We start from the raw sequence: 58,889 nt of genomic DNA on the forward strand, positions 1-58,889 counted from the left end.
GAAATTTAGCATTTTTACGTAAAGTATAATATTAAAAATTATACATTTTTTACAATTATTCCAAAAACAATAAAAGGTACCAACCCTGTGATGGTAACTGAGAAACAGACACACAAACTTTATGTTGGAAACTTTTAAAGTTTATAACACAGCTAACGTGACGGTACCCAAATGGCACCTATTTTGACAGTTTTTTCACCTACGTTTTTTTATGATCAAGAAATAATTGTCATTAATGTGTCTATTTTGTAGCCCTATCCTTCTTTATTGTATAGGTACACCAATTTAATTTTTAATCCCATTTTGAGTCATAAAAAATGGGTTTGAATCAACCTCCAAACTGTCCATGATTCTGTAATGAGGAGTACCCAAATTGCATCCATGCTTAAATTCACATCGTCAAAAGTCTAATAACCGAGCTTTTGTTTAATTTCTTCTAATATTTTGAACAATTGGATATTAGTCTATGCTTACTCTTCATATTTTACGAAATGGATACTTATAACATGTATTATATTGTATTTGCTAATTTTAAAAAGATGACGTTTTGATGACGTCGCATGATGACGTTTTCGTACATTTTGTTTTTTTCAGTAAACAGTCCATCTGTTGATAAATACTGTGAACGTTTTGGGTATATCTAAATATGTTTACATATGTTGAAAGACGTGCCTAGTATCAAATCATAAAAATACAAATTGTTAAGTCTCTAGGAAATCTTGTAAGATTTCCGTGGCCATTTTTTCTAAATAGGTGCAATTTGGGTACTCGGTGCAATTTGGGTACCCTTACGTTAGTGCTTATGTACTTTCTTCATTTGAACCCTAAAGAGACAAGAAAGTGACGTCAAAATAGTGTGTGTGCCAAATTTTGACCTTAAATGATAACTGCACAATCGTTGATTTCGTTAACTTATGACACTTATGTTACTTGCATAAGTTTTACATATAATAACTGTGATTTGCATTTAATACACAGAGCCTGAGAGGTAACGTAAAATGTCAAACTTCCACAAAACTGTATCCGCTGTAGAAGACCTAATCAAAATGCGAGAATTACAGCAAAAAGAGAGATTTCGTCAGATACCAAAGCAACCAAAAGAAGGTAAGAACTAAACCTCCACAAGTTATACTAAAGAACTCTTAAAATCATATATATGAATAATAACTAAATAAACACACAGGACACATTCAGCTATTTATTCAAATCATGACAATATTGGTATTACAAATAATTATGACGTCTTGAAGGGCTATTATATGTTTTGTTCTTTGTCGCCTTATATAAAGATATAAAGGCGTCAAAGAAAATTGAAATAGCCTTTCTAGGAGTCATAATTATTTAAACTATATAATTGATAGCAGTTTCCTTCTTGCACTGATCTATTTCTTTTCTCTGGATAGTTTATGCTTAAAAGATTGTGTAGATGTACGATATCACACGTTATGTATATCCTGTAAACAAACAACACGACAAATTCATATACATGTATTATTATGTATAAAAATAAACATATCTCTGTGTTAATAATTTACACGCTTATTATGTCATTGTATCATGTGTTGTTACATTTTATTTTAAGGTTGTATATATAACGCATCGGCACAAATATCAAAGTTGGTTGATTAAAAGTTGTTAAACGTTCAGTGGCAAAATAAGTCATGCATGTTTGATCATGTTTAGAGTGACACAACTATGCTTTTAAAACATGAATACTTTGTGGCATGTATTTCAATTTGAATTTCCTGAATGAATATTCTGTAATGGTCATTGTTATGCATCTTTTTATATTTATTGGGGATGTAGAGCGTTGACCGGAAGCACATTAATTATGTTTAAAAGAGGGAAAGATACCAGAGGGAGAGTCAAACTCATAGATAGAAAATAAAGCATCGCTAAAAATAAAAATACAAACAGACAAATAATAGTACAGAAGACACAACATTACTAGTATGTTATATACATATACATTTTCATGTATCTACAATCTGTCGATACCTGTAACTTGGCATTGCACAAGGTCATGTTTTTCTCTGGCTGTTTATGACGTCTTTACACTAAATCCATTGTATGTTGGATGTGTACGGATTGCGTGTTTAGTCTTAGAGGCATGATTTTTTTATTAGTTGTTAGTGGCTTTGAACTAGCTGTCAGATAACTGCGAGTACTCTCAGATCTGTTCATTGTGTCTTTTTGTGTCGGGATGTATAAGTACCCGGCCACGTCCACTTATATTTTTGTCAAACTGATGAGTTAAGCCTTTTTCAACTGATTTTTATAGTTCGTTCTTATGTTGTACTGTTAAACCACAGTCCCAGGTTAGGGGGAGGATTGGGATCCCGCTAACATGTTTAAATCCGCCACATTATTTATGTATGCGCCTGTCCCGAGTCAGGAGCCTGTAATTCCGTGGTTGTCGTTTGTTTATGTGTTACATATTTGTTTTTCGTTCATTTTTTTTTACCTAAATAAGGCCGTTAGTTTTCTCGTTCGAATTGTTTTACATTGTCTTATCGGGGCCTTTTATAGCTGACTACGCGGTTTTGGCTTTGCTCATTGTTGAAGGCCGTACGGTGACCTATAGTTGTTAATGTTTGTGTCATTTTGGTCTTTTGTGGATAGTTGTCTCATTGGCAATCATACCACATCTTCTTTTTTATATGGATAACTAAAGACTAAGCAACACGAACCACACGAAAAACTTGGGGTAATCTCAAGTGCTCCAGAAGGGTAAGTAGATCCTGCTCCACATGTGGCACCCGTCGTGTTGCTTATGTTATTACAACTCCGGTAAATAGTCTAATTCAGTAGGTTATATTCGTTAAAAGGGTACGGGTATTGTAGTTACGACATAACATGCATAAGGAACGTATCCGATATCATCAGTGAAACGGTTATTTTGTCGTACTAAATTATAATAATCCTGGTACTTTTGACAACTATTCCATACAGTCAACCAGCTCGTAATGGCGTCCGTAAAATTAATGAAGGGATGATTTCAACTTAACCATTTGGAACTCTTTGTGTATTAGCTTCCTTGTGAGTAGCAATCCTCTATCAAGGAAATCATAATAGGAAACACAAGACCGGGAATATATACAATGCTTGAAAGCGCGTCATACGTAACGTGTGCGCATAATCAACGCTTTTACAACCTAATAAATTACATGCTTTTAGATATTCAAAAGTACGGATTTTTAAGTAACATTAATTCATGTGCATACATTTTGATTATTCAAATTAATTCAATGTCAGAAATATATTTACTTTTGTATGGAAGGCTTTAACAAATGGTCGACACGACGGGAGCAGGCGGAACCGGATCTGCTAATTCTTTCGGAGCACCTGAGATCATCTCCAGTTTTTGGTTGGCTTCGTGTAGCTTACTCTTTAGTTTAGTGTTCTATGTTGTGTCTTGTGTAATATTATTTGTTTGTTTGTCTTTTTATTTTTTGGCCTTGGCGTTGTCAGGTTTTGTTTATCTATGAGTTTGACTGTCCCTCTGGTATCTTTCGCCGCTCTTTAATACTTGGGAATGGCGAGTTTACCCACCAAATTTAACAAAATTTATATTTTTTCAAACCGAAGCTAAAATGGTTACACTTATTGTTATTGAAATGTAAAAAATATACTTATATCTGTCTGACTTCCCTTAACGAGCCGCAAATCAAAATTGCAGTAAATATCACTTTGTTATTGTATTTGTATTCAGGAGGTAAGCTTGTTGAAGAGTAAGAATGTTTAAAATAAATAGATAGTGTATGAATAGCATTTAGACAACTTCCCCCCAGACATCAAATAAAATAAAAGTTGGCAACTTTATACGCCGTTTGACCTTCAACAAGTGCCTCAACACAAACCACATAAAAGGCCCCGACATTTCAAAATAAAAACGGTTCGAAAAATCCAATTAACGACCATTTATAAGCAAATATCAAAACAAACAATAATAGACAATAACAGACGACAATTTACCACTGAAATACAGGCTCCTGCCATGGTATAGAAATGTACAGAATTTTGCGGGATTTTATATGTTGGCGGGCACCGTACTTACACAGTGGTATAATAGCACATCATAAGAACACACTACATATCAGTTATAAAAGGCTTGACTAATAATATCGACACAATATAAAAAAGGAGATGTGATATGATTGCCAATGAGACAACTATCCACAAAAGACCAAAACATTAACAACTGTAGGTCACAGTACGGCCTTCAACAATAAGCAAAGCCAAAACCGCATATAGTCAGCTATAAAAGGCCCCGATAAGACAATGTAAAACAATTCAAGCGAGAAAACTAATGGCCTTATTTATGTAAAAAAATGAACGAAAAACAAATATGTAACACATAAACAAACGACAACCACGGAAATACAGGCTCCTGACTAGGGACAGGCACATACATAAATAATGTGGCGGGGTTAAACATGTTAGCGGGATCCCAACCCTCGCCTAACCTGGGACAGTAGTATAACAGTACAACATAAGAACGAACTATAAAAATCAGTTGAAAAAGGCTTAACTCATCAGTTTGACAAAAATACAAGTGGACGTGGCCGGGTACTTATACATCCCGACACAAAAAGACACAATGAACAGATCTGAGAGTACTCGCAGTTATCTGACAGCTAGTTCAAAGCCATTAACAACTAATAAAAAAATCATGCCTCTAAGACTAAGCAATCAATCCGTACACATCCAACATACAATGGATTTAGTATAAAGACGTCATAAACAGCTAGAGAAAAACATGACCTTGTGTCACTTAAACACAAATAATAAAAGGACAAGGCACATATCTGACAGTTCTTTTTGTTAGTGAAAGCTATTTCAGAGCTAATAAATATCAACTAATAAAAATTCATGTATTAAAGACTATAATATCGATCAATTCTCATTTAATAGGTTAAGGGTGAAGATATATAAAGATTTAAAGAAAAACAGAATTTATAACGTAAAGTGTCGAAATTGTGGTATCGATAGTACGTCAATGTGCAAATGTTTCATGACAGCAATGATGCTTAATAATGTTGAGTTTCTAATGCTATTTTCTGTTATGCTTTCAGTTAATGAGAAATTAGAACAGAAAGATAAAAGACAAGTTGACAGAAGCAGAAGGAAAAAGCCTACCCATTTTATTTCACTACAAATTACTAATCCAGAGGTAGGCTGTTTAGACTTGTTTATTGTAGTCGGTTATACTGTCGGGTTATTGTAGTTAAATAAAATTGAGAATGGAAATGGGGATTGTGTCAAAGAGACAACCCGACCAAATAAAAAAAACAACAGCAGAAGGTCACCAACAGGTCTTCAATGTAGCGATATATTCCCGCACCCGGAGGCGTCCTTCAGCTGGCCCCTAAACAAATATATACTAGTTCAGTGATAATGAACGCCATACTAATTTCCAAATTGTACACAAGAAACTAAAATTAAAATAATACAAGACTAACAAAGGCCAGAGGCTCCTGACTTGGGACAGGCGCAAAAATGCGGCGGGGTTAAACATGTTTGTGAGATCTCAACCCTCCCCCTATACCTCTAACCAATGTAGAAAAGTAAAAAGTAAAAGTTCACTCAGTAATTCCAGGTTTTTGATCAATTTGATGATAAAATATGTTGTTTTTTTGTAGTTATTAGTTTATATTCTTTTTAGTGTTTATATTACTGTTAAAACTTTATTTTCTCATTTATTAGTTGATATTTTTATTGTGCCACTGTACATGTAAATGTTGATAGCTAAATTGATATCAGAACTTTTTCCCTCTGAATCACTTTCAGTACACACGTATGAAGTCCCTTAATAAATCTACCCTTGTTTAAAAGGGATATTGTATCCAGATATAATAATGTTAAGATAAAATTGGAAATGGAAACGGGGAATATGCCAAAGAGCAGAAAACAGCCAAATGCCAAGAAAGGGTCTTCAACACAGCGAGAAAATCCCGGACTTCAACTGGCTCCTTAAACAAATATCCACTTGTATTTTTGTCTATCTGATGAGTTAAGCATTTTTCAACTGATTTTTATAGTTCGTTCTTATGTTGTACTGTTATACCACTGTCCCAGGTTAGGGGAAGGGTTGGGATCCCGCTAACATGTTAAACCCCGCCACATTATTTATGGATGTGCCTGTCCTTAGCCAGGAGCCTGTAATTCAGTGGTTGTCGTTTGTTTCTGTGTTACATATTTGTTTTTCGTTCATTTTTTAAAATAAATACGGCCGTTAGTTTTCTCGTTTGAATTGTTTTACATTGTCTCATCGGGGCCTTTTATAGCTGACTATGCGGTATGGGCTTTGCTCATTGTTGAAGGCCGTATATTGAGAATACCTTGTTAATGTTTGTGTCATTTTGGTCTTTTGTGGATAGCTGCTAGCACAGACTAAAGATTCTTGACTTTGACAAGCTCAAAAATGTGTCGGAAATAAAATGTTTTGTGAGATCTAAATACAATGATTATCTTTGACAATGGTGTGTTCTTTTTCAAAATGCAGCTTCGATATTTTTGATTTAATAAAATTTAAATATTAAAAATTATTAGATAATAACAAAGATTGCTGAAGTTCAAAGAGAAATGAAGAAGAGAAATGAAATTTTGGAACTGGCTCATGTCCGACTTTCCTGTGCTCACATTACACTACGAGTTGCATGTTTGGAAACAGAAGACGATTTAAACAGGTGGGTGTTCATTCATATATATTGGCTTATATGAATAGGTTGTAAAAGTATTGCTTGCCTAAACATATTTCGAAATTAAAATATTTTTTTTTAAATGACTTCAAGAATATGAAAAGCATTAACTCTGTGAAATCAAAACACACAGGAATATTTAATCGTAAAAATGATATTCTAGTTTTAGTGTTTACGAGACGTTTCTCTTGATGCATTTACTTTTTTATATGAAGTACTATCGTTTAATTTTGATTTGATCGTTTCTAATAAAGGTAAATCCAGAAACACACCTTTTTTTAAAGAGTATTATTTTTATTAACTGCTGGTTTGATACTATTTATTGTATACTGATAATCCCGGACGAGGTCATGAGCCCAGCGCTGCGGTACTGATTTACTGAGAAATTACTACAGCGTTTCGGTACTGATAAACTGAGAAATGTCTAATAACTCCAGTGACAACTCTCTCGGGCAAGGTTGACCTCAGCTGAATTTGAGTTTTCTTTTAAGTTAAGTTTATGTCACTAAGCTCCTAACGAATTGAAAAATGACTCTGGCTTTAAATGTTTGGGTTTAAGCGTTCCAGATTAAGAGTGCATTTGTTTCTAACACAAACGATGCAAACGGCTAAGCGTGCATATGTTTTGATCATTTGTTTCTAACATACGTTTGCAAAGTTTATATAAACTTTGACAAACTTTGTACTCACTAAAAATGCGTCTACAGTTAGTCGTTTGTCGTTTGTTAGAACAAATGCTACATGTGTTTCTAACTTCAACTTTGAATCAATTAGCTGTACGTGGTTTTTTCTCGCTTAAAACCAACATTGGAATAATCTGCAAAAAGTCAAACAGTGCAAACTTTCACACAAGTGCCTATCACAGCATATAAACTTAGCAAAAGTATATAAGAATACCTTGCTAAATCAAGGCAATAGATGCGAGACTTTTGAAAGGGGTCCATGGTCAGAGGACACAGTTATCGCCCTTTACGAATATAGTCCCTAGTGTAAACAGTGTGTATATTGCAAATTTGTTTTCATACACTTTCCCTATTTATTTCTTGATACTTCGTACTTCGTGCATAAAACATTAAAAAAGGGATGAAATAACATGTTAAAAAAAATTGAATGCTGAATCTTTATGTTAAGTAGTGATTTGGTTTAGTTAAAAAAGGTTTAAAAAAATAGTATGTCTGAAGCTGTCAAACTGAACTGGTATTGTCAATATTTTGAGTTAGAGCTGGTAGTAGTTTCTATAATTTTGACATTACTTGTCCCAATAGTAGTACACTACACTGTAAAATTCTTTTTGAGATATTTTAATTTTGATTTATTGTCGAAAAGAAACGCACTGCGAATTAACTGTGTTCTCCGTCCACATGCATTTGTTACGTATGTTGATTGAAGGAACTACATTTAATAAGTTCAAACAAGGTCAGTGAACACTGATTTAGCGATGTATTCTTTCTACTTTTGTAGCGTTTAGCAAAGGATAACAAATGCAACACAACGTTTACCAAATTTTGGTTTAAAAGAAATGCACTCTTAGATAAACCGAGAAAAATGCTTCGAACGGACAAAATTTATATTATAGCTCTTCTATAAAAACATGCAAAACAAAACTTGCTTGTTATATTTGCTTGGATGTTTGCAAAAGCCAAACAATAGGTAGGCGGAGTTTCAGACTGTTTTATATATACTGGGATTTGATTGAACATGATATGAAGTTAATGTTTATAGTCAAATCAAACTCCAGTATATAGTAAACAGACTGAAACAGACTGACACCTGGGACTATTATACTAACGTTAGTATAATAGTCCAAACTGAAAAAAACTACATACATGTTGTTTACAAACATCAAAGCATACATAGCAAGTAAGTTGATCAAAGGTTTGCATTGCATGCTTTTATTGAAGAGCTGTAAAACTTAATATTCATTTACTGAAGCACTTAGTCGATACTACTGCTGTTCAATTTGTCGTACCCACAATCCTATCCGCTTTTTAGCTCACCTGGCCTTAAAGGCCAAGTGAGCTTTTCTCATCACTTGGCGTCCGGCGTCCGGCGTCCGGCGTCCGTCGTCGTCGTCGTCCTGCGTCCGTCGTCGTTAACTTTTACAAAAATCTTCTCCTCTGAAACTACCGGGCCCAATTCAAACCAAACTTCATCTGATTGATTCCTAGGGTATCTAGAATAAAGTTTGTGTTTTAATTCCCATTTCATCAAAAAACATGGCCGCCATGGCTAAAAATAGAACATAGGGGTAAAATGCAGTTTTTGGCTTATAACTCAAAAACCAAAGCATTTAGAGCAATCTGACATGGGTAAAATTGTTTATCAGGTCAAGATCTATCTGCCCTGAAATTTTCAGATGTACATACAACCCGTTGTTGGGTTGCTGCCCCTAAATTGGTAATTTTAAGGAAATTTTACTGTTTTTGGTTATTATCTGGAATATTAATATAGATGGATATAAACTGTAAACAGCAATAATGTTCAGCAAAGTAAGATTTACAAATAAGTCAACATGACCAAAATGGTCAGTTGACCACTTTAGGAGTTATTGTCCTTTATAGTCAATTTTTAACTATTTTTCGTAAATCTCCATGATCTTTTACAAAAATCTTCTTCTCTGAAACTACCGAGCTAAATTAATCCAAACTTGGCCACAATCATCATTGATGTATCTAGTTTAAAAATTGTGTTTTTTGATCCGGCCAACTAACTAAGATGGCCGCCACGGCTAAAAATAGAACCTGGAGGTTAAATGCAGTTTTTGGTTATTACTCAAAAACCAAAGCATTTAGAGCAAATCTGACATGGGGGTAAAATTGTTAATCTGGTCAAGATCTATCTGCCCTGAAATTTTTAAGATGAATGGGACAACCCTTTGTTGGGTTGCTGCCCCTGAATTGGTAATTTTAAGGAAATTTTGCTGTTTTTGGATATTATCTTGAATATTATTATGGATAGAGATAAACAGTAAACAGCAAAAATGTTCAGCAAAGTAAGATTTACAAATAAGTCAACAGGACCAAAATGGTCAGTTGTCCCCTTTAGGAGTAATTGCCCTCTATAGTCAATTTTTAACCATTTTTCGTAAATCTTAGTTAACTTTTACAAAAATCTTCTCCTCTGAAACTACTGGGCCAAATTTTACCAAACATAGCCAGAATCATTATTAGGCTATCTAGTTTAAAAATTGTGTTTTGTGACCGGGCAAACCAACCAAGATGGCCGCTACGGCTAAAAATAGAACATAGGGGTAAAATTCAGTTTTTAGCTTATAACTCAAAAACCAAAGCATTTAGAGCAAATCTGACAGGGTAAAAATGTTTATCTGGTTAAGATCTATCTGCCCTAAAAAAAAAATTTTTTTTAACAGTTCTCATGTTTTATTGATAGTTTTTCACATTTGGTAATAGTTGATACATCAAATACCGGTACCTTATCCCGGCCTCGTTAACCGTTAGTAGTATATAATAAATTTTGTTAGTATTTGTTAGTTTAATTTGTGTTTGAAACATATATTTTTTAAATTTTTTAGATGAATCGGACAACTTGTTGTTAGGTTGCTGCCCCTAAATTGGCAATTTTAAGGAAATTTTGCTGTTTTGGATTATTATCTTGAATATTATTATAGATAGAGATAAACTGTAAACAGCAATAATGTACAGCAATTTAAGACTAAAAAATAAGTCAAATGACCAAAGCGGTCAATTGACCCCCTAAGAAGTTATTGTCCTTTATAATCAATTTTTAACAATTTTCATAAAATTTGTAAATTTTTACTAACATTTTCCACTGAAACTACACGGACAAGTTCATTATAGATAGAGATAATTGTAAGCGGCAAGAATGTTCAGTAAAGGAAGATGTACAAACACATCACAATCACCTAAACACAATTTTGTCATGAACTGTCTGCTTCCTTTGTTTAATTCACATATACCAAGGTGAGCGACACAGGCTCTTTAGAGCCTCTAGTTCTCAAAAGTGACATTATGGAAGAATGTGTCCTTACACAAGCACCAAGACGGATAAAACATGTGGAGTAGGGTTTGTTTAAATTTTGAAGCCCAAGTGATCACCCCGACTTTGGTGGCGTTCATGAAGCTCGGTCTCTAGTCTTCAATGTAGTGTTTTGTAGAGTAATTGTATGTCTGTCGTTTTTCGGTTTTTGCCCTATACCGGTATCAGTTTTATTTTGACTTAAGATCTGAACTGCTGTTTTATTTGTATTTGTGTAATTTATTGTAGAATGAAGAAAACCTTGGATGACTGTGTCGAACAGTTTAAGAAAGAAAACATGGATATTTTCAATTTAACTTTTAGAGGCATTGGTAACTTCAATAACAGAGTAGTATTTGCAAAACTTCAACGGGATAAAAACTATTTTCGTTTACAAAGATTAGGTGGTAAGTATTTCATATTCAAATCTTCTATTTTTAAGCATGCTTTCTTGTCAGAACTGCAGACATTCTAAGATGATAATGTTTAAGGCAACTAAAATTTATCTTTTTATAGAAAAAAATGTAAAACAAAATGTCAATGGCACAAATAATTGCTAGTATATATTATAGCATTTCATCATATGATTGTATAAATCCTAGAATATTCCCTACCTGCACAATAGGTTATTCGATCAAAAATTTGTATGCAATTTAATATTTTACATTCTTTTGCTTTAAATTGTTAGTCTTTGTTATTTTTACACTTGATCAAATTTATATATTAGAGATGTTTGAAGATTGCTGTAAAGCTAATGGCGCTTCATTTAAAAAGGAAGGACGGTTTAATCCCCATCTAACCATTGCCAAGATAACTCAACTGAAAGACTGGCTTGAACTTATTGAAGGTACTTTATGTTCAAACGTTTTGTTATTTTAATATTTTTTTATGTGTTTAACCCTTAAGAAAACACACACCACTATCATTACAAAACCTTAATCTACCCGATAAAACAACACAAAACACGGCACTTCATGCATAAACTGTATCACCTATACTTGATGTACGAAACCTTGTTGGACTTGGTTTCAGATGTAGTCTTTCACATGAATTCCGATCGTTTTGATGTGACCACAATCAGCGGCCCCCAAACCCCTGCCTCCCCTGAATTCGAACCCTAGTTACGGCCCTGCAACCCCTAATGCCCGCGTCACACTGTCCCGATTTTTACGCCGATGACAACACGATTATGGAAATTTTAAAAATCGGGACTGATCGTATCCAGATCGGGCTATTCGTAGTGCCATCTTTAACCATTGTAGAACCATCGGCCACTTTTTCTAGCCTTCGGGGACAACTTCGGGAAGGGTTCTAATTTTTTTAACATGTTAAAAAATCCCCGAAGGTGCGTCCGATGTTTAGGGTTCGTATTGAGTTCGTATCACCATCCTCACCATCGTAATGTCATCGGGAATGCATCTTTGAACATCGTATTGCATTCGTGTTTTCATCGTTTCCATCGGGCAGTTTTGACATTACGATGTCTACACGAATGAATCACGAAGATAACCGAAGGTCTTACGATGGCAACACGACTTCGTGAAGACCTCGTAATCCCGTCGTGATGCCATCGAATAAAAGTACGAAGGTGACAAGATGGAACTACGACGGCAATAAATCCAGCTAAATGTAAGTTAATTTTCGCGCTTAAATACATTTAAAGTGCCATGCGCGATATGCACTGGTCAGTCTAATACGACAGTTAAGAAAGAACATGGACCTCATATCATATGATTCTATGCAAACAAGAAAGGCGACAGCGTTGTTTATATTAATTCAAATGGAACAAGAAGAGCAGGTATTACAGGCTCAGGATTTACTTTTACAAATAAAATATTATTTTTTGCCAATTTTTCATATCAAATAACATAATAAAAATCATAAACGCGCCTCGTATACCAACACTGCAGGTACACGTATATAGGGAAACCAACCTTTTCTTCATTATTCTGATTTTTAATGTATCGTCTGAGTTGTTGTCACACGAATGTTTACTCCATAAACATTTTGTTTTCTATGTGTCATATTTGCCACATTTGTTGCTTTTCCCACATCCTTCCTTTCCTTTTCAATAAAAGGGATCAACGAACCCCTTACCTTACCTTTAAGATAGATCAGTAAACATGGGCATAATTATGGGTGATTATTCAGACTAGTGCACACATTTTACAGTTTAAACAAGGCAATGCCGAGCGTGGCATCCCCTCGTATGTAACATATTGGGGACAAATATGGACACTATATTTGTATATGACACATGCAGAAAATGGTAAATTGAATACGCATATTTGATACATAAACTATTTTTTTAGAAATCAACCAAATTATTCAGTAACTGGAATTACCCACGGTCTTCCGTTTTATGATTAAACCAAAAATTAAATGTACAATATAATGTATATTCAATATTGATCAAACAATTTAAAACGCGTGATGCCTTCGGCATATAATTTAAATGCATCGTAAGCTGTACACGACGTCTTTTAAACATCGTATGGCCATCGCGCCATCATCGTAATCCATCGTGTAGCCTTCGTGATCCATCTTGTAGGCTTCGGCTGAGATATGAAGCTTAAATACCGTCTTCGGTTAACATTCGTATGTCCATCTTTTGCTATCGTATATACTTTCGGCACAATCGTATAGACTTCGTTATTCATCGCACTTGCTTCGGTCACTTTTGGGTATTTAAACGAGATCGGGACCAACTTCGTACGAACTTACAATTTTCGCATTCGGGTGTCCATCGTATATAAAAATCGGGACAGTGTGACGCGGGCATTACTATTCACGCATAATCGAAATCTTGTACATGTAGGTAATACAATGACATTTATTTTTACATGAAACATATAAGTCGTGTGTATTACATGATATCTTTAATTTGTGAGATAGCTGACCATATATTTGTTTTTTTCAAGACGAAGACGAGGACGAGGAAGAATCTATTAGCTCTGAATTGTGTCGAGGCTCAAGTACATTGGAAATATCCCCAAAATCAAATACAGCTGATATACATCAAGTATCAATTACATCTGAAACATTCCGGAGTAAATCTAACAGTGTTCAAGGATTTGATGCATCATTACAAGCATCCTGTTCGTATGGTCAACATCCAGTTCCAAATTCATCTGATATGTACAGCGAGTCTAGAAAATCGGAAATTCAAATGTTGATTAATGCTGTTAAACAGGACATGCGTCGAGGGGAAAGTGAACCCGGAATGAGTCGGGAATCCAATTCACCTGCAGAGTCTCGAGACATAGATCATAACAATACTGATTCTAAAGAGGTATTTTTTTTCCCAAGCGTAGTCTTTCATAGGCATTTTTGTTTATTTTAACCCTAAGATAGATGTCATTAAAGATACTTGATTTTGAATCCCAGCCATATTTACTTTTATTAATTAAGTTTACAAACTGTAGGTATGAATATTGATACACCACAGTGGCTATTTTTTCAGTTAGTTAGGTAGTGAAAAATGATATATTTGTTGACATTTGATAAAAATTTAAAAAAAAGCATGGATTTTGCTATAATTATCTTTTATTCAGAAGGTTTTAAGTATTAGCAAATCAAATCGAATGTCCTGTCTCTCAATAACCAGTTTTAATTTAAAAGAGTACTGACATCTCACATATCCATGTGAACTTCAAATTAAGTACGAAGTATACTATCGAAAATAGAAGATTATGATATCTTGGTCGTTTTCTGGATATCGACACAGATAAGTCTTTGTTTTTGGACGTATCGATAATAAAGGCGAGTAAACACAAAAGCAATGTTTCGTATTCTATAGAGTCGAAAATATACAAAGAGACGTCGGCAAATGTCCGATCTCATTTCGCAGTACACTTTCATTGACTGCATGTGTTAATTTAGTGTGGTTTTGGTTGCTTTACATTCCACTTTTATTAAAAAGTTAAAGTTAATTATTACTGTTGTGGTGGACACGCTTTACATTCTTCCATTTTAATTAAATAGTTAAGGTCATTTAGTACTTTTGTTCTGGTTTTACGTTCATTACCACTCAATGATTCAATGATAAAGGTTCAATTGAATTGTTTAAATTGAAGAGTTTATATTCCACTCTAAATGGCAACGCAGACGTCCGAGGAACTGAAATATTACATACCAGACTCGCGGAATCAGCACTGTGGGAGCATACGCAGGGATGCTTTACTTGGTAGGATAGCATCGTAAATTGAGAATATGATCTAGATTTAAGGGGCGATATGGGTGCTAGTAAATAAACTCATCATAGATACCAGGACTAAATTTTTTACATACGCTAGACGCGCGTTTCGTCGACAAAAGACTCATCAGTGACGCTCGAATCCAAAAAAGTTAAAAAGGCCAAATAAAGTACGAAGTTGAAGAGCATTGAAGACCAAAATTCCTAAAAGTTTTGCCAAATCCTGCTAAGGTAAACTAATGCTGAGGTAGAAAAGCCTTAGTATTTCAAAAATTAAAAATTTTGTAAACAGTTAATTTATAAATATAACCATATCAATGATAATTCATGTCAGCACACATGAGCTGACTACTGGTCTGGTGATACCCTCGGGGGAAATAAATAGTTATCCAAAGTAAATAAATCTCAAGCAGCAGTGGCATCGACCCCGTGGTTATAAATGAGCTCATCATAGATACCAGGACTAAATTTTGTATATACGTTAGGGATAATAACATATAATAGATGTTGGGGTTAAAGATATATAAAGGCAAAAGTAGTATATCGCAGTTCAACTTGTGTGTTATATTGTTGTGCTAAACAAACGATGCAGGTTTTATAAATCGATAGTAAAACGTATCAAAAATAATTGGAAGTTATCAAAAGAAAAAACAGAACTCAAAAGTCTAAGACAGATGACAAGATGTATATGAGATGATATTAAAACCTTTTTATTGTTTGCCTTAGGGTACTTCCTCGAGTATCATTTATGAAATGGTTACAGATTTTAGCCCCAGAAATTTGAATCGGTAAGTATTTTAAGGAAAAAAGTATGTTTTAGTATCATTTATCGTAAGTCTTAAAATAGAAAAAAATGCGCTTTTATAAGTAGACATTATCACATTTGTATCTTTGTAATACTTTATTGTCTGTATGTGTGGAAAGGGAGTAGTTAAAGATACATGAGGGACAGTTACACTCATACATCGAAAATGAACTGACAAAGTAAATGTGTGTGTGTGTGTGGTTTTTTTATTGTGTGATTGTGAATTCTCTTAAATTTATAAAACTCTTTTCGTTGTCAATCAGTCTTTTTGTCAATGTCATTTGAGATGATGAGTAGTACAATTGGACAGAAGACAATAACAATCAAAACCAAGGAGTAAACAAAGACTCACAAAACAAAAGGACATTTACCTCAATAGTTATAAATAATAATTAAGAAACACGAACTCCACTAAAAACCAGGAGTGAAATCAGGTGCTCCGGAAGGGTAAGCATTTCCTGCACCGTATACGACACCCGTCGTGTCATTTCTTAGCCCTGTTTTTAATAGCAACTTTTGAGAAAGCAGTATTCCTCTTTCAACAAAATCAACGTACTTTGAGCTAGCTCTAGAGTAACGTATCAATTGAGACCTATATACCCCATATGATGGTGCCACTTGGATGTTGCTACATAGAATTGGAAAGTTGTCTATAGGAAATTAAAATCATCGCGTTTGTCATAAATTTTGGTATTCAACCTATTCACATAGATATTCCAACTCATTGACTTTAATTATAGTATGTAAAAAAATTACTCAATATGCTATTTAAACAACATAATTACAGTTAAAATTGAGAATGGAAATGAGGAATGTATCAAACAGACAACAACCCGACCATAGCAAAAACAACAGCGGAAGGTCACCAACAGGTCTTCAATGTAACGAGAAATTTCCGCATCCGGAGGTGTCCTTCAACTGGCCCCTAAACAAATATATACTAGTTCAGTGATAATGAACGCCATACTAATTTCCAAATTGTACACAAGAAACTAAAATTAAAATAATACAAGACTAACAAAGACCAGAGGCTCCTGACTTATGACAGGCGAAAAAAATGAGTCGGGGTTAACCATGTTTATGAGATCTCAACCCTCCCCCTATACCTCTAGTCAATGTAGAAAAGTAAATGCATAACAATACGTACATTTAAAATTCAATTCAAGAGAAGTCCGAGTCTGATGTCAGAAGATGTAACAAAAGAAAGTAAACAAAATGACAATTATACATAAATAAAAACAAACTACTAGCAGTTAACTGACATGACAGTTCCAGACTTCAATTAAACTGTTTGAAAGATTATGATTTCATCATATGAATATCAGGCACAATCCTTCCCGTTAGGGGTTTAGTATCATACCATCATAACCTATATGAGAAGAACATAACCCGTGTCATGCCAACAACTGATTTTTGAATAAATGTATTTAGTTCAGATGCAAAGACCCTATAAGTGAATCAATATTAACGCCAAAATATGCAATCTTTAATGACCTGACAACAGTATCGTAACTATATTGTAGGTTTTCCTTGTGTTATGTACTATATAATAGCACTTATATTGGTCTATTTTGTATTCATCTTTTTTATGTTACAGACTTGATGATCTTACTATACAGAGGCTTGTCACTGGACTGCAGTGTTTATCCTGTGGTCGGAGAATTGCGACCAGTGAAAAATTAAAGGCTCATTTTTCAAATTGTCAGCAACCAAAAAAAGCAAAACATAATGAATGGTGGCCAAAGATAAATGTAATATATATAATAATCTTAATTTATTGTTATTAAGTTGATAGATTTCATCTGGTTATTCTATTTTCAATTAATCTTTAGTTGTCACCTAATTTTTTTTAAATCAATTCTTATAACGACAACAATCAGAGCACCTGAGATCACCCCTAGTTTTTGGTGGGGTTTGTGTTGCTTATTCTTTAGTTTTCTATGTTGTGTCATGTGTACTATTGTTTGTCTGTTGTCTTTTTTCATTTTTAGCCATGGAGTTTTCAGTTTATTTTCGATTTATGAGTCTGACTGTCCCTCTGGTATCTTTTGTCACAACATCATCCATTTCATTTATAACCACACGTAAAAAAAAATTATACGGCTCGCAGCTCGGTAATTTTTAAATGTACCTATTTAAATGTACTGCAAAATACAGTATAAATTCATATACTAGTATTCTTATGGTCATAAAGTCCCTAAAGTATTGAAGTGTATATACGTCTCTGACTTCAGATGTATAGGTCAGTATACAAGAAAACGCATTAAAACAGCTACACGGGAAATATATGCAAAACTAAATTGAAAAATATTGATATTGGTTTATAACAAAACGATGTGTTGTGAACATTTGAAAGCCTTACGCTTGGGTTTGTAAATTTAAGATATTTGTATATTCGATTTGAGAGGAAAACAAATACTGCCTTAATCTACCTTCTCCTTGATAAAATGATTATTTTCATATTCAATAGCCACTTTTTGCTGTACATGGGTTCCATAAGGAAGAATAACTGAGATAATATCTTTACCAAAATGTGGGACATTGAAAATCCTTTTTAAAGCCGAGGAAAAACTGACAACGTTATGAAAAATTATAAAGACGACGAGAAGACAAAATAGCTAAAAAGATGCATAGAAAACTTAAGATTTAGCAATACAAAATCCCTTGAAACATCACTATTGGTACCCATCGTGTTAATACTACTTAAGATGTGAAAATCGGTGATAGGTAAATGCTTTGATGATACAAAGAAGGAAAAACAGACAGGTTATAGTTACGACTGTTTGATTCAATGTACATGAGGTTATCTGTAAAACAGATATTATATTACGATCAATCAATGTGTTATGACATTCAATTGGACTAATTTTACCTTACTACTGGAACCATTGGTTGAGAAGTTCTAAATTTAAAGAAGAGGTATGAAACAACCAAAGATACAGAAAAGTTTTACTTTTTCATTTTCTTAAATCCTAGTATATACAGAAAAAGTATCATTAACTGTTTTGTGGCGAAAACTTATCACAGGAATCAAACGTATTATGTGGTTCGCCAGCCGGGTATTTTGTTTACATAATTTTTTTTAGTGGGGGTAAAACCAAAGCTGTAGGATGGCTAAATCAAATGTAAAGTTGAAGAGCACCTGAAAATTATGAAAATTAAACCAATCATGAAATTGGTTTTTGTTTAATTTGTTTTGTTATTTCATACTTGTAGACGTTCTTAGAACCACTATCCGTGAATGAGCTCTGTTTGAGATCAGAGGCATATTTATTGCACTACAGATGGGTTGTTTGGAAATATAAACAACAATATCAGCAAGGTAAATATCATATAAGAGTTATTTATACACCAGATCGTATTGGTTACCGATAGTTCGGATGCACCAAATATATCCTTATCTAAGAAGCAAAAAAATATGTTCTTCTATATTTTTTAACGACATTTACTTAAAATGGAACTCTGAACAATCATAAATATGTTGTATGTTCTTTTAAAATGTATTGCTTTTTGAAATCTCTTTTCAAAAAAATCATTTCAATTAATTTCATCAGCAATCAAAATCGGACTTCATATTTACTATGCAACTATCTGGTATGGGAGCGCTACGAAACATATGTTGATACTAAAATATTCAAAAGATTTGTAAGATATGGAACAGTGATCTGAATTATAAATCAACATATTTTGTTTACGGATTACTATATAACTTTAGCCTATTGGTATATGTCAGTGAAATAAAAGCAAATACAGACACTATGTCATTTTGGTCTCTTGTGGCGGGTTGTCTCATTGCCAATCGTACCATATCTTCTTTTTTTGATATATACAGTCACAGATCAGACATAAACAACAATGCAAATGACATTTCTTATCGACACATTTTATCGAATTGGTCATCGAATCGAATTGTGGTAACAAAAAAAACACAGAACTAATATTTCTTATCCTTCATCACTTCTCTGTTTAGAAAAAGAAGACGATTGGATTAGACATTCGGGAAAAAAATAGTTACTTTCAGAATGATGTGGTTGAAGCCACATTAGGTTTCATCAGATATACGGAAGCCGTTTGGGTATTCATCACACCCGCGAGATACTAACCTTACTAGATAAACGTAAGGAACCAAATGTTACCAATAACTCGTCTTACCTTAATTATAAATATGGGTCCGCAGATAAAGCCTTGAACAACATATCGTCTCTGTTACATAAACTGCTTGATAACGGAAATAGGTACTGACAATTCACTTGGAAACTTGACATAATCGTGAAAATGATAGGTCTGGTATACGTCCAGTTAAAAAGGTAACCTTAGATGAAGAACAAGATCTTCCTTCCCTCTATACACCTTATCGCTATTAACCTATTCGGCCGGCCGACCCGGCCGCTTGACCTTTTGACGCACACAACAATCACTTTTCCATTGTGGCGTCAGATGTTTTGTTTTATGGCGTAAAAATTTTACGGGAACCTGTGTGATATCCAGTAATGGCGGACAAACAGCGATAAGGTGTATTGGATAACTAAGTTATAAAACGTGGCTTTACAAACATTATATTGTTGTTGCTCTCAAGTGTATACCTGTTTTGTCTTTGTAGATGAAATTGATATCAGAGAATTAGACCCCAGTACATACAGTAATTACAGGAACCAGCTGTTTGGGAGACAGCAGGTAACATGTTTACAGTTATGTTCTATGAAGTCAGACAATTCTGGATATTACCGTATAGAGCATGTTACCAAACTGTGAAGTGATTATTGTCCGTTACTTTGACTTTTAAATTTGTTATGTTGCTTTATATAATTGTGTTAGTTTCATGTTGTTGTTTATTTAATTACATGCATTTAATCGTTTGTATATATGTTTGAAACAAATATTCTGTACCGTTTATTCCGTTTTCAACTACTATTAATGATAGACCATCATCTCAATTTAACATACACAGATGTTCTTCAGTAAGATTATAAATTTGATATTTTGATGTTGTTACAATAATCTAAAACAAAGAGTCATACAAATGCCATATATAATGTTTTTTTTTTTATATTTGAAACAAAAAAGAAGCTTCATCATTGTTTCAAACAGCAATATATATCACTGGTATGAAAGAGAGACACGTTTCATGAAGTTAAATGCTTAGTTAATCATAATGTCTATTCAGTTCTGTCTGGTATATATAAAGGACATAGTCTGCCAGGGTTTTCTTCAGAAATTCCATCTTATTGTGACCAATGGAGAAGTGTTGCTATACCACATGACTCTGTAATGTCCCTCTACAAAAAAAAAATCCAGTATTTAATCGTTACAAATAGTTTCACTGTGCTTAAACGGCCGTGGGTAACTTAATACCCACAGCCCAAGATGGCGGACTCTAAACTCGTTGAGATGACAGTTGATACGAAATATACTTTTTGCAACGTTTTTCATGATCTATGTACATATTTATAGGATTTTTGAATAAAGAAATCACCTACCATCACTTCAAATTCGTTAATTTTGACTTCACTTTAGCGCAAGGCCAACTTTTAAAAAATGCATAAGATGTCCGTAACTTATAAGTTAAAAATAATCAGACTGTCCGTAACTTTATTTTCTGATGTGGGTAACTTCTTTTTCAAAATTGTAAGATTAACAATTTCAACAGTTAAAGGACAATAAACACTATCAAACTCCTTAATTATTACATAGATTTATACAATAGCGATATGCTTCAAACTAAACAAGAGAAAAAGTGAACCAGAGTGTCCCGGATTTTCCGTTAAATTTGAAAAAAATATTCCCGGGATAAAACGGGATCTGACTGAACGGCGAAATTTATCTAACATTCTTCTAGCTTTATAGATTGTTCACTGATGAGTCCTTGGCGGAAAATATTGATATTCTTTCCTTTAAATAATTTCTGAATTGTTAGCCAAAAAGGTATGGTCTCTACTAGGTGATGTGTTGTTGATTGTGAGAAAAAAATGCCAATATCTAGGAGTAGTTGAAGGCTATATTGTTGAACATGTATTAGTTTATTATAGCAATAAAGGTAGATTTAAAACAGTTTCATTGACCTCAGGGGTTCAATAAGATCGGGTATCAAATCATACATATCTGAATCATATCTTCTTTAGAGGTTTGGACTGATTCATCTGTATTTCTGCTAAGGATTGACCTCTTTGAAAGTTACTGACATCATGCTAAAGTTACGGACATCCCTATTGGTATAAGGAAAAAAGTTACGGACAAGTTGTTTTGAAGTTACGGACATCATAAGTGTTTTGGCAAATCGTGCTGTAATCGTTTATTTTGTAGTAACTAACCACGTTTTACATTGCAGAGTTTCCCTAAAAGATTTAAATAACTTTTTAATTACTGAACATTTCTTTTTTATTCATGGTATTGTAATTATATAGGAGCAAACTTCCTAACCGAAGTCAGGCGGCTCCATCTTGGGCTGTGGGTAACTTAAGTTACCCACGGCCGTTTAAGCACAGTGAGTTTGGGCAGTTCAATATTTATCAAAAGTACCAGACTTATAAATTAATACGTCAGACGCGCGTTTCGTCTACAGAAGACTCACCAGTGACGCTCAAATCAAAATAGTTTGAAAGTCAAACAAGTATAAAGTTGAAGAGCCTTGAGAACCAAAAATTCCAGTTGTGCCCAATACGACTAAGGTAACCTATGCCTGGGATAAGAAAATCCTTAATATTTCGAATAATACATTACCATTGTATCAAACAAAAATGAAGTATGTTTACATAATCTCCATCCACCATAACTCGCCGTTTCATAACCAAAAAGTTAATACAAATAAATTTTGGAGACAATTTATGTTATAATCTCAATGAGTCTTATTATGTAGTTTGTATTAAATATGAAGCAGACATTGATGTGTTTCCTAAGAAAACCACCAACCGTATACGTCTCTGTCTTGTGTTTGTCTCTTTCCATTTGATTTGTGTTATTTGAATGTGGAGTCCATTTTTTAAATAAGCATCTTTGATTAACCTATTATTTTAATGTTAGGCTTGACGTGTACATATTGTTGTCAAAAGTAATAAAGTCTGAGTTTGACGTGTCTTCCAAAAGGGAGGAAACCCTGGTGTAATGCATTGTGGAATTGAAAAAAATCAATTATAAACGATATGAATAATGCATCCTGTCTTTTTAAATCCTTGATCTACTAATATGGCAATACAAATCTGTTTTCTCAAAATTTAAGTCTCCCAAACAAAGTTATTGTTTTTGCTCAGTTCTTGTTATTTTTATTCTTCTTCTTCTTCTTCTTCTTTTGCTTCTTCTTTTTCTTCCGCCACTTTAAAAATGAACTTGTCCGCAGCGTTTCTCCAAAACCGCTTGTCAGATTTACTTAGGGTTTTATAAAATGTTAGACTAATATGTCTAGGGGAGCCATTAATCTTTCGTTTGTTCATTGGGGTCTATTAAGAGGAATTTTTTTTTTGGGGGGGGGGGCTTAAAGAAAGGAGGGGTTTACTATAGAACCCTATGGGATTTTATTTTCTATAATTTCGAATGAATATAACTTGAAAACTGTAAGTGATATACACATGCAGTCTTCAGAAATGACCAGAGGACAATAAAACGAATCACATGAAATAAAGGGGGAGTCCCTGGGGAGTCACCCCACCCCCTTCAATTTGAAAATAAGCTATTATCTTGTAAACGGTCGAGATCCCCTCCCTTAAACCATATATATTCTTGTTTGGGACAATAAAACAAATCAAATGAAATAAAAGATAAGTCCCTGGGGGTCACCCCACCCCGTTCACTTAAAGAAAGTGCTATTATCTTATAAACGGTCCAGATCCCCACCCCTAAACCATATATATTCTTGTATTGGACAATAAATCAAATCAAATAATAGGGAAGTCCCGGGGGGGGGGGGGTCACCGCACCCCCTCTTGTTTGAAAACTTGTAAACGGTCAAGATCCCCACCCCCTTGTTTGAAAACTTGTAAACGGTCAAGATCCCCACCCCTAAACCATATATATTCTTGTATGGAACAGTAAAACACATCAAATGAAATATAGGGAGTGTCCATTGGGGTCACCCCACCCCCTCATGTTTGAAAAACTTTTAAATGGTTGAGATTCCCAACCTTAAACCATATATATTCTTGTATGGGGCAATAAACAAATCAAATGAAATGTAGGTAAAGTCCATGGGGGTCACCCCACCCCCTCATGTTTGATAAATTGTAAATGGTCAAGATCCCCACCCCTAAACCATATATATTCTTGGATGGGACAACAAAACAAATCGAATGAAATATAGGTGAATTCCATGGGGGTCACCCCACCCCCTTAGGTTCGATAAATTGTAAACGGTCAAGATCCCCACCCCAAACCATGTATATTCTTGTATGGGACAATAATACAAATAAAATGAATATGGGACCATATGAATGGAGAATTATGGGAGCTTTGTTTGGGAGACTTCGTAACAGCATCCTGTTACAATAACTTCTTGTTGATAGTAAGTGGAAGGTGTTGCAAGCCTACCTTGTCAATTGTTTATAGATAGAAGTACGTAAGTGGAAGGTGTTAAAAGCCTACCTTATCAATTGTTTATAGATAGAAGTACGTAAGTGGAAGGTGTTGCAAGCCTACCTTATCACAATTGTTTATAGGTAAAGGATACTACAGATACAGATACATGATAATACGAATTTTTTGTGTTATTTAAATTTGCTGTTACAAAACATTAGAAATTATTATAAATTAAGGAATGTATCTCCCTCATGCAAAGCTCTGATTCCTTGCACGAATTTGACTATACTTTTTGGACCTTTAGGATTATAGCTCTTCATCTTTTATATAAGCTTTGGATTTCAAATATTTTGGCCACGAGCATCACTGAAGAGACATGTTTTGTCGAAATGCGCATCTGGTGCAACAAAATTGGTACCGTTGATTTTATTACTACCACTGGGTCGATGCCTCTGCTGGTGGACTATAAGTCCCCGAGGGTATCACCAGCCCAGTAGCCAGTACTTCGGTACTGGCATGATAATACGGATTTTTTGTGTTATTTAATTTGCTGTTACAAAACATTAGAAATTATTATAAATTAAGCAATGTATCTCCCTCATTCAAAGCTCTGATTCCTTGCACGAATTTGACTATACTTGTTGGACCTTTAGGATTATAGCTTTTCATCTTTTATGTAAGCTTTGGATTTCAAATATTTTGGCCACGAGCATTACTGAAGAGACATGTTTTGTCGAAATGCGCATCTGGTGCAACAAAATTGGTACCGTTGATTTATTAAGTCGGCTTCATATCTTGACTTACATCTAGAAATTGACAATGAGGGTCGGTTGAAAACAAAACTTTACGACAAAAGAGATGATTTCAGCTTTCCAATTGTGAACTTTCCATTTCTAAGTAGCAACATTCCAGCAGCACCTGCATACGGGGTATTTATCTCCCAATTGATACGATATTCCCGTGCTTGCATTTACTATCATGCTTTTCTTGATAGAGGATTGCTGCTTACAAGGAAGCTATTAAACCAAGAGTTCCAAATGGTGAAGTTGAAATCATCCCTTCGTAAATTTTACGGACGCCATCACGAGTTGGTTGACCGTTATGGAATAACCATTTCACAAATGATATCGGATATGTTCCTTACGTCGTTACTACAATCCCCTTCCCTTTCATGAATGTGACCTACCGAATTAGACTATTTACCGGATTTGTAATCACATAAGCAACACGACGGGTGCCACATGTGGAGCAGGATCTGCTTACCCTTCCGGAGCACCTGAGATCACCCCTAGTTTTTTTAGGGGTTCGTGTTGTTTATTCTTCAGTTTTCTATGTTGTGTCATGTGTACTATTGTTTTTCTGTTTGTCTTTTTCATTTTTAGCCATGGCGTTGTCAGTTCGTTTTAGATTTATGAGTTTGACTATCCCTTTGGTATCTTCCGTCCCTCTTTTATAGTAGTACGTAAGTGGAAGGTGTTTCAAGCCTACCTTATCAATTGTTTATAGATAGAAGTACGTAAATGGAAGGTGTTACAAGCCTACCTTATCAATTGCTTATAGATAGAAGTACGTAAATGGAAGGTGTTACAAGCCTACCTTATCAATTGCGTATAGATAGAAGAATTATAGTAAGTGGAAGGTGTTACAAGCCTACCTTATTAATTGTTTATAGACAGAAGTACGTAAGTGGAAGGTGTTACAAGCCTACCTTATCAATTGTTTATAGATAGAAGTACGTAAGTGGAAGGTGTTGCAAGCCTACCTTATCAATTGTTTATAGATGGAAGTACTGGTAATAGTGTTGCAAGCCTACCTTATCAATTGTTTATAGATAGAAGTACGTAAGTGGAAGGTGTTGCAAGCCTACCTTATCAATTGTTTATAGATAGAAGTACGTAAGTGGAAGGTGTTACAAGCCTACCTTATCAATTGTTTATAAATAGAAGTACGTAAGTGGAAGGTGTTGCAAGCCTACCTTATCCATTGTTTATAGATCGAAGAACGTAAGTGGAAGGTGTTGCAAGCCTACCTCATCAATTGTTTATAGATAGAAGTACGTAAGTGGAAGGTGTCGCAAGCCTACCTCATCAATTGTTTATAGATAGAATTACGTAAGGGGAAGGTGTTGCAAGCCTACCTTATCAATTGTTTATAGATAGAAGTACGTTAGTGGAAGGTGTTGCAAGCCTACCTCATCAATTGTTAATAGATAGAAGTACGTAAGTGGAAGGTGTCACAAGCCTACCTTATCATTTGTTTATAGATAGAAGTACGTAAGTGGAAGGTGTCGCAAGCCTACCTCATCAATTATTTATAGATAGAACTACGTAAGGGGAAGGTGTTGCAAGCCTACCTTATCAATTGTTTATAGATAGAATTACGTAAGTGGAAGGTGTTGCAAGCCTACCTTATCAATTGTTTATAGATAGAAGTACGTAAGTGAAAGGTGTTGCAAGCTTACCTTATCAATTGTTTATAAACAGAAGTACCGGTAATAGCCTACCTTATCAATTGTTTATAGATAGAAGTACCGGTAATAGCCTACCTTATCAATTGTTTATAGATAGAAGTACCGGTAATAGCCTACGTTATCAATTGTTTATAGATAGAAGTACCGGTAATAGCCTACCTAATCAATTGTTTATAGATAGAAGTACGCAAGTGGAAGGTGTCGCAAGCCTACCTTATCAATTGTTTATAGATAGAAGAACGTAAGTGGAAGGTGTTACAAGCCTACCTTATTTATTGTTTATAGATAGAAGAACGTAAGTGGAAGGTGTTGGCAAGCCTACCTTATCAATTGTTTATAGACAGAAGTACCGGTAATAGCCTACCTTATCAATTGTTTAAAGATAGAAGTACCGGTAATAGCCTACCTTATCAATTGTTTATAGATAGAAGTACCGGTAATAGCCTACCTTATCAATTGTTTATAGGTAGAAGTACGTAAGTGGAAGGTGTTACAAGCCTACCTTATTAATTGTTTATAGACAGAAGTACGTAAGTGGAAGGTGTTACAAGCCTACCTTATCAATTGTTTATAGATAGAAGTACGTAAGTGGAAGGTGTTGCAAGCCTACCTTATCAATTGTTTATAGATGGAAGTACTGGTAATAGTGTTGCAAGCCTATCTTATCAATTGTTTATAGATAGAAGTACGTAAGTGGAAGGTGTTGCAAGCCTACCTTATCAATTGTTTATAGATAGAAGTACGTAAGTGGAAGGTGTTACAAGCCTACCTTATCAATTGTTTATAAATAGAAGTACGTAAGTGGAAGGTGTTGCAAGCCTACCTTATCCATTGTTTATAGATAGAAGAACGTAAGTGGAAGGTGTTGCAAGCCTACCTCATCAATTGTTTATAGATAGAAGTACGTAAGTGGAAGGTGTCGCAAGCCTACCTCATCAATTGTTTATAGATAGAATTACGTAAGGGGAAGGTGTTGCAAGCCTACCTTATCAATTGTTTATAGATAGAAGTACGTTAGTGGAAGGTGTTGCAAGCCTACCTCATCAATTGTTAATAGATAGAAGTACGTAAGTGGAAGGTGTCACAAGCCTACCTTATCATTTGTTTATAGATAGAAGTACGTAAGTGGAAGGTGTCGCAAGCCTACCTCATCAATTATTTATAGATAGAACTACGTAAGGGGAAGGTGTTGCAAGCCTACCTTATCAATTGTTTATAGATATAATTACGTAAGTGGAAGGTGTTGCAAGCCTACCTTATCAATTGTTTATAGATAGAAGTACGTAAGTGAAAGGTGTTGCAAGCTTACCTTATCAATTGTTTATAAACAGAAGTACCGGTAATAGCCTACCTTATCAATTGTTTATAGATAGAAGTACCGGTAATAGCCTACCTTATCAATTGTTTATAGATAGAAGTACCGGTAATAGCCTACGTTATCAATTGTTTATAGATAGAAGTACCGGTAATAGCCTACCTAATCAATTGTTTATAGATAGAAGTACGCAAGTGGAAGGTGTCGCAAGCCTACCTTATCAATTGTTTATAGATAGAAGAACGTAAGTGGAAGGTGTTACAAGCCTACCTTATTTATTGTTTATAGATAGAAGAACGTAAGTGGAAGGTGTTGGCAAGCCTACCTTATCAATTGTTTATAGACAGAAGTACCGGTAATAGCCTACCTTATCAATTGTTTAAAGATAGAAGTACCGGTAATAGCCTACCTTATCAATTGTTTATAGATAGAAGTACCGGTAATAGCCTACCTTATCAATTGTTTATAGGTAGAAGTACGTAAGTGGAAGGTGTTACAAGCCTACCTTATCAATTGTTTATAGATAGAAGTACGTTAGTGGAAGGTGTTACAAGCCTACCTTATCAATTGTTTATAGATAAAGTACCGGTAATAGTATTGCAATAATAATCACTACTCCAACAATCAGAACAACCAGACATAGACATTTTCTACTTCTCACTTTTTTCTGAAATAGATAAAAGAATTTATTAAATGAGCAACAAAAAATTCTTAGAAAGGAAAACGACTTATAACGTGACATACAGTATAAACATTTCTAAAAAAATCAAACGAAAACAGAATTATTTCGAAAGAAAACTATCTAGACTAAACGAGATTGTAGGTTTGTTTTCTGTGTGGCGTTACTCAAAATCTATTATTATGAATCTGAAATTGTGGGAAATCAAGGAAAATGGGTTTGAAAATGTATACAACGAATGAAAGATGTTCGGTATGTGTACCATTGTTTATTAAGTAATTCAGCCAAATCCGGTATCCTTACTTTATACGAAACTTTCTTTTGTGATTCGTGTGCTCATTTTGAAATTTGAGATTAATAGTCAACTTTGCTTGAAAGAGTTTGAAATCTTATTTTTATTGGGAAATAAGGATATTGAATTATATTCTAATGTGACGGCAGTGCAAAGGGACTATAATGCCTATGTTAACGGCTGAGTGTAGTTAATAGTGATAAGACAATCTTGCTGAATGATATCTAAGAGTTTATAACAAAGATTTTGAACTTAAACTTTGTTAATCATATTCAGAGCATTTTTAAAATACAAAATAACTTAAACTTAAAGCATGTTATGATGTGCTGGAGGAAATAAATCTTACATTTGTTTAAATCATTTTAGTATTTTATTTTTAGATATATGGTTATTTCAATTAGGTTTATTGTACCGAAGTGAATTAAATAGGAATTGATTATAAACCCTATTACTAAGTATTTGTATCACTGAATTAATTCATAGCACACCCGTATAAATAAAGGCAACAGTAGTATACCGCTGTTCAAAACTCATAAATCCATGGACAAAAAAACAAAATCGGGGTAACAAACTAAAACTGAGGGAAACTCATTAAATTGAAGAGGAGAACAACGACACAACATTAAAATGTAACACACACAGAAACGGACTAAGCATTAGACAAAATCCTATGAGAATAACAAATATAACATCAAAATACATGAATTTGGGATAAATAAGTACCGTGACAAGTCTTATAGTAATGTGAATTCACACTCAAAATTAAGAGAAAACAAACGACACAACGGAAACACAACGTTAAAACACACAGAAACGAACTATAATATAACAATGGCCATATTCCTGACTTGGTACAGGACATTACCTGAATGGACACAGCTCGTGCTAGGTCTTGTTTTGCTTCTTGTATATGTATAACTGCTGTGAATACATTGTCATCTATCGTATCTGTAGTGAAGATTATTTAAATATAAAAAATAACACCTTTAAAAAACTTTTCTTAAGAAAATTTAAAAAAAGATTTATTTTAAAATGCTTTATTAAATACAAACGTTCGGTTACGGTTCTTTGTGTGACACAAACCTGAACCGTTAATAAACAGCATTACAGAAAACAATTAATTAATTGACTGAACAGTTGATAAACAATAGTTTTCCATCAGATTTGTATTATTGAATGCAAATCTAAAACTTACTTATAACTTCCCCTTGTTCATGTACCATCGCACCAAGCTCCTTGAAGATCTCCTTTATTTTTGTGATGTCATACTGGAATTAGTAAGGTGATAAATGTATTTGTACAATACAGAGAAGAAATGTTAGAATCATTCATGTGTTTTCCGAAAATTAGGAACTTCAATTATCTTAACTATCTCAATGATATTTGTTTTTTTTGTGGTTCATTTTTTTTTAATATTATCTAAGAGTTCTCATCAAAAAAATAAAAATCACAAAAACTCCTGAACCCCTATAAAAATTCAAGTCCCTAATCAAATGGCAAAAATCAAAAGCTCAAACACATCAAACGAATAATAACAACGGTCATATCCCTGACTCGGGTAGGTGGCAGCATTTTAAAAGTGTGTCTGAAGCTCTTTTCTAGATTGACCATCTTTAGGAACGCTCAAACCATAACACTTGAAAGCCGGGATACTCCATACTTGGGGACATATCAGATCGAAAAGACCTTAAGTTAAAAATATTTGCAATAACTGTCGATTAGGATCGGAGTCGAACAAATCTCGCCACGAGCGTATCTTAAAATCGCCAGGCTTTTTATCACTTTATATGAACTCATTAGGCCAATCACCCTCCTAGGCCATCGAAATTGAAAGAAGTTCGTATTATCATATGATATATGAATGATATTTCATTGTTTTTAAATAACAAGTACGGTTCGATTTCATGTTTTAAGATCAGAGGACAAAACAAAATAACCAAATTACAAATTTCGAAAATAGATAGAATCATAGAAACCACGATAAGAACTGCAATATATAATAGTAGTTATAATCAAATAGAAAATGAATAATTATCTAAAATGAAAAAAAAAACATATGGTAATTTGTCAATAAATAGGTAAAATATTAATTGCAGAACAGAAGAATTTCATGTCCGAGACAGAGAGAATTAAGTATTGTAAAGAGATGAAGAAACTAAAAAGAAAAGAGCAGAAAAATAAAAGTTACAATAAATATAAAGAAAAATACAACACAAGCCGAATCAGAAGTCCGAAAAGTGAGGTTTCCAAAAGCGCTTTATATAAAAGAAATCAAAGACAGAAAATGAAAGAACAGAAAGAAAAACAGAATCAATACAAACGTCGGTCACGAGACAAAACACAAAATGTAAGACAACAAAATAATCAAAATGACGATATTCCAAATGCAATATTTAAAAATAAGATGGCCAAATGCAGGGCACTTAAAAGGCTTAAGGACGCTCTACCAGCATCTCCAAGTAAAAAGCAAGCTATACTCAAACACTATATGTGTGTGTCACCAACAGTAAAACAATCTTTAAAACGACAGAGTCCATCTCTCTCTGAAAAGGTCTTAGAAAACATGAAGGGATTTATACATGAAACAAAACAGAAAAGAAATTATGATGCACGTAATGCTATGCATGTAATATCGGCTTCGGTCAGCGGGGAAAAACATTCAAAAGGAGAAAAAAGCAAAGCAGCGCGTAAGTTGGGATTGCACCTACGGCGACTTTCTGGCGGTAAAAGAATTCGCACTTCTGTTTTAAGATCAGAAACATCTTGTTACGAATTCACAAAGAGAAAAACCAGATCTGACATTACTCCCGATATAACAAAGAAAAAGGCTTATGATTTCTGGATATCTCCTATGGTTTCGCGCACTAGTCCCAACAAAACAGACGTGAAACGCTCACGGATAGGGCCACGTGAATATGTTTCACATCAAATTCACCTGCTCGAAAAAACCCAAACTGAAGTATTTTTTTAGAGTTTAACGTTTGTTTAAAGTTTTAAGCCGTTTTTCGTGATGCCAGTCAAAGAAAAACATCGCAATACATGTTGTTGTTGGCAGCATATAGAGGTACAAATTCTTTTCAAGAAATGTATGGAATTTTGGAAAAATTTGAATGCAAGTAATTATAGACTTGACCCAAGATAATTAACCAGTTTTTGAACATTTAAATGACATATGTGCTGATACTTTATGCAATAAGACTGCACCGGACGCAAAGTGTTTAAATCGATCTTGCAAGGAATGTGGAGTCGAAAAACTGTCTTTCTACGACAATGAAATAGATACTTCTAAAAATGCTCCTGACATTAAGTGGGAAAATTTGAATTCACTGAAATAAACATAAAAGGCAGAAAAACAAGAACAAAACTTATGTTAGTTAGTAAAAAAACAAAACCTGGCGAAATGTTTAACCATTTTAAATCGCTACTTGAAAATTTTCCGGCTCATCAAAATAGAGCTAACTGGCAAAGTGAACAATGTAGAAACATTGTCCAAAACCTCCCAAATAATCACGCAATTTGCATACACGATTACTCTGAGAACTACCGCTGTTCCGAACGTACTGAAATCCAGTCAGCTTACTTTCAGAGAGCAGAGGTATGCATCCACGTAACAATTTTAAACAGACATGCTATTTTTGAGGTAGACGGAATCGACAGTACACTAGATTCACCAGTAATTGTAAGTGAACAATTTTTTGTCATTAATCCAAACTCAGAACATGACCGTCACTATATTAGATATGTTCAAACCCTCATTTCAAAATATTTGAAATCCATTTCTGCTGAAATTAAAATAATGCATGAATTTACCGACGGTTGCAGTGCCCAGTACAAGAGCCGAAACTGTATGGGCGATGTGTGTACACATAGGTCCGATCTAGGATACGATGTTTTGATAAGAAACTATTTTGAAACCTCGCATGGCAAAGGTCCACACGATGCTGCCGGTGGTTTTCTAAAGAATCAAGCGGACTACGCCGTGCACCGGGGTAAAATAAAAATTCAGACGGCGCGTGACCTTTATGATTTTGCACCGAAAAATCTCCAGATTTCACAGAGTGGAATATAAAAAAAAAAACGCCTATTTAAATACACTGCTGAGATTCCTCGTTTCCAAAATATAAACTTTAAACTCGTGGATCAAAATCGCAAGATACACCAAATCATAGCAACAAATCATTAGACAGATCTTCTTGTCCGACATTTATCGTGCTATTGCTGTGATAATTGTTTAAAAGGAGCCATCAACGAGTGTGATAAAACGCAATTGATAGGAGATTCGAAAAGAGTGAAAATGATCCAAAATGATAACTCCAATTCCGAAATAAATGAAGTCCAATGCAAAACAAATGATAATACAATTGAAGCCATTGTTGAAAAGGACATGATAATTGCGGTTTTGGCCGACGATGTCGATTATGAGTAGTATCTCTTAAAAGTGTCAAAAATAACACACATTATAATTTTTTTTTTATTTCAGATGACTGGGGTTGTTCATTTAACCCAGATTCTAAAGTTGTGAAAGGACTATATTACGAGAGGATAAAAGATCAACCGCTTATTTTCAAACTTGTGAAGCGTAGAACTGCGATTTGCTATTCATCTGCAATACGGTTCATTTAAGCTGAAATTGAAGGAGACAGTAAAATTGTTGTTGTACCTGAGGAGTTACACGTCGATATTATACAAAGCTTGTAAACATATCAGATGAATATAATTATTTTTTTCACGCAATCATTCTCTTTCTTGATTTAATTACTCCGTTGTAAACAATAGAAGTCTTTTTCATTAAAATCCTTTCACTTATCATCACCCCCCCCCAAAAAAAAATGAACCCAACAACATTTAAAAAAAGATAAAAGATACAAGCACAAATAACAAAAACTATGTTATTTAAGCAACATGAATTACTTCCTCCCTTCCCTCTCTTCTTAAATTTAAACGGGTGACCAACGCATTATATAATATACTATAGGCATTATATTCTCAACCAAATACCTATTTTGTATTGTTTATTTTTGCGTGCGTAACTACCAGTAGGAAACATGTTATACATATTCAAGACTTTGTATCCATATCGATCAAAAATGATTACAAACAAAACGAACAAAGTATACTCGATTACCGATGTAAAACGTTAAATATTGACGTTACCAATTGGGACGCAATATCGTGCGTAAGGTAATAGTTAGTAATGATATCAAATAGTAAGGATTTATCTCATATCAAGTTAAACTAACCTCTAATTCTTTTATTGCATTCTCTCTTTCCAGAATAGTTTCCAAATCAACATTTTTTTCCATCTTTGATAGCCTGAGTGGAAAATCAAAAGCATATCTGTAACTTTCTGCTTCGAAAAATGATCTACATATGATATACTAGTATATGCATTGTTTTTCAATACAACGTGACCATTTCTGTTTGATTTCAACAAAATCTTCACTATAGCGCTCATTTAAAAATATGGTATACTTAATAGTTTTTTGTGGGATTCGTGTTGCTTATTCTTTAGTTTTCTATGTTGTGTCATTTATACTATTGTTTGTGTGTTTGTCGTTTTTCATTTTCAGCCATGGCGTTGTCATTTTTTTTTTGATTTATGAGGTTGATTGTCCCTCTGGTATCTCGTCACTCTTTTATTTGCATGATCATTTTGTTTAAGGTTAACACGAGTTAAAAAAACACGATTAAACGACTTACTTCTGTCGTTTAATAGACGGGACTTTATCGTTAGGTACATCTTCAAAGGGAGACTGGAATTAAAGAGATAAGAAACTTTTTTTCTGAATTCAAATTATTCACATTCTCACATAAAGCCGTCGTCAAATAATAAATTTTTTTTGTGAAATGTCTAGTTCCGGTAAAGAGATGATGCACTGTATTTAATTTATAAGGAGTTGATAGATTATCGACAACGATTGATAGATTATCGACAACGATTGATAGATTATTGACAACGATTTAAAACAGCACTACAACAAAGGATTTAGAAAAATTCCTGTTTGTTAATACCTGACATTATCGGATGTTAATCACACAATTCTAAGTAAAGGTTTTCCTAATTATGAACTTGCCTGATATAAGAAAAAAAAACATACAGTACGCTACATATTTGTATTATCATTGCCAATGAGGCAACCGTCCATCAGAGACCAAAATGACGTTATTGTATGCAGCTAGAAGTCACCGTATGACTTCAAACAATGATCAAAGTTCATACGATATAGTAAGTTATGAAAAAATCAACCTGCCACAATGTAAAACAATTTAAACGAGTAAACGATTACTGACCTGTATTAAGACCTTAAATGATGATGAATGTGCTCTTGCTCTTGCTATACTGGCTCTTTCCTTTCGTGCAGCAGTTCTCTGTGAAGCTTGGAAACTTTTAACTGCATTACTGAATTTTTCTGCATACCTATCACTCTGAATTTTAAGTTTTAACTGAAAAAAGAAGGTTAATTTGTAAAAAAAAAATATATGATATACCGGTACTTTAAATGAAAGACTTATAGCAGCATGCCAACAGAGTACATCGTATTTAAACAAACAATCTATGGTCCTGTTGTGTTATGAATGCATATGCGCTCGCGTTATATATTCATGTTGATATGTTTGCTATGTTATTGATCTTTTGAACTGTAACCATCTAAACCTTTTTTTTTTTTTATTGTTATGAAGAATGAAACAAATAAAAAACAGAGACAAATGCATTTAACTGCCTTTCACTTGATATCAGTTCTAATCTCTCTTCATAGTTTTCTCAATAAAAGCAACAGTAGTATACCACTCTTCAACTGTCATAAGTCGATTAAGCGAATCCGAGTTACAAACTAAAACCGGAGTGAAACACAGCAACTATTAAAGGGAAAAATCGGATCAACAGAAACACTAAACTGCAACAAAAACAAACGCAAACATGGACAGGAGCGGACTTTATGATAACAACTCCCCTATTCTTGACTTAGTACAGGACATTTTAAGACAAAATGATGGTATGAACCTGGATTAATGGCTAGCCAAGCCTCCCGCTTATAAAGGAATTTTAAAATATAGCAAAAATGACAACACTACGTTACAGGAATACAGTATAAATAATAAGATAAACAATAAGTAATAACTTGAAGATTACTCAGGACATAGTTATACATAAATAAGTAATGTTATAGAACATTACAACATCACTGGTATTAAAGAGATAATGGTAACTGCAATTACGATTATCCCAATATGGCGACGGTAGATACAGGTAAAATCTTTACACTCATTTTTCTAAAATGTAGCATGCTTTTGTCAATAGTTACTCAGCTGCAAGGTTTATCTATACCATTACATCATATTTGAATCGTAAAGGTGCACTGGAATTGTCTAAGCGCTTTGAAAATTGCCGTCGAAAAATTCGGGATGATAATCGTAACTCGGAACAAAAGATAGTCGTAATTATGGTATTTAAAAATAAAAAGATAATCGTAACTGGAAAGTCTTTTATTGATATTGACACTTAAAACATATATCTTATAGCATATAATGAAATTATGGCGATGAATTATATACGAAACGTTCAACAGCTTATGGCATTTCTTTTCATGCATATATTATTAACAGTTTTTAGGAAAACAGCTACATACTAGTATATCATAAAATTGGAAGGGTGAACAAGCATAAAGAAGTTTGGAATTAGGGAAAAAACGAACTGTGTTAATATACAGAAATTTCAAAGAACTAAGAATTTCACAAAATAAGTGAATGAGCGATGGAAATTATGATACATGACAATAATTGTCAGGCGACCCGCATATGTCACCCTACATCAGATTTCTGATTAAGACAGTAAACAAAAACTAATTTATCCTGAAGTAAATAATAAATATAGTTATAAATGTTGTTTAAATTCATTTATTGCAGGTGGCTATATGTGCTATTTCTGCCCCCGGGAAGCCATTGCTGATTTAATTTTAGAACATACCCTATTATGCCATAACGAAGAGGGAAAGGCATTTAGTATTCGTCAAAAACAGTTTGACGAGAAATTAGGGGCTACTGTTTTCATATCACTTCATTTTTCATGGATGATATCACAACTCAAAAGTTATGAAGAACAGGGGATAACTTTGAAAATAAACACAACCGACAAAAAGATAACTTTCAAACGAAAACATGTTGACGCTCACACTCAACAATGTAACAAAATAAGTGGTTTAACGCAAACAAGAATGAAAGATGAATCCAGTCAGACAGCTATCCTTGATACTGACCTATACAGTTTATTACAAGATGCTGCTTCCGTTCTGAAAGAAAGGGGTCGTTATGACGATTTTCTCACTGTTTTGAGGTGTATTGCAGATAGAACTTTGATAGATAATATATCATTGCATCTTCTCCTTGATGTAGGAAACTTTTATGCCACAAACTGCATACAGGGATTGCGCTATAGCGAAGAAACTATTACTTTTTGGGTTACAGTTAAAAAGTTGTTTAAAGGGAAAGGAGTAAACTTTTTCCGTGGTTTTAAAGCGCAGGGGTTAGAGAAAGATAAAGAGTGCATCAGCCCAAAAGACTGTCGAATAAATTTTGCTGTCCCATCTAATCCCACGTTAGCTTCAGAATCCACTAAATATACTGTTGGACTAGAAAATCCTGGAATTTTAGAAACCTCATTAGATGCTTTTGCCGAAAAAAATGTAAACAAAGATATCAAAATTTCAATTGATGGAAAGAAACTTGCTTTAGGTTTTGGCAAAACTGGGGACGAAAATTTGGGTGGATTTGAGAACTCTCCTACTCTAAAAGACCGTCAAGAAAGATTAGCAAATGAACAAAAAACTGCAAGAGACACTACAGAACTATTCGAAAAAGAGGATTTAGATAGACCTATGGCTAAGCAGGGCTTGTTACTTACAATTTCAAATATAAGTAAACGTATACAAGAGCTTCGGGAATTCAATGTAAAAAGGAAGCGGCATGTAGAAAATCTATTGAAAAGCGTAGACGGAAATTGGCAACAAAGTAAGTTCGCTCATGCTATAAGTTACTGGCAGACAAAGCTTGTTCAGGCCAACAACTGTGTATCAGAGTTAATAGATTGTATGGATAAATTAGGTTACGCTGTATCTTGCTTGAATGGCACCTCAAACAACTATATTCAAGGAAGTAAATCAACCATATTTTTAAACAGACAAAGGAATTATAAATGCTTAAAAGACGGAATACAGTTGAATGAACCGATGGACCAAGATTCAAATATCATGAAACAAAGAAGCAATGCTTGGCATGAACTTCGAAATGGAAGTAGGATTACAGGTAGTACAATATTTAGAGCGCTTGGTCTTGACACGCTAAAAGAACAGCAGAATCATTATGATAAAGTTTACAAGGGAGTTGAAAAACCAATATCTGATAATTTATCGTCACTCTTCGAATATGGAACAGCTCAAGAAATCAATGCTTTGGGTTCATTTGTTGGAAAAGTTATGCCGGTGTATTTCCCAGACCTGATTTACAAAGAGGACGGTTGTATTATTCTTCCTTTCGGAGACACACAAGCTGTTATAAGTGGAGATGGGACTGGAGTCAATACCAACAATGATGTGGTTGCTTTCGAGTTCAAATGTCCTATGCCAGGAAAGAAGTATAAAACTGATGCATTATACGAAATTCCTGTTTATTATACAACCCAGATACTAAGCCAAATGGCCGCTAAAAATTTACAAGAATTGGCTTTTATTTGTTACACACCAGACAGTATCACATACATCCGAGGACATTTTGATGCCCAACTTTGGTCACGGATCTGGACATTTGTAGAAAAATGCTACGGAAGTAAGGATGCAGCAAGACCAACTAGAAGGGATCCTGAAATTCAAACTTTACTAGCAGATCTTAAAGCATACAGCAAACAATGCGAGTTCATTGCCGAGTTTCCCTCTCTTAGAAGTGTACCTTGTGAATGTTTGCCAACCAGCAATGCCTCCGATATGTACGGAAATCATGTTGTCTTGGAACACTTATCTGATATGTCTTTTGAAGACGTACCCAGTTTTATCCAAAAATCTATGGAAGCTACTAATACAGCATACAACATTCTAAGAAAGCCTGCAAAAGAAGTGTTGGTCACTGTGATCTCAGATTTAGACAGACAGTCACGCGGAGACGATTCAGTTGTTCACGCTGTTCCCATCCACTATGGACTCAGCGGATTCAGTTTGTCTATGTTGTCTGTACGAAAACTTCTTCATCAAGTTGTGTGTGCCATCCATGCAAGGAGATTAAACACCAAAGCTATAGCTTTCGATGGACAGTTCTTAGAAATAGCCATTGCAGATGACAATGGAAAAGCTTTGACTGTATCAAAATTCACCAAACAGTTCTGGGAAGACGTAAAATCCACCGATAAAAAGGTTAAGCGTGAAACGTTAATGAAACTCAATGATATGCCAAACATCAAGAATATGGAAGACTTGTATCATGTTTTCGATTGCCTACGTGATAGGAATGGATTTAGTATTTCTGTGAAAGATTCCGCAAAAATCCAACAAGTAGGATCGCCTGAAAATATAAGTAAAATTTTCTACAAGAAGCAAGAAAAGATTGTAGACGAAGATGAAAACGAAGAATCTATGCCTTCCCAAGATGGTGATATCCTCCAGTATCTACCCACAGAAATCATTTCAGCTCTTGATGCCGAAGCGATAGAAATTATTAAGAGCTTGGGAAATATCGATACCAGTGATTTACAAGATAAGACTGAAGACCAAAATCAGGAATCTGAAGACATTAACCTGCAAGACGACGACTACGAGAAAGCTCTGATAGCAATGTTAGTTCAAGCTGACGGAAAATCTAAATTTGATGTATACTCTTTGCAAAAATTCAAAGAATTATTTACAGATGCCAAGACCATTAATACATCATTTACAGCCCCAGAAATGAAGATTTTGATTAACTTATTGGACAAAGCAAAGTACAAAAAATCTGCTCTAAAGCCTGAACTAGTCAATATTGTTTCCAAATGGTATGGGAATGGTGACAGCCTTGAAAAAACAGCAAAAAGTCCACTAAATTTGAAAAAAATGGTACAAAACCACATCAAGCGCTGGCCAATAGATGCCATTAATGTAGCATATGCTCAGCTAAAGTTCAGAGAATCATTTGACGTATGGTGTGACAGTAATCCATTCAATGGACCTTGGAATATAAAGACAGACAAAGGTACACTGTTTACAATTTCTACGTGGTATGCACAACCTGCTCTTGTTGATGGCAAATGGATACAGCCAATAATAGATCCCCATCACATCTTTGTAAATAACCGGAGTAGATGTTGCTCAAAGGGAATGTCCGGTATGGGTATCAACCCGAGTTCTTGGTGGAAAGTTGCAGAAGACTCTGTGAATAATAAAGCAGGGTTATCAATTGAAGTCGCAAAAGAATTGAGAGACAGACAAAAAAACAGTTTTGCTCAAGCTACTTTTAGTGAGAAGGTAGAGAAAGTTATGGAAATCAACGGAGACGTAAGAGAAGCCAACTGGTGTTCACTCATTCGAAATTGGTACAGTGCAATCGACGATGCTGGAATATCAGTAGATACAAGATTACAGAAAATGTTGGATATCAGATCTTATCTGCTTCCCTTTTTAAGAACTGGCCATTTTCCACCACAGGGTGCTTACATTGCTGGATTACCCATTGCACAGTTTGAAGGGATTTTGTCCAATGTTGATCGTAGGATTCAGCTTTATTCTATGACAACCCTTCAGACTTATAATCAGAGAGCCATAACCAGCTTGGATTCCGAGACGTTTTTCTCTGGATTTCAGGTACTACGCAAATTAATATAAAACAGTTAAAATAAATAAATGTTTACGAAGGAATAGTTTAGTAATCTTAGTTGCTGTATTTTTCTATTACACCTTGAAAAAATGTGGTAGGTGTAGAGGGGTGTATTTAACTCTTTTTAACATTAACAGGGTATTCTTCCTTTAAAAATGCTTATTGACAATGTTCAAAATATATTAGGTATACTATTTGAAAGGATGAAAGATTTTTCTTAATATTGCCTATATTTTCTAATTCTTAATGTTCAGGTTAATATATGATAATTCAATTGTATATATACTTCAACAATAGCAAAATAAGTAAATGTGTACATATCTCATGTATCTTTTAACTACTTTAGGATTATGACCCAAAGGGGACAGGTGTTCTGAGGGCTGATGATATCCCAACCGCACTTGGTGCTGCTGTTTACCTGTACAAACAGAGACTCGACCCCAATAGGTAAATATTTGTTTTATATAAATTTTACTAAATTACTGATAGATAGAATTTTTCTACAATTCTAAAGGTTTTTTTCCTCCAAATATCAAGTCCTGGAATACTTTTTGAAATAAAGATTCAATTTACTATTTATCTGCCCAAATACACCTTTAGTTATTTATTTAATTGTTGTTTTAGAAAATTTTACATGCGAACTTCAGAGAGAGTAAGGGTGTATCAAGTACAACCCCTTGATGATGAGATGAACTTTCAACAGACTGGTGACAAAGATGCTACAGAAGATGCTACTTTACCTCGAACTATATTCTTAAGGTAAATAAGTGTATGCAGCTAACCATTTCACATGCACATGATTTGATTAAGTATTGTCCATAAACCACTTTTGGTAAAAGTGCATCTTCAATATATCCACCAAAGTTAGAGATAATAGATACCACATAAATAGCTTGTTCCGCATATTTTTTTAACATGTATCTCAAATTAGACAATAGTGGTCATCCCAGCACTTATATTTATGATAAAAGAGACGTCTTTAATTTTTATTTGATCTAATACTCCACAAGTTGTATTGCTCAATTCAGGTTTATGACAAGCTAAATAAAAAAGACATAAAGCTGTTAATGATAATTATTCATACATATTATAAAACTTGGGTGAATTGTCTATATCTGTTGACTTCAGCTACATTCCAAAATTTAAAACAAGATTAACAACTACAGGTCCCCAAATAGCCTTCAACAATGACAAAAGCTCATACAGCACAGTCAGCTATAAAAGACATTAAAATGACAAATATAAAACAAATGAAATGAGAAAGCAAATAGACTAATAATTGTACAAAACAAAATAGTTCAACCTTTAAGCAAGCTTAAAAGGAATCAAGACATATCATGCGCTTACAGTGCAGCTATTTATTAACAAACTCCATATTCAAACACTCAAACAACTAATTCATAGAGAGGGGTGGAAGTTGAGGCCCCCTTTTTCCAGCAGTCAATGCATTTGAATGAAGACATGTACACATCAACTAAGTTTGTTAATACACATTTCCAGTCTAGCTTTCAATACATTTGTAACGACCTTTAACCCCACTGACAATTTGCGTCTGTGTCCATACTTGTTTATATATAAAAAAAAATAGTTGATGGAAACCATATATTTGTAGGTCACATCAATTTGACACAGAAAAACGAAAGACTAAAGTTCCAAAGAGAAAAAGCGGCAAAATATCTGATATTGGTCAGACAGCAAGAGGGGCAGAAGGAGCACGCTCGTTTCATAAATTCAACGAGGAAAAAATATTGGCACATAGACGATCTGGCATCATGGATGATAAACTATTTGACATATAACGAAAATGTGTATTGAATTAATGTGTGGCCATACCAATTATGTACAAGTCCAGTTTCAGTTTTAAATGAAGTTCGGTGTGCAATGCTCTTAGTCTTAGTATTTATTTTAATGTGCAAGTTCATTCGTTGCATTTATACTAAAAGCTGTTTTTCAATGTGAAAAGTTACATAGATATTTGGTAAATGTGCGTGGCATAAAATCCTATAAAAACTATAAGATATGTAGAATATGAGTTTTTATTGAATCCTTTTTATGTTCAGTCGCCAGAGAACTTCATATATGTTTCTGCTTCAAGTGCCTTAAGTAGTTAGGCTGAAAGCTAAATGTCTTACTGCACATAAAACAGGCAAAGTGTTTTCCCACATGAACACTTTGAATATGTGCCCGGAGGCCTTGCTCATATTTGTATACTTTCTCACATTGTTCACATTTAAAATGACCATCAGTATGTTTAGCTTTTAAGTGGGCCTTCAAGTCCTTCTTGTGGGCAAATCTCTTCGGGCATTTCAGACACTTATACTGTTTGTACTGTATTTAGACCCCTCTACAACGAAATTGTAGTTTACATGCACATGTTTAAAAATTGTAGTTTTTTATACAACGCAATCATAGGTTTGAACGCTGTTTTCACTTCAGACAGTGTGTGTGTATATATAAATACAACTCGTCTAAACATCAACCCAACAAATTTTTGGTTCTTCCCTCGCCGGGATTCGAACCAATGCTACTGTTATATCGTGACACCAAATCGCCTGCACTGCAGCCGTCCCGCTAGACCACACGACCACCTGGGCTCTACAAAATAAAGCTTTCAGTGGGCGTGTGTTACCTTTACTCGTCAGTTTTAATCTAGCGGCGTACTACAGTACATGATATATAAGGCATGAAGATGTTATTGTTACAGATCAGCTAAATTATATATATATATAAATATTTGGTATATTTATAATTCTGAATTTACCTTTCCGTGCATGAGTACATGGGATAGATACAATGTCCTTGTCATGAAACCCTGGCTACATGTAGAACACCTGTATCTTGGTTTGTCATCGTGTACTCTGACAAAATGGTCTTTCCTTCCACTTGGACTTGTGAACATTTTGCCGCATTTCTCACATACATGTTTAGCTGCAAAAAAATAAAACAAATTATTAATAAAAGCACAAATCAACATTTTGCCATTTCCTATATAGAGAATCGTTACTTGAACTCCGAAATGGGGGCAATTGACCATTTGATAAGCGAACTTATTTGTAGATCTAAGTTTGTGGAACATTATTGCTGTTTACTTTTTATCTGTATCTATAATAGTTTTCACGGTAATAACCAACAAGAGTTCACACGCTGAAATGTCTCGCTTTGTTTACTCATCATTGATAATAAGTTGATAAATATAAAGCTTTCTCACGGCGATGTCACATAAACTAAACATTAACCAAGAAAACTAAGCACTAAGCAATGAACCATGAAAATGAGGTCAAGGTCAGATGACATCTGCCAGTTCAACATGTACATTTAACAGTCCGGTCATACACCAAATATACTAGACCTTTTGCTTATTGTTCACTGGTCCATGAAATGAGGTCGAGGTCAAGTGAAAACTGTATGACGGGCATGAGGGCCTTGCAAGGTATGCATATACCAAATATATGAAATAAGGTCAAGCTTCGTTACATAAGGCAACCATATACAAAGTATGAAGCATCCAGGCCCTCCCCCTTCTACAATATAAAGCTTTTAATAACTCAGATAACGCCACTGCTACCGGATCACTATCCCTATGACGAGCTTTCTGACACTTAAGTCGCAGGCTCGACAAAAACTGCAAAATTTCCTTACAATTAATCCAGCAACCCAACCACGGCTTGTCTGATTCCTGTGCAAATTTCAAGGCAGATATATTTTTATCTGCTGAAAATGTTTGTCCCTTTCATATTTGCCCTTAACGGTTTAGTTTCAGAGATATAAGTCAATAACTGCATTTTACCCCCAATTTTCTATGTTTAGCCATAATGGCCATGTTGGTTGGCGGGGTTATCGCACACATTTTAAACTGCATACCATAGTACTGATTGTGGCAAAGTTTGTTTAAATTTTGTCTCAGTAGTTTCAAAAGAGAAGATTTTTGTAAAAGTTGACGGACGACGGACAGCAAGTGATGAGAAAAGCTTACTTGGCCCTTTGGATCAGGTCAACTAAAAATTAATGTATATATAAGATAACTAAATAGAAGAACAAGTGAAATATTTAAAAAAAACACTGGTTTTTTTTGTGTAAAAGATCAACGTAAGTCTTTCAGTTGCTTGCACCTAAATACTTGCCTTCATTAACTTTTTTTTTTGGTGTACTTGAACATTTTGGACTACTAATCACTAAGATTGACCCTTCAAGTGCTGATACATTTGATTGTCCTGGAAGACCTGTCGAAAATAAAATAAATGAATGTGGTTACATCTCACTCTGATTAAAACTTTTAAAAGTAAAACAAAAAAGTCGTCATAATCTCTTCATGTTTAGAATTAAAAAGAAATCTCGTGTGTTATTCTATTTAAAATAAGAACTTGAGAGAATAAAGAGATTCATTGATTGAGTGTTGGTTGCTTAACGTCCAGTGGCAATTATATGTCATGCATATTCAGGACGAGATAGAAAAAAGGGTTACACCTTTTTGAAAGACATTAATACTATTAAAAGCTGACAGCTGTCATACTTTAAAAAATCAAATGTGAAATATCTAAATAAATGAACAAGTGAAATATTTAAAACCTATGTCTTTTTTGTGTAAAGGTCAAATTAAGTCTTTCAGTTGCATGCACCTATACTTGCCTTCGTTAACTTCTTTTGTTGGTGTACTTGAACATTTTGGACTATTAATCACTAAGATTGACCCTTCAAGTGCTGATACATTTGATTGTCCTGGAAGACCTGTCGAAAATTAAATAACTAAGTATTTCACTCAATTCTAAAGGCACAATTTTAGACATGTCACACTGTTCATGCTGATTATATAATTTTTTTAAACGTCGTCATGATCTCTTCATGTTTAGAATTAAAAACAAATATCGTGTGTTATTCTATTTAATTCAGGATTTTGAAAGTGTTAAATGTTGTTTGGTCCATACATACTATACAATGCTTTTGTTCAATATTTTTTTTTTGATAAATAATGCCGTTAGTTTTCTCGTCTTAAAGTGTTTCACATTGTCACTGTTTCGGAGCCTTTTATAGCTGACTATGCGGTATGGGCTTTGCTCATTATTAAAGGCCGTACGGTGACGTATTTTTGTTAATATCTGAGTCATGTTGGTCTCTTGTGGAAAGTTGTCTCGTTGTGAATCATACCATATCTTCTTTTTTCATATTAGCTACTTTATGACTGTCACTGAAATTTCGATATATCAGAAAATAACTATAAACAACACAAATTTAATTTTGAATTATAACAATATGACCTCCTTTAATGCTATATAAGAATAGAGAAAGGTTGGGTTTCTTTGTGTATTATGAAATTGAGTAACTTGGAGTTCATTGACAAACATGGATTTGTGTTCCCTAATAGTTTGGCCAAAAGCCCGAAAATCAAGAAATAAAATTGATGTGGCTTTAAATTGTCTTACAAAAAATACTTATTCGAAGAATGACTGCAAAGTGGAGAATAAAATAACGTACATTCCGCAATATTAGAAACAAACTAATTCAAAAATTCATAAATACTCGGTATATGAAAAGTATGCTGCATACATATGCATGGAAGATATTGTAGAGAAAAATATTGAAGGTACTAAACAAGGAACATTTTTGTATTTGCATACTTGCCATATAATAAGTACTTTTCTATTAAATGAAAACAAAATTTAGCCTTACCTAATTGTCATGCATTTTTCTGAAGCACAAACTATTTGTTGTAAAATCTATAAAAATCTTTGTACTTAAACAAGTCCCGACTGTGATGATGTACATGTTATGCCTTCTGATGTAATTTATCAATATACATATTTATGTGTGTGTTTTTTTTCAGTCTGTCAAAAGCTTCGTAAGACTATAGGTAAGGCTAATAAAAACAAAAAAACAAAAGTAACAATAAAAAAGAAACAATAAACAAAAGTAACAATAAACTGTAACTATTCTAGATCCTTTACCATCCACACTGTTCAAAGAAACGTCCTAAAATACATGGGTATTTGATCAAAACATTTGAATTTAATTTTTAAAATCATATATTACATGTGTATCAGTATAATTAAAATAGAAAAAAGTGAATCCAAGGGAAAAAAGACGGACGGCTATATTTATTGAATTATAAAGAAAAGGGAAATATGAACACTCATATCTACCGATAAAAGTATCAACTGTTAAATCCGATAGTGCAGTTATAAAGTTATTGACGGAAACTATTGTTCATTTCGCGCAGAATTTTAGTATAAACGTGATATTGGAGGCAAAACATATATATGACATATGAAAATGTGGTATACGTGACTTTCATTTTGAGCAATGAATTGAAAGGATTGCACTTTTGGGATATGGGATATAGCTTATCTATCTCACCCCCCCCCCAAAAAAAAAAATAAAAATAAACCCAAACAAACAAACAAAACCAAACAAACAAATATGAATTTAAACGCGCACACAACATTAAAACTTCGAAAAAAATAAAAATATCTACTTACCACAATATCTGACTCTACAGCTGCTTCATTTTCCATATCTTTAACAGGTACATGTATATATCAAAAGGTTATGCATATTGTTGTCAGTTATAAATAGATATATATATATAGGTAAATTTGTCCTAGATATTAACCTGTAAGTTTCTTCATTTATTTAAATATGCGTTTATGTCATCGTTAAACCTGACATTTTCATTTGAATACACAAAATACCATTGAAATACTGAAAGACACATTTATTATGTTTCAGTTACTATTATCCGATAAAGAAAATTACGATTATCAAAGAAGAAAAAAAATATAGAGTTACGATTATCATACCGAATTTTTCGACGGCAATTTTCAAAGCGCTTAAACAATTCCAGTGCACCTTTACGATTCAAATATGATGTAATGGTATAGATAAACCTTGCAGCTGAGTAACTATTGACAAAAGCATGCTACATTTAAGAAAAATGAGTGTAAAGATTTTACCTGTATCTACCGTCGCCATATTGGGATAATCGTAATTGCAGTTACCATTATCTCTTTAATACCAGTGAACATGTAAACCACAAAATAACAATGGACACCTCCCATGAAATTATGACAGCACACTAAACGAAGTATGAACTGTGAGTCACATGAATGTTTCAACGCTACAAAAAGTGACGCAGTTTTTGTGAAGTTAAAATTATCACAGGTAAACTAATAAATAAAAAGGAATTAATTTATTGACATGTACAAGAATATTAAAATGGAATTATGTTTGTAATGGTGTAATATCATTTTTATTTTCTAACCATGTTGGTTTTATTCTAAATGTAAACTGCGTATAAACAAAAACGTCTATATTTGCTTTAAACTTAAAATGATATAAATGAATTAGCTGGTCTTTTTATCATAACATTCACATACATTTAGAAAATAAAAACAGAATAAGTGTAATATAAGGCGAGATCATGTAAGATCAAACAGTAAATACACCTGAGAACTATTAATACAAAAACACTGTAGACGAACCATGAGTTACTCGACTAAACTGACATATGTGAAAATAAACTCATCATAGATACCAGGTTTGCACTTTATATTTACGCCAGACGCGCATTTCGTATAATGATGACCATATGAATGATAACTCAAGTCAACACAGAAGAGCGGACTTCTGGGCTGGTGATACAGTTGGGGAATTAAAACTCCACCAGCAGTGACATGGAACCAGTGGTTGAAAATAAACTCATCATAGATACCAGGATTGAAATTTCGTATTTACGCAAAGTTGGACAGCATTGGGGACCAAATATTCCTAAAGGGTTTGCCAAATACAGCTAATTAAGGTAATCTATTCCTGAGGTAGAAAAGCCTTAGCATATCTATCGAAAATAAAGAATTTAAACCACAAACTGTATCAGTGGCTGAACGGACTTAGAAAAGAAAAATCATAATTAAATACATGGTAAATTGGCATATACTTTGGGCATTGTAGGGAGGAATGTGAAAAATTAAATTGGGAAAATAGAATTGAAAAGATGAATAAATTATTTTGTTCTTGGCAAAAAAGAAATCTTACTATTTTGGGGAAAATTTTGATAATCAAAACACTAATTGTGCCCATTTTTACTTTTGTGGGATCTGCCTGCATAGTTCCAGGGAAATATTTAAAAGAAATAGAAAAAAGTTGTTTTAAATTTGTTTGGGATAATAAACCAGATAAAGTAAAAAGAAATTCAATTATTGGTCCATATGAAAAGGGGGATTGGATATGATAGATATAAGGAGTTATTTCACTGCTTTAAAGGCTATTTGGGTAAAAAGATTAGTAAACGATTGTGAAGGAGGTTGGAAAATTATACCTCAGCACTACTTTTATAATTTTGGGTCAAATTGGTTAGTGTTTCAGACAAACAGTGGGGATAAGCCAGACGAAAGCATTGAACACATCCCAGATTTTTATAAAAATATCATAAAATGTTGGAAATTAACTGGTGGAGGTCTAACAAAAAAAACAGATACATTTGCAGATATAAGAAAGCAAATATTATGGAACAATAAATTTATTAAATTTGAAAATAAAGCTATATTTTTAAAAAATGGGATTAAAAGCGATCTCATTTATATAAATGATATCATAGATGAAAAAGGCTGTATTTCTCAAGACATCATTTTAAATAAACTTAAAAATAAATCAAACAGGATAGCTGAAATTAATTTAGTAAAGAGATCAATACCAAAAGATTGGGCAGCAATTTTAAGATCAGAAAACTCTGTAAAAAGTATTGTTAATATAAAAAGAAACCAATTTATATTAGAAGGTTTACCTATAAAATTAAAATCACTATCAAATAAACTTTTATACAAGTCTCTGATAAATAAAAATTTTTAACCAACTATTGGACCCCAAAAATGGCTACGTATATTTAATATAGATGATGTGTTATATCAAAACAATTTAAATAATTTTTTATTAAGATATTTAAAAGAAAATAAACTTAAAATTTTTAGATGGAAATTACTACAACATATTCTACCTACAAAGAAACTTTTATGCAGGTGGAAAATTGTAACCAATAGTTCTTGTAATTTTTGTTCACAAGAAGAGGATTATGATCACTTATTTATATTGTGTCCATATTTAAAACTTTTTTGGAATAAAATAGATGAAGTTTTAAAGAACAGTAAAATAACGGTTAAGATAAAACTAAGACACTTGGTATTTGGATATAAAACTTCTAACGAAGAATATTTTGACTTTAACTATTTTCTAACAATTGTTGGTTTTTCAATTTACAAAGCCTATTACATATCTGATCAAAAGACGAAAAATGTCAATGTTTTCTCAATTTTTCTCAATGAGTTTAATAGAAGAGTATGTTTGAAAATTAAAAGTAATTTTTTAGCAACTATTAGAAAACATATGAATAGTCATACTAAGTGATATTATTTAATATATATTTGCTATACAAATGTAATATGTATTTTACAACTATTCACTACCCTGAGTGATTAGTGGATTGTAACAGGGAACATCAGGAGGAGCTTGGACTCCTGAATGATATTGTAACAAGCCAATATTTGAAATAAATATTTAATCATGTTGAAAAAAATAATTAAATACATGAATGTTGAGACACATCGTATATCAATGGGAATAATTCACACTCGCCAGACAGACATGCGCGGGAGTATTTCACGTTCGGAACTTACCAGAACAAATGTCGTTGATAATTATTAAATTATAATCCTGGTACCTTTGATACCTATTAGTATTAACATAGACACATCGTATAGATCAACCAATTCGTGATAGTGTCCAAAAAAAGTACGGGGTGTCATGTGTAATCATAACGCTGTTGGGGCAGCTCCGCGTAAAGAGCAAACTCCTGTATATGAAATCCTTATAGTGTGAACATGCACGAGCATAACGTATCAATTATATGTAAACACCATACGACGGGTCAGAGTGTATGTTACTGTTAGGAAATCATCCCGTTTGTCATAGATATGAAGACGTCCATCTATGTCAATAATGAGGAAAACATCAATGTATAAAGCAGTCTTATGTAGACGAAACGCGCGTCTGGCGTACTAAATTATAATCCTGGTACCTTTGATAACTATATTCAGTAATATCCTTAATCTCAAGTTCACTGGGATATATTAAATGCAAGTACTGACTAAAATATGGATCATTGAGTGTGAGGACAATATAAATATATATGGGGAAAAAAAGTAAGAATTTTGCAAGGCGCTTTTTCCTTTTGTCTTTTAGAAGGTTCTGAAAGAATTCTGCTTCATTTTACAAAAACAAATTGGCAAATAGCGGTGCACAATTAATACCCATTGAAATACCGATTATCTGTTGAAATATCAATCCTACAAACCCCAAAAAATATATTGTCCATAAAAAAGTTCAGCATTTTGATAAAATTAACTTCGGTATATTTTCTGATAGAATCAGTTTGGTTCTTCACAAAATATTATAACTCAAAAAAAGAAAATTATATCTACGGTTCCCATTTTCATAGAATAAGTTCTGTTTAATTATATGGTGAAGTCGATCTTTCAATTAAACACCAGGAATAGTAGTGTTAAGAGTAAAAAATTGAAAGGTCTTACACGTAATGACGCTGCAGAGATTAAGGTTAAAGATTTAGCAGTAGACTTTTGAAGAATCCACATCTGATTGATAACACTGGTTGAATATATCTCAACACAAAATATTTTTGAAGATTACATTTTACTGTAGAATGAAGAATATTTAGCAGTATAGAAATATGTTTATTCGAACATCTTGATGATCTACACTATTTGATCCTTGGACAGGTGAACCATCGTAAATTGTTCTAGGGAATAAACTGTTCACTAATGTTCTAGAGTGGAACTTTCAGAATATCATGTTCTATCCTAAAATGTCCTTCCCGTACTGATGTGTAACTGTTATAATCTGTTTAAGGGTAGAACTGCACAATACTGTTTAAAGGGGTAATATGTTTGTTAAAAACTTGTCTTTATATTTACCTCGTCTGAAGGGGGTACCTTTAACCGAGAAAATCTTTTCAGATTTGCAGTAGTTTCTTTTGCCAACTGATTGGTATAGTGAGTTAACCGATGCCTAAAAGCGTAAGTCACATTTATAAACTTAAGAAAAATACACACAAAAAAATGAGAGGCGTAATAATGCATGTGTAAATGTCAATGTGATTTATAAACAGGAAATGTACACATAAAACCCGGGTCACTTTCCTTTTCTTAAACGTATATAGTATGTAAACTATTGCTTTATTCATATTTTTGTAGGAATTGACATATCCTATCTAGTTTATAAATTTGTACTTTTCTTTAATTTCAAGTTGCATTCTCAACTGAGTTGCCTATTTATCGTTATTGTTCTTTAATTATTAAATATCTTATATTATTATATTTCACATTAAAATGCCATATTTTGATTGGATTATACGAAGGTGTTAATTTACTCTTATCACATGGCTATAATGAAATTAATCTGTAAAAGGCAATAATGATAGGACATTCAGTATAATAAATTAAATAACACATAGTTGAGAGGGTGATATTGGTACCCCTCGAAAAGCATTATCAACCTTGGCTTCGCCGCGGTTGACAATGTTTTCTCGGGGTAACAATCTGCTCTATCACCCTTTCAGCTATGTGTTATCTATATACTATTATTTCTTTTTTTATTTCGTTGTAACAGTTATTCTTTTTCAACCGCGTTATGTTCTTGTCAATGAATTACGCCCACTGGTCCTCTTTAACTTTTATTTCCTGCATAAACCGTTCTGGATGTTTATAACATGTTTTCATATACTTCATTTTCCTGTATGCATTGATATAAAATAAACTGGAAATAACATGCAATTTAACTATAAAACCATAAAACCAGGTTCAATATACCATTTTCAACATATGAGAATGCTTGTACCAAGTCAGAAATATGACAGTTGTTGTTCATTCGTTTGATGTGTTTTATCATTTGAATTTGCCATTTGATTTTCCGTTTTGAATTTTCCTCGGAGTTCGTTTTTTTTGTTATTTTACTTTTTATAAATACTTACACTTTATCTCTGGTCTCCTGTGAATCCTTCTTGGTTCCAATACGACTGATTAACTTCTGGATCTGAGATACTAGATATAAACAACTTGAATATATATTACTTGTATTTATACAATTCATTAAATGAATAAACTGAATGTATTTGAATGATTTTACACTAGTAATTTCGGTGGCCCTTTGTAGCTTGTTTGTCAGTGTGAACCAAGGCTCCGTGTTGAAGACCGTTTTTTGACTTATAATGGTTTACTTTTATAAATTATAACTTGGATTATTAGTTATCATATGACCTAATACGGTATATATGGACTTTACTGACTCTATATATACCGTATTACGTCACTAGCACACTATGTAACGAATTTATCTTACCGACTATCTTCACGTGTAAAATTTAGACTAGTGACCTATCAAAATGAGAAAGTCTTCAATACAGTTAGCATTAACATGATTAAGAAACTACTTCCTTCGATACTACAAAAACATATGCCAACAATGACAACTTGTTAGATTTAAATGTGTTTTATAAATTTATTTCACTTTATCATCACTTTCTTCGTCTGTTGAAACCTTTAAGATTTTTTCTCAGTACTGTTTTGTTTTTCTAAAGGGACGTAACACCAACACTAACCGTGTATGAAATAAACCCCGCCTCCTAATTACCTTATATGAAATATAAAGGGACGTAACTCCACTACTAACCGTGTATGAAATAAGCCCCGCCTCCAAACTAACCTAATATTAAATATACACGGTTTCCACGAGGACGCTTTTAACCAATCATATTCCTAGAAATGTATAGGGGGTAAGATAAAGAGAGTTGTCTGATTGGCACTCATACCATATCTAACTATATATAGTTAAAAGCCTTGTATTGTTTTCATGAATTATGATAACCATGCTATGTTGTATGTACAAAACAAATGTAGTTTAATCATCGTATTCATTCAACTCAGAAAGGGAGAATACTTTTGGGGGATTAAGTGTCTTACTTCAAATACTATATGTTTGGCTATTATCCTACACTGAATCATTTATTATACATGTCCATTAAGGGCCGTTTATTTCAACAATGCATATCCTTATCCTTATTCTTATTTAAGTTTGGTTCTTTTTGACTGTGTATTTAAGCTTTAGGAACAAATCCATGATATTCTCTTTGATCTTAAAGGTTGTATGACTTAATTTCATGTACTGAGTTTCAGTAACCTGTTGTACCATTGATTTCATGTACCTGACTATTGTTGAATTGTAATGCAATACCTTATGGTTCTGATTTTCTATTGAAATCTAAGTCTACTAGTTTTCCATATCGTGTACTGCATATATTGTGTTTTTTAAAATTACTTACTACTCATTGACTTGTTTTGATGTTTTATTTATTCCAATAAACCTAATTAATATCTAGTATATGTTGCCTTTACTTACCATTGTGTGTAATGTTCTGTATACTATGTGCAATCGTTTTTGATAATGTGTCAAAATCAGATTCTCCTTCGGTAACTATGAAATAACAGAAAAGTAGTAGACAATTATGGTATAGAGTTAAAAAGATGAACACAACCTCGTACATATTACTGATAATCTTTATCCTTTATTTGCGCGCGCAAAATATTATGCATTACTGTGTACGATAACGGCATTGATAAATACTACAGAGAAAGGAGGCAACATGTTTGTACAAATAACGATCAAAGGTTTATTTCAAAATAATGCACTGGTTGAAATAATTCGACAGATATGTTTAAACAACTATTCTGAAATATGGACGGGCAATAATCTAACAGCATTGCTTTGGTGAATGAATCATATCATATAAACGGGTTAATATATAAGCGCATTTAAACTCCTTCTCAACAACAAAATCTTACACACTGTCACAAGAAAAGTTTGATGACAGATGCTTAGAAGGCGAAATACATACCATAAATTTATTCCAAAACCTTTGAAAGGGCTATATATCATGCCAAATTCCTTCATGAAGTGTCAAGTACTATTGTCACATTTTCGAAAAAGGAAAGACTTTACTAATACTTTCTTTTTTGTTTGTTGAAAAGCATTATCTAAAGTATCGGTAAAAATAGAAAAATAAAATCAAATGAAGTTAGAGTGTTTGTTTCAAATGTTCAGCAGATAGATATAATTTCAAGTTTTCCGAAATAATAATAAATCAATTACTATACCTCCAAATGATTGCATCTCACATTCATTACAGATTCAATATTGATTCATACATTTACAGTATAATTACAGAATGTTTGCATATGATAATTAATGTCAGATTTTTTTATTATTTTATCACAAATAGTAGAAATGAATTTACAAAAAAAGATCTACTATTTGTATACCTTACCTTCCTTAATAACAGTTTGGTCGGGGGTAAATCCTACTCCACCAAAGGAACCTCGACCATACGCTGTCATGTTGATATTTGTATACCTTACCTTCCTTAATAACAGTTTGGTTGGGGGTAAATCCTACTCCACCAAAGGAACCTCGACCATACGCTGTCATGTTGATATATTTGTATACCTTACCTTCCTTAATAACAGTTTGGTTGGGGGTAAATCCTACTCCACCAAAGGAACCTCGACCATACGCTGTCATGTTGATATATTTTATACCTTACCTTCCTTAATAACAGTCTGGTTGGGGGTAAATCCTACTCCACACAAGGAACCTCGACCATACGCTGTCATGTTGATATATTTTATACCTTACCTTCCTTAATAACAGTCTGGTCGGGGGTAAATCCTACTCCACACAAGGAACCTCGACCATACGCTGTCATGTTGATATATTTGTATACCTTACCTTCCTTAATAACAGTTTGGTTGGGGGTAAATCCTACTCCGCCAAAGGAACCACGACCATACGCTGTCATGTTGATATTTTTGTATACCTTACCTTTCTTTATAACAGTCTGGTCAGAGGTAAATCCTACTCCACCAAAGGAACCTCGACCATACGCTGTCATGTTCATTTTTTGATATCTTACCTTTCTTAATAACAGATGGGCTGGGGGTAAATCCGACTTCACCAAAGGAACCTCGACCATACGCTGTCATGTTCATTTTTTGATATCTTACCTTTCTTAATAACATATTGGTTGGGGGTAAATCCTACTGCACCAAAGGAACCTCGACCATACGCTGTCATGTTTATATTTTTAATATGTTATCAAAATGTGATAACAAGTTTCCGGAAGACAATTTAAATATATATATTTAATTGAACAAACTTTATACCAGTGGTATACTCTGTACCGATATTAAATTGAGAAAACGCCACTTTTAGTACTATTGGTTTTGTCCTAGTGGTTGGTGTTTATTGGAAAAGGAAGCTGGAGGTACCGGAAAAAAATCCCCACTTCAAACAAAATAACTGATTACTGTATCAACATATTAATCGTTCAGTTCAAGCATACAAATGAATCTAGTTGATATTTATCTTTTTTTTTCTTTTTAGAAATGTGACCAACTTCAGTGGTTTATTCTTCTTATCATAATAATGAAAAAGTGAAAATTTATAAAGCGCCGTAACAAAACAAAATGTATTCGAATTACAAAAAGTATATATAAAAAAACAATTAACAATGGATGGCTCGATAATATGTATCGGCATGTTTTGTCTTTTTTTGTCACAGTCTAGATGTCATTAAGTAATCATTGAGATGACCCCCGAAGAATGCAAATGGTAATATAACCCCGATTTAAACATAGTTATAAAAGATAACGACCACATGCAAATTGATTATTCTAAGTCTGTTTGATTTCACAGAAGATGTGATATGATCGTTATTGAGAAAACTCTTCACAACTGAAGAAACAAATTGACACAGAAATAAACAACTATAGGGAACCGTTCGGCCTTCAACAATTATCCAAGATCATACCGCATATTCAGCTATAAAAGGTCCCGAACTGACAAATGGTAAAACATTCTAACGAGAAAACTAACGGCCTAATTTATATACTAAATAAAGAAACACAAACAAATATGTAACACAGACGACAACCACTGGATTCCAGGCTCCTGACTTGGGACAGGCAACTACAAAACGACGGGGTTAAACATGTTATAGTGGGGTCGGCCAACCGAGTATGATACAGCTGAAACAGTATAAACTTTGAAATAAAATCCACTTATATATTCATACGGCTTGTTGGAAGGTCTTTGTTCAGCAGGATAATTGTAAACCCATTTTCAGTAGTAGGACAGAATGGGGCTACTCCAGAAATAATCTATACCCCCTATTAGAAGGTACATGGGGTTGGGAAAAAATCTTTGGAAAATTTTGGATATGGTTCAGAAAAAAACCTGGAATTCCATATCGGTCCTATGGAAGGCAAATAGATTAATAAAAATATATCATGGAAAATTATGTTGTTGATTTAAGAAAATTTCGGGAAATCCGGAGCCATCCAATTAATTGAAGGCAAATATAAAAGTTTAAAAAATCATGGAAAATATATATATATATAGTCGCTTTCAGTAAATCTAAGATTTGAGCTTGTATGTATACCGGTGCATCATGTTGCAATGCGAAAGCCCATTATATCTTTATCTTTTTCGCGACTGCCATAAAAGTAAGAGGTTTAATTGGCCATAAACCAGGTTTAACCCACGATTTTCTACAAAAAAAAATTCTTGTACTAAGTCAGGATTATGACAGTTGTTATCCATTCGTTTGATATGTTTGAGCTTTTGATTTTGCTATTTGATTAGGGACTTTCCGTTATAACTTTTCCTCGGAGTGCAGTAGTTTTGTGATTTTACTTTTTTCGTAACAGATGGAAGAAAAACTACAATTATACAGGTGCACAGTAAGTACCCTCCAGAATTTCAATAACATTTTGCCTGAACGTGTACGTGGCAATTGATTTGGTCTGTATGAACATACTCATAATCAAAGAATTGAACATTAAAATAGATCAGTTCAACTCTCTATTCCGGATTTATTAAGTCCTTTCCTTTTTTGTTTTTCCCTTTTAGAATTTTCAACCGGTGTTCCGAACGCATAGGATAACTCCCGAAACTTTTAGAATGGCAACAATCACAACAGGTGCACGTGTATTATTTTTAGTGTTGTCAAAGGTTAACCGGTCGAACAACCGCATACCGAATACCAAAAACGCTAACCGGTTAACCGGACTTTTTTCAATTTTGATAGATTTAATTTAAATTTGTATTGAAATCAACAAATAGTTATGTTTTATTTAAAAAATGTCGTCTTGGTTATTAATTTGACAGATCAAATGTTCAGTATATTGATTGCTATTATTAATCCTAAAAACAAAAACTCAATTAGAGCTCAATTTAAACAAAATACTAACTCAAAAATTGTGAAATGCAAACCAGTGTGAATGTACTCAATGTATACGTGATAGTACGAGTAACTTTCTTAAAGAAACAAGCAAACAAAGTAAAGAAACATGTTGTACGGTGACCTATAGTTGTTCATTTCTGTGTCATTTTGGTTTCTTGTCTTGTCTCATTGGCAATCATACCACATCTTCTTTTTAATAATTAATCATTTCAAGTTGAAACACTCCACACTATTTTCGGAGACAACAAGAGAAAAAGAAAGAATAATCGGTTTCAGACATATTCAATTCTACGAGATCAATATTTTTTTTTTTCAATCTGAAGCTATAGTTGATACGGTGTATTCGAAAATTAAAAAGGTTAACTTCGCCAGGAATCCTCACAGACAAGCCTTATAATGTCAAAGGACAAACTTCAATTTTATAAGCGTAGATTTATGACTTGGATGGAAGGTTGTCATATTGACACTCATACCACATCTTATCTATGTGTAGGGTACTATTGATAAGGCTTTCAAGCACCAACTTAAATTACCGGTTAACCGGTTAATCGGTCGAACGATTATCCAAGTAACCGGTTAGGAAAAAGTGTATGATTTGACAACACTAATTATTTTATTTTAAGTTAAACATTATTAACAAGTTTATATTTATGTGATGGCATATATGTATTGTTGATGAACGATTGAAAGATCTACTGTATCTAGTCGTTTCTACAATTAGAATTGTAAAAGAACTAAAAAAGACGAAAAGTATT

At 33.6% G+C, this 58,889-nt stretch overlaps 4 protein-coding genes across 4 annotated transcripts; 2 read left to right on the forward strand and 2 right to left on the reverse strand.

Moving 5' to 3' along the window:
* The first annotated feature begins 816 nt into the window (after positions 1-816).
* Positions 817-20,730, forward strand: LOC139504626 (A-kinase anchor protein 7-like). The gene is made up of 10 exons (XM_071294674.1): positions 817-1,104; positions 5,076-5,173; positions 6,553-6,689; positions 10,947-11,104; positions 11,425-11,544; positions 13,619-13,989; positions 15,619-15,680; positions 17,295-17,448; positions 18,914-19,019; positions 20,298-20,730. Exons 1-10 carry the CDS (start codon positions 999-1,001, stop codon positions 20,447-20,449), a joined length of 1,464 nt encoding a protein of 487 aa, XP_071150775.1. The 5' UTR covers positions 817-998; the 3' UTR covers positions 20,450-20,730.
* Positions 20,669-55,992, reverse strand: LOC139504660 (syntaxin-7-like). The gene is made up of 11 exons (XM_071294694.1): positions 55,895-55,992; positions 54,234-54,308; positions 52,810-52,879; positions 51,755-51,848; positions 35,247-35,399; positions 34,656-34,708; positions 34,196-34,268; positions 30,151-30,223; positions 29,821-29,903; positions 28,544-28,651; positions 20,669-20,973 (listed from the first exon to the last, which is right to left on the reverse strand). The coding sequence occupies exons 1-10, from the start codon at positions 55,962-55,964 to the stop codon at positions 28,556-28,558; spliced, it is 840 nt and encodes a 279-aa protein (XP_071150795.1). The 5' UTR covers positions 55,965-55,992; the 3' UTR covers positions 20,669-20,973; positions 28,544-28,555.
* Positions 36,138-42,802, forward strand: LOC139504473 (uncharacterized). Its single transcript, XM_071294580.1, has 5 exons — positions 36,138-36,204; positions 36,861-40,771; positions 41,131-41,231; positions 41,409-41,543; positions 42,397-42,802. Exons 1-5 carry the CDS (start codon positions 36,186-36,188, stop codon positions 42,581-42,583), a joined length of 4,353 nt encoding a protein of 1,450 aa, XP_071150681.1. The 5' UTR covers positions 36,138-36,185; the 3' UTR covers positions 42,584-42,802.
* LOC139520737 (uncharacterized) lies at positions 43,528-47,802 on the reverse strand. The gene is made up of 6 exons (XM_071313661.1): positions 47,729-47,802; positions 47,255-47,292; positions 46,724-46,748; positions 45,411-45,509; positions 44,906-45,004; positions 43,528-43,712 (listed from the first exon to the last, which is right to left on the reverse strand). Exons 1-6 carry the CDS (start codon positions 47,745-47,747, stop codon positions 43,528-43,530), a joined length of 465 nt encoding a protein of 154 aa, XP_071169762.1. The 5' UTR covers positions 47,748-47,802.
* Positions 55,993-58,889: the final 2,897 nt, after the last annotated feature.

The sequence above is a fragment of the Mytilus edulis genome, chromosome 1 (assembly GCF_963676685.1).
Source record: "Mytilus edulis chromosome 1, xbMytEdul2.2, whole genome shotgun sequence".
In the NCBI taxonomy this organism is placed as follows: domain Eukaryota; kingdom Metazoa; phylum Mollusca; class Bivalvia; order Mytilida; family Mytilidae; genus Mytilus; species Mytilus edulis.

Excerpts from the sequence above, each read along its gene's own strand:
- LOC139504626 (XM_071294674.1), top strand. The coding sequence starts at position 999 with ATGTCAAACTTCCACAAAACTGTATCCGCTGTAGAAGACCTAATCAAA. Across the intron at positions 1,105-5,075 it reads ACCAAAGCAACCAAAAGAAG|TTAATGAGAAATTAGAACAG; the intron begins GTAAGAACTAAA and ends TTATGCTTTCAG. Across the intron at positions 11,545-13,618 it reads CTGGCTTGAACTTATTGAAG|ACGAAGACGAGGACGAGGAA; the intron begins GTACTTTATGTT and ends GTTTTTTTCAAG.
- LOC139504473 (XM_071294580.1), top strand. Across the intron at positions 41,232-41,408 it reads CAGAGACTCGACCCCAATAG|AAAATTTTACATGCGAACTT; the intron begins GTAAATATTTGT and ends TTGTTGTTTTAG. Across the intron at positions 41,544-42,396 it reads CCTCGAACTATATTCTTAAG|GTCACATCAATTTGACACAG; the intron begins GTAAATAAGTGT and ends ATATATTTGTAG.
- LOC139520737 (XM_071313661.1), bottom strand. Across the intron at positions 46,749-47,254 it reads CTGTAGAGTCAGATATTGTG|GACGTTTCTTTGAACAGTGT; the intron begins GTAAGTAGATAT and ends CATGTATTTTAG. Across the intron at positions 43,713-44,905 it reads AAAAAAAAAAGTTAATGAAG|CTAAACATGTATGTGAGAAA; the intron begins GCAAGTATTTAG and ends ATTTTTTTGCAG.
- LOC139504660 (XM_071294694.1), bottom strand. The coding sequence starts at position 55,964 with ATGACAGCGTATGGTCGAGGTTCCTTTGGTGCAGTAGGATTTACCCCC. Across the intron at positions 51,849-52,809 it reads CAGGAGACCAGAGATAAAGT|GCATCGGTTAACTCACTATA; the intron begins GTAAGTATTTAT and ends TTACGCTTTTAG. Across the intron at positions 30,224-34,195 it reads ATGCAATAAAAGAATTAGAG|TATGACATCACAAAAATAAA; the intron begins GTTAGTTTAACT and ends TACTAATTCCAG.